The 62,986-nt window shown below is 40.8% G+C and overlaps 1 protein-coding gene across 5 annotated transcripts; it reads right to left on the bottom strand.

Moving 5' to 3' along the window:
* Positions 1–9,577: 9,577 nt before the first annotated feature.
* EPRS1 (glutamyl-prolyl-tRNA synthetase 1) lies at positions 9,578–60,406 on the bottom strand. Of its 5 annotated transcripts, XM_048496896.1 has the most exons (35): positions 60,232–60,406; positions 57,069–57,153; positions 55,315–55,414; positions 54,027–54,183; positions 52,564–52,709; positions 51,790–51,884; positions 51,559–51,685; positions 50,068–50,260; positions 46,363–46,534; positions 44,543–44,776; positions 43,647–43,731; positions 41,631–41,690; positions 41,323–41,343; positions 38,410–38,520; positions 37,515–37,651; positions 37,038–37,245; positions 34,977–35,089; positions 32,986–33,103; positions 31,914–32,285; positions 31,358–31,600; positions 30,359–30,610; positions 29,514–29,747; positions 25,697–25,965; positions 24,538–24,589; positions 23,628–23,837; positions 23,227–23,299; positions 21,928–22,007; positions 21,478–21,579; positions 18,941–19,096; positions 18,422–18,619; positions 17,837–18,010; positions 16,963–17,123; positions 16,165–16,243; positions 12,518–12,582; positions 9,578–9,946 (listed from the first exon to the last, which is right to left on the bottom strand). In XM_048496896.1, the coding sequence occupies exons 1-35, from the start codon at positions 60,272–60,274 to the stop codon at positions 9,796–9,798; spliced, it is 5,076 nt and encodes a 1,691-aa protein (XP_048352853.1). In that variant the 5' UTR covers positions 60,275–60,406; the 3' UTR covers positions 9,578–9,795. The 5 variants fall into 5 exon arrangements, with proteins under 5 accessions (XP_048352853.1, XP_048352939.1, XP_048353027.1 ...); XM_048496982.1 differs by lacking the exon at positions 41,323–41,343 and having other exon boundaries at positions 60,232–60,405; XM_048497070.1 differs by lacking the exon at positions 30,359–30,610 and having other exon boundaries at positions 60,232–60,403.
* Positions 60,407–62,986: the final 2,580 nt, after the last annotated feature.

Raw genomic sequence — 62,986 nt, forward strand, 5'->3', positions numbered from 1 at the left:
CTTCAAGACTGGTAACTACCACCCTTTTCAAAATCCTATACAACCTTCCCTATTTTCTTTTAGTCAGCTCTTGTATGATTTGTGTGTGTATGTTCATTGCTTGAAATATATTTCTTGTTTTTATTCTTCTTTATTAAAAGCCATTTCAATTATACAACTGCCTGCTCATTTAAGAGCTCTCACCTGAGACAATCCTAGTATACATAGGTTATAGATCCCAGTTACCCCTTCTTGTTCTTTGTCTCCAGATAATTCCCCCCAACTTAAGTGGAGATTGTCTAAGGGTAACAATGCATGATTGCTAATGGTCAAACCACTTATGATATTTAGAAGGCTGATATACATACTGTTCTCCACCAGTTAGTACTATCAAAAACAGTATTTTAAAAAGTTAGACTTACAGCTATTAGTTATAGACAGTGTAGTGTTTTATTACTTACCTATTTCAGTATCTTGCTCCACAGAGGGATGGCAGTAACAGCAGTCCATGAAGACAAGATAATTAACCACACTAAAGAAAAGCCCTATAAGTCCCACTATTAAAACGCATAGTGCTGCTTCTGTTTTTTGCGGGTTGAGATACCTCTTCACAGCTTCTATCAGGATACTGAACATCAGGGCAGTGGCAAAGACAGAATTGCCAAAGGCACCCAAAACATCAGCCCGAGGAAAGCCAAAAGTGCTGCTCTTGTGCCACCTAATGCGGCTGACCCGAACCCCAAGCAAGCCGATAATCATGGAGATCATGTGTGACAGGACAGCAAATGCATCAGATGCTAAAGCCAGGGAGTTGCCCATATATCCTACTGTCATTTCTAACACAAAGAGCAGAAAGCTCACAATGCACATAAAGAAAAGCCTACAGCTTCTTCCTGCGTAGCGGCCCATGGCAGCAGCTTTTCTTGGGTGTTTCTGTGAGAGGATGACTACCTGACTGTCTACTAGAAGGGTCTTACTGCCTTAAGTAAGTGATGTACTATGGCTAGCACCTTTTTATTGGCTCCTGCTGCTTGTGTATAGAAAGTAATTTTTATTAGCTGTAGTAAAACCATAAAACCCGTATAAAGGGCAATTAAGCAAGAACATGTCACATGCAGGCTGCGCTACAAGAAATACATAGAGGAAAAAGGTACTGTATTCCCGCTCCCCTTCCCAATACTGTTCCACACTGTTAGTTTTTTTTCTTTATTACAGTCAAGGTATAAAGAGATGTTTGTTTATTTAATTACCGAAAGTTATCCTGATATCCTTATTTAAGATAGTAGTCATAGCTGCTTTGTATTTGCTTTGTCTGTGCAGAATAGTTACCATTGAGATGCTTGATTGTTTCCAAAATTTAATTGATCTGAGGAAGGGAGAAATGCCAGGGGCAGGGCCTTTTTTGCCTAGGATAGCGTTTTCAAAACTTTTGGCATCTGCAAAGACTTGTGTTCTAAAATGAAACTGGAAGTACACTTCACTGTTACATTTATTTTAGTATTATGAGAAATCATGAGTTGGAGCCTGGCTAAAGTGGCAATTTCCACCAATTCCTCCTTCTCACAGCAGATCTCCTTCATGTTCTGTTCGCAACATGCAGTGTTCCCCACATGACAATTTGGAAATTACTGGAAGAATCAGTGGGGTTTGCCAGGGTTTCCTTTGAAGGCGGGGAGGAGTTCTGCATGGTGGTGGTTTAGAAAGTGAGCTACGTGAAGAAGCCCTCTGAATTCCTCTGTCAAGAACTCACTGTATGTGATCTTAGGCAAGGCAGTCCTCCTCCCTCCCATTTGCAATATGGAGCTAAATGTACTAACGTGACCAATAATGCCAAACCAAAGAACAGGCACCTAGTCTTTGTACTACTGGAAAATCTAGCCCAGTAACTATCAGAACAGTTCTCAATGCATAAGACAATATGTATGACAAGAATGAGCAGAAAGAGAAAAACAAGGCTGTGCAATGAATAGAAGGCTATTATTCTTGGTTCTCACACAATTCTCAGGGGTGCTGCTAGCTTTTTTTTCTTTTACCCACTCAGACTCCAGAATGTCCTTGACAATCAGTCACGTGAGGACACTGTCATGATCACAGATTGTGTTTCAGCACTTTTACTGCAACCCCCCACCCCCGAGGAATATTATCAATTGTCCCTAACTTCCGGGGTGTTCCTGGGGGGGGCAGGTGTTGAAAGAGGCAGTGGTATAGCTGATCTTTAAAAAGCCATAATTGGATCCGACTGATCCATCCAACTACCATCTTTCATCCAATGCCAGGTTCATCAGTAATAAGTCTGCAATGCTGCAAAATTATTTTGCAGTACATAAGGTGGACCTGACATGCATGACCAAGACCTGGGTGCAGGAGGGCAAGATGGTTCCCCTGAAAGATCTGACTTCCCAAGGTTTCTTGGTCCTCCATCAGTCCCAGACAAAGGGCCAGGGAAAACTGGCGATCCTCATTTGGGAGGCTTTCTTCTTCTTCTTTCCCCATTCCAACTCTTGCCAACATTGATTGTACAGCTCTGGTGTGGGACACTGAAGAGAGTTTTGCTGTCCTGCTGGTGTGTCTAATACACAGGCTGATGGCCTGTCGAGCCTGTTACAGGCTATGTCAGACTAGACCTTGAGATAACCTAGGCTGATTGTCGTGGGGGACTTCAATGTCCATGTGAACTCAGCCTCTTTGTCGCTGGCAATGAACCTAGTGTCTTTCCTGGCAGCACTGGGACCCTCCCTTGTTAATACAGGTCCCACACACCAAGCAGGACACACACTGGATTTAATATTTGGGACGAGGGTGGATGTGAATCTGACCTCTGTGAATAGGATGCAGGATAGGGTGTCAATGCCCTTCCCTGATCATGGAGACTTATTTATTTATTTCTTAAATGTATATCCTTCCCTTCCCAACTAAAGCTGAGCTAAGGGCTGCATACATACGTATTAAAACGTTGCATAAACCATACATTTATAAACATAAAGAATAAATTCATCTCCTATCTAGAGGAAGGGTTCCTCATACTTCCAGCAAGTACAAATAGACTTTCTCCCAAGTAACAATGATCAACACTCATTCAGAACATTCACTACAGTAATATGCTTAGAATGGTAAGTTCCTTGGAGCGATAGCTGGTAGGATGTTTGAACACTCACCAGTTCAGCTCACATTTTTCTCACCAGTCACAAACAGGCAGCCTATTTTTCATCAATAATTCAGCTATTCCTGAATGGTTTGAACCTGTTTATTGAGTTACTGTTCATATGTTCAGACAGTACAATATTATACAATACAGTTGGCAATGTTTTACGCATGTATAGTATATAGAGCCAGATGAGAGTTCTAATTTTCCTCCTCTCCCACACATCTGTTGTCACTGCAAACCACTCGGCAGTCAGTCATATAAATAAATAGTGAATAAATTCATAGAAATTGATCTTACTGGTTTTCAGAATGCTCTGTGGGATCCAATGCTCCCCAGTGAGCTGGTGGAGGACTGGTATGTCCAGGTCTCTGAAGGCATCAGTGAGATCTCTCCTTGTTCTTGTATCAACCTAGTGGACTTGTTCCTGCGCAGCGGGCCTACCCGAAACAACTGAACACGTGCTCCTTCATTGTAAAGATTTGGCAGTCTATCGGTTGCTTTTTCTCGAGGCCATCTTGAAGAAATTTTCAGTGAGATCAGACAAGGAAATAGTTTCATACTTGCTTAGTGACCATCATCCCAACACTACTGAATCAGTTGCCAGGTTTTTAACAAAGGCACTTGGATCAAGGGTGAAACCTTTGTGTAAATTTTAGTCAATTGGTTTTAACATAATTTGCATTTTACCACTTTTTATATGCCATTAAAGGTATTGTATTTGTATTTGTTGTTGTATCAACCTAGCTACTTGATATTCTGAGGAGCTATGGCAGATGAATTAAGACAACTAGAGTAGCAAAACTGCAAGAACATCATATAGGATGCTTATGAAGGTTTATGAAGTCTCCCATGAGATGGCAGTGAAGGTGGCTAAGAAGCAATTCCATGCTACCTCCAATGCATACGCTAGCCCAAATCCGGCACAATTGTTTAGGGTAATTCGATCCCTTACATCCCTCTCTGAAGTGTTTAAAAGGATTACCAATAGTGATTTGGCTATTAGCTGCAAGGCTTTTATGAGCTTCTTCACAGACATAGTTTTCTTGCTCAAGTGTGACCTCCTGGCAAATTTCAATACAGTAGCAGAACTGGAGGCCCTTGACCATCTTTAGGTATTATATTGGGCCATTTCAGTCTGTCCTCCCAGGCCAATGTGAACAAAATACTTGCAGCTGTGAAGCCTCTCTTGATCTATGCCTATCATGGTTGGTCAAGGCCAGTGGTAATGTGGTGAGGCACCCTCTGCAGGAAATTGTCACCTTTTCCCTCAAATCAGGGGGTTTCCCAGGGAGGCTCAAAAAGGCAGTGGTAAGACCACTCTTTAAAAAAACCATCTCTGGATCCATTAGGTCTGCCCAACTGCTGCCCAGTTTCGAATATATGGTTTCTGGGAAAGGTAGTTGAGAGTGGTGGAGCAGCTGCAGGTGTTCCTGGATGGAACCTCAGCACTGGACCCATTCTGGCTTCTGGCTTGGTCATGGGACAGAGACCATGCTGGTTGCCCTGGATAAACTCCGGCTTGATTGAGGTGGGTCAATGCTGCTGTTGCTGTTTGATCTAACAGCAGCTTTTGATACAGTCAATTACAGTCTTTTGACCCACTGCCTTGCTGGTTCCTGGGCACAGCCTTCCAATGGCTATCCTCATTTCCCAAGGGCCAAGGACTGTGGATGGCACTTGGGAAGTTCCCAGAAGTTCCTCCTATCTTGTGGGAAGCCACAGGCAGCAATTCACTCTTTGATGTTATTTAACATCTACATGTGACACCCCCGCCCCCCGACCAGCTCAACTGGTCTGGAATATTAGGCTGGGTTCCCATCTGTATGCTGATGACACTCAGCTCTTTCTGTTGATGGAGGGACAGTGGTTGATAATTTGGTCAGGTGTCTGGAAGCTGTAGTGGAATGGTTAAACAAGTACAGATTGAAATTGAACCCATCAACAATGGAGGTCCTGTGGCTGGACAGGGTGGACTGGAGGGGATTTTCCAGCTTCTGAAGTTAGACAGAGTGACATTAGTACCTGCCTCTTCTGTGAAAAGTCTGGGTGTGCTCTTGAACTGCTCTCCTTCTATGAAGGCTTAGATTGAACACATAGCCAAACTGGCCTCTTTTCATCTCTGTCAGGCCAGGCAGCTGGCCCCTTACCTGTCCTGCTCAGACTTAGCTACAGAGATCCATGCAACTGTCACCTCCAGGTTGGATTACTTTAACTTGCTCTACAGTAACTTGCTCTACGGCCTATCCTTGGAGCTACTCTGGAAAATACAAGCGGTGCAGAATGCAACAGCAAGGGCCCTTATGGAGACCCAACAAGAGCACATATTTGACCTGTGTTTCACCAGCTGCATTGGCTACCGGTTTAATTCCAGGTCACGTTTAAGGTTTTGGTACTAACTTTTAAGGGCTTGAGTACTCTGGGACTATCATACTTATGGGACCACCTCTCCCAACATCACCCTTGGAAGACTTTACACTCCTTTGGTGGTTCCCAGCCCCCAAAATACCTGGCTAGCCTCAACCAAGGCCAGAGTATTCTCTGCTCTGGCTCCAGCCAGGTGGAACTCTCTATCAGTTGAGACCAGGGCCCTGTAGGATTCTGCTCAGTTCTGCAGGTCCTGCAAGACAGAGATCTTCCACCAGGCCTATGATTGAGGCAGCAATGGTTTTCCAACTAGCTGGTCTCCCAATCTACCTGTCCCCTACCCTCCCTTCCCCCTGAGGTGATCTACATGATATAGGGAGAGAAAGGAGGGATTTTTAGATTGTCAGTTAATTTTAATTGGCAATGTAAATTAAAATTAAAAATACTGGCACCATAAGAAGCCATAAGAATTTTAGATGATTATTATAGAATTTTGGTGTTCTATGACTTGAAATTATTGTTTTATAGATGGTTTTATTATAATATAGAGCAAATATGATGTTTTAGAATATTGTTAGCCACCCTGAGCCACAAAAGGGCAGTATACCAAATCAATCAAACAAACGAACAAACAAACAAACAAACAAATAAATGCAGGTACTCTTTTATTTTGGCACATCTTAACTCTTTGCCATCTGCAGTTCTCTCAGGTTGATATGCTGGTATTCCATACTCACTCTTAACTGTATTGAATCCACAGACCATGTACTTCTTAAATTGTCTTGAATTCTTAAAACTTAGACAGGAGCTGATTTTTCCCCTAAATAGGAATGATTTGACCTCTCTAGCTGCTGAGATAACTAGGCCACTGAGAAGCAAAGATGGATGGGTTGCCTATCGGGTAAATTATTGACTCCATTGTAGAAATACGGGAATGCTCAAAGGCAAGTGCATAAACCTTTTACAAAGTAGGCAACTTTCCATCAACTGCTCCTACATAATCTCTTAGTAGCTGTTCATGATCACTTCACTGAGTGAACAGCACAAGAAAGATGAAGATGCTTTTAATTTTGATAAATCAGATGATTTAACTGTAATTATGTATTTTAATTATGTTGTAAACTGCCCTGAGCCTGACTTGGTAGGGAAAGGGTGAGTTAGAAATCTAATAAACAAACATAACCCTGAAGTCTGAAGATATAAAGGGCAGACAGAATTCTGTATTTCAAAATGTTTTTAAGGTTGAGCCATAATATGGTGGAAATGGGTACAAAGTTATAACTGTAATAATTTTGCTGCATGATAATTATTACGTGGAAACTTAACTTAGAAAGTTAGAAAAGGGAGTTTAGAATTCTCATCTTGCTGTCTTCATCTTTTCCGAAGTATCTTCCTAACCCATATAGAGTTAGGCAGCAAAGTAAGCCGCTCAACCAGCTGGAAGTGGATAGAGCAATACTCAGTGAAATGTTTGCTTGGATAGTTCTCACTGCTTGAGAGGATGAATTACACTTCAGTCATAATTTCTTTATAGTCCAGTCAATAATTTAGATACCTTTGAGCTGTTTTTGCGCAGACCTTTTCTGCCTTGGCTAAAGCATTGTTTGTTTGGGATCCTCCCCATGATCTTCTATTTGTGTTGCTTCACTGAAGTTTTTCCCAAACCTGGGCTGCTTTCACACAGACATGATCTGAGTAAATCTCACTGCTACTGCAAATGTGGAAACATTCACAGTGACAAATTATTACTCTTTTCTCTATGCTTTTCTTAACTCACCATAACCCCTGAGAATTTCCCTTCTCCACTGTAGGTCATTTTTAAAAGCAAAAGCATGGAAATTGCTAGATTGTTATAGCGTTATAGTGATTTACTGCAACAACCACCCCTTAAAATCAACTTGGAAATGCCAGTTAGTGCTGAATTTCCCAGCTCAAGCACTATCAGGAACTCATTGGAGCATGCATATTATTCCCATTCTGCAGTCACGCCACTGGCTGCCCACTAGTTACCGACTCAGACAGCTAGTACATACAAAGCCCTTCATGGCCTTGGTCCTTCTTTTCTGTGAGACTGCCTTTCCCCATTTCCTGCCATGACAGTTTTGCACGTGTGACCAGGGCCTTCTGCAGGTGTCAACCTGCAAATGGGCAAAATCAAACAATATGTGCCTTCTCCATTGTGGCCCCTACCTTATGAAGTGGCCAGCCTGATGAGGCCAGGAAGGCTCCCACTCTCCCGGTTTTCTGCAAACTCCACAAAACTGTTATTCAAGAGGGCTGTTTTACACAGCCAATAGGATTGCAGTGTACAAAATCATTTTCAAACTCTGATAAAATGGTTAGGGAATGTGGTCTATAGTACTACATGTAGCTTGCTGTAAGGAAGATCCTAAGTGCAATTTTTGCATTTTTAATGCATATGCTAATGCTTTGCTTCAATTCTTTTCATTTAGGTTGGTTCCAGACTTCTACAATCCTAATCCTATTTCACTATTTATTGAATGTCCTGTTGATTGTACTGATTTACTCTGTGTAATCCACATTGAGTCCCAGCGAGAAAGGCAGGCTATAAATAACTCAAAAGAAACAAATCTCCTAGATTCCAGGGTGATTTTTTTCAAGTATGTAGGCTTTTTTCTGATGGAGATAAAAGAGGTCAGATGCAATCTCTTATAACTTTGCAACAAAAAGGGCTACATACTTACTTCCTAAAATGAAAGCTGTTGCAACAGATCATTAAACTGTTTCTAAACTACAAGGAAACTGACAATTGCTGGCTTTAAACCAACAACTCACTAGTGAGAGGAGGAATGAATGGTGTGACTGAGGCGAGGAAAAGTGTGAAGAAAACTGCTGTGTGGAAGCTCTATTGACAGGCACTATGAATGTATCCATGGCAGCAACAAGAGCTACATCAAGAAGCAGCCATGGCTCCTGTACAGATAGGAAGAGCTCACTATCTTTTACAAGGGGACAACTCAGTGCATTCCCATAACTGGTTCCTGGCTCCCCCATTGCTACCTTTACTTTCTCTCCTGCTGGATTCCCCCCCCTCCCCCCCGTCCTGGTCATGGAGGCCATTGCTGCAATGTGGTCCTGGTCATGGAGGCCATGCTAGTTCCAGCTTCACTTTCCTCCTCCCTCTTGCTTAACTCCCCCCCCCCCCGCCCCAATCCTGGTCATTGAGCCCATTGCTGCAATGTGAGATGCCATTTTGTATGTCTCTGGATCTCTAAGGGCTTTTTTGTTTTTGCTTTTGCAGGGTCCGAGTATGCATAGACTTTATTTTTAATGTTGCTTGATACTTTTTTACCTCAAGAGTTTTTTCAATGAGCCTGGAATTCTCTCTTTGCGGAACCTTAACTGTTGTCTGCTAGTAAACACTCAAACCTAAAACCCTTAATTGTAAGCATGATGGATACACGAGAAACCTGTTTGCCTCCAGCTTCCTTGAGTATCATTTCCACTGTGTTGACAGAAATTATCTTTCCCAACATTCTGGTCAATATCAATATAAACTTTTGACATATTGGCTTAGACTTGGCTATAGGACTACACTCCTACACATGCGTGGATGGGAGAATTGATAACACTTCACTGTACAGTATCCTCTACAAGTGCATATATTCATCAACATGAACGAGGTTAACTGCCCTGTGGTATATTATGCCCTCCCCACCTTTTATTTTTCTAAACAATGTATACTTTGTGGGTGTGGGGTTATTTTGACTCCCAGTTAAACTGAAGCAGGAGAATAAAATGAATATATAAGGTGAAGTTCACAAAATTGTATTATCCTCCTGATGTCTTTGATGTTCTATTCCTATACTGCCAAAGGAAGTTTAATGCAGTGTAATAGTTTCTTCTTCTTTGAAATTAATGTAATGCGCGATCAAATCCTGGCTTTTTAATTTCTCTGCCGACCCCCCCACACGCACACTAGATTAATACATTTTTTATTCAGTAAGTACTTAAGGTGCCACCAAATCCTTTGTTATTCTATCCACATAACTGGTGCAACTTTTGTGTGTCCATCAACTAACACAGAGATAATCCAGTATTCTCAAATGTAAGTAAAAAGTAGTCAAATAACAGCTGACAATACATATTTATTATTAGAGAAGTTGTATACAGAAAAATCTATGCATTACTGAGAGTCTGACTGACTGAAGTGGTGTGACTCTATATGGCTTTATTAACCATTCTTGTTTTGAAAAGTAATAAAACTTGACAGAATCTGGGACGATTTCAGTCTTATTTTAAAAAGTTGAGTACTCAAAAGGCAAGGAATACTTTCAGCTAGAAGCTTAGTAACTACGACCAAAGAGGGTGTAGAACTTGGCAGGGTTCTTTCCACAGACACATTTCATTCCTTTCTGCAGCGAACTGAGAGGTTTGAAGGGGATACACAGACTTTTTGCTCCCATGGATGGAGCACCTGGCTCAAGGTCTTGATCTCTGAAATACAAACCAGAGTTTGTTGAATTCCCAATTGACTGAAATGATAACAAAAGTTGTGAGCTAGGACAAGGTATCATGGGTGAAATCTCCTATAGAAGAAGAAGGAGAAGAGGAGTTTGGATTTATACCCCACTTTTCTCTTCACTAAGGAGTCTCGAAGTGGCTTACAAACTCCTTTTCCTCTCCCCACAACAGGTAGGTAGGGCTGAGAGAGTTCTGAGAGAATTCTGACTAGCCCAAGGTCACCCAAGCAGACTTCATGTGTAGGAGTGGGAAAACAAACCTGGTTCACCAGATTAGATTCCACTACTCATGTAGAGGAGTGTGAAATCAAACCTGGTTCTCCAGATTAAAGTCCACTGTTTTTAACCACTATACCACAAAATAGTTAACTTGTAGTAATCTAATCATGTTTAAACTGAAGCAAGAAGAACTATGTTTAACAGGAGAATAATTCCAGTATAGATCAACAAAAATGATAAAGAGTAACAAGATGGGAAATTTTTTTGCTTATTATTTGTGGGAATCTGCACAGTGACACCCCCAGGCATTTTGTGAAGTGGTTTTGTGGCTGATGTGCTAGGATCCAGGAGGCAGACTGCTTCATGCTGTTGCAGGCCAGTTACTGAGGGTCAGGAATTCAAGTAAGAAGGGACCTTAATAGAAATGGTGACACATAGCAGAAGCAGTCAGTGGCAATAATGCAAAGTCTGACTGAATGCTATCAGACTTCAGGGATAACCTATCAACATAACCATTATTTGAATTCATGTCTCAACTACAGATGTTGATGAGGAAAAATTGAAAGCTTTTATCCAAGTGTCTAGGAAGAAATTGATTATATATCTAAACAAGATGTTCTGATCACATGTGAATGGAATGCAAAAGTGGAAAACAAGCAGAATCAAAGGCTTTCACAGCCAGAATCAACTGGTTGTTGCGGTGGTTTTCCCGGGCTTTGTGGCTGTGATCTGGTAGTTTTTGCTCCTAACAGAGTTTTTCTCTGGTAGTTTTTGCTCCATGGCACAGATGTGTTTCTGCCTGTGCCACAGAGACATCGTGCCATGCCATACCTCTGAAGATGCCAGCCATAGATGCAGGCAAAAAGTTAGGAGCAAAAACTACCAGTCCAGAAAACCCACAACAACCAGAATCAAATATTGTTGGTAGATTTGTGTTAGGAGAACAAATTGAAGCAGGAGAGCGACTCATGGAATTCTGTGAAGACAACAATTTGTTCACTGTGAACATGCGTTTCTGATAACCAAACAGATGATCGTAAACATGGACATTACTGGATGGCCAATATAGAAATCAAATAGATTACATAATTGGAAGCAGAAAATGAAGAAGATCTGTTCTCTCTGCTAAAACAAAACCAGGAGCCAAGGGCTGTACAGACCGTTAATTGTTAATATTGAAAATTAGAATTAAGCTGAAGAAAAACACCAAAACTTTTATAGTGCCAAGATACAATCTAAGCAACATTCCTGAAGAGTTTAAAGAACAGATTTGAATTCAGTAAATACACTGAATTACTAAGTTCAAATACATTGAATCACTAAGTTCAAATAAGTGTGAACCAGAATGACTATGAGTTGAAATAAGAGATACTATCAAGAAGAACGTGCAAAGACTATTCATGTAAACAGAAGAAATGAAATGTCTTGATAGATGACTGAGGAAACTTTTAAAATTGCTAAGGATAGAAGAAAAGTAAAAGGTGAAAAAACAGAATCAAAAGTCTAAATGCAGTGTTCCAAAGATGGAGACATGGAGACAAAGAGGCTATTATAATGGCCAGTGTAAACAGAAGAGAAGAACAAAAAAGGACAAATAGAATGGTTTCTGCTTGGCAGAGGTGTCAGACAAGGATGTACTTTATCCCCTTATCTTTTCAATCTGTATGAGGGAAGCTGGATCAGATTTAGATGGAGAAGTAGTGAAAATTGGGAGAGGGAACATTAGCAATTTGAGATATGCCGATTATAGCAAATTACTGGAAAATAGCAAAGACTTGAAACGACTACTGCTGAAAGTTAAAACAGAAAATGCCAAAAAAGGACTACAGCTGAGCATCAAGAAGACAAAAAGTAATGATTACTGAGGAATTATTCAACTTTAAGGTTTACATGAAGAATTGAAAGACTTTCTATTCCTCGGCTCCATCATCAACCAAAAGGGAGACTGAAACCAAGAAATCAGAAGGAGACTGAGACTAGGAAGGGCAGCCATGAAGAAGCTAGAAAATATTCTTAAGTGTAAGGATGTGTCACTGGCGATCAAGACGAAGTTAATTCATGGCATAATATTCCTTATTACTGTGGACTGGTGTGAAATGTTGGACAATGAAGAAAGCTGACAGGAAGAAAATAGATTCATGAGATGAACTGACTCTATAAAGAGAGCCATGGGCCTCTGTTTGCAAGACCTGAGTAAGGCTGTTAATTGTAGGACCTTTTGGAGGACACTGATTCATGAGTTGGAAGAGACTTAACACACAAACTGTATCTCTTCTTGTATAGATTTATACTTTATGAGTCCTGCTTATCTTTTCCAATTTTTTACCTGGCAGTGATTTTCTTGATCCAGTCCTCACAGTCTATTTCGCCACAGAATGGAATTTGCACTATCTGACAAGGGGGGAAAACAACATCATTGTTGTTATTTAAAACATTTTTAAAAAATATTTCCACTCAATCAGACAAACAACAGTAAAACATTAGAATATTTGGCTTCCATTGCTCAGGATTAGTCAATGGATTAAGCAGAATGGTCCCAAGATAGCATTCCCCAGAATTAAGAACTTTGGTTAATGCATATTGAAAGAAAACCGAAAACCAACTCTTGTGGTAAAACTTGATAAAATGTTACCCAAAAAATTAAAGGATGTGAAATGATGTCATTTTAGCACTTTGAAACTAAAGAGGTAAACACATTAGATACATAGTAAATAGTGTTATTTAATGCCCTCATCATTATTACTCTTTCTATAGAGAATGATTAAAGGAAAAAAATATTTTTTGATTCCCATTCCACTTTAAGGCATTTCTAGATGTTGTCACATTTAAAAAGTTTCTTAGATGTTCTCACATCTAAAAATCATAAAGTATGATGTCCTAATGATTTTTAAGTGTTTCTGGATTTCCTCCATGAATTTCCTTGCAACAGGTATTTCTCCCCCCGCCCCCCCTTTTTAAACCACTGGGACCCACTTCAAATCCTCAAGCTGCAGAGAGGTTAGAAACATAAATGGGACAGTTTATGCTAGTATTTTAACAAGGAGAGAAAACCACTTCTTTGCAAAGAACTGCCATTTTTTCAGCTGTAAATCTCTCTCTTTTGCTTTACTAGGACAAGTGAGAAAGAAAGAAATTATGATAACATGAATGTGATGGGTTAAAGACATGTTCAGTAAAGGGGACAATGGCCAAAGCATTATGCACATATATTTGTATTCTTGCATTGTATATATTCCTACACTCTACATCAATGGCTTATAATGGTTTAAAAATGTGATTTTAAATTGTTAGCTGCCTTGGTGGTCCTGGCGATAGCAGAAAGGTGGGATATACATTTTGTAAATAAATAAATATACCAGACATCTCAACACAGGTCACTGGTCCAGATTCAGAAGAGCCAAGTTAAAGTATGCTGCTTAAAAAGTTTAAAACAACACTGGAAAGAGAAGGAGCAACTAGGAAAAAATGATGGGCGAGGTGGTATTTCAGTCTCCCCCCTTTACCAACTTGCCGCTGAACCTATTTGTCCTGAGGGGAATGACAGAGCTGTGGCTCCAAACTGCACACCTTCACACTACAGTATGTTCAATTCCCACCTGTTTATGTGGCATAATAATGCTACAAGCATTTGAATAAATAGAAGAATATCCAATCTTCTCTAGTATCAAGGTAAACATGCTACAGTGTGTAAGTGCTGCATGAGTGCTGATCTTCTGCTTTAATGATGCACAAAACTCTAACATATTTCTTTCAGATATGTTGTTTTCAAGGCGGAATTCAATGCCTTCCCTCCAAAATGCAGTCAGTGGCTGCTGTGTTATATATTTTCCCTGACGCTACTGATTTAGACTGGACTTAATCCTGAGTCCCACATGATTTCTGAGGCACACACAGAGCTCAGTTGCAGTGTGGAAGAGAGGCAGTGGCATACCTGAACTAAATGGCGCCCCTCTCCTGTGGGCCTGGCGGGGTGCCCCTCTCCTGCAGGTCCAGCTGGGGTGCCCTCCCCACTCGCCCACCTGGGCAAAGCAGCAGGAGCAGCAGCGAGATCTCTCTTGTGGCTGCCGAGGCAGCAGGCCACCGCTGATGGAGGTTGAGCCAGGGCCGGGGGGGCAGCAGCCAGCAGGACCGTGGCAGGCTCGCCGCAATCCACAGCTGCTCTCCCCCTTTCCCGGCTAAACCTCAATCGGCGGTGGCCTGCCGCCTCCCTGCCTTGTCTTCCCTCCTGGGTCTCTTCCTTTTGTGGGGCCAGGCAGGGAAGATGAGGCAGGGATGCAACGCGCCACCACCAGTGGAGATTACGCCAGGGCTGGGGGGGAGCGGATGGCAGGTTGCAGCGAGCCTGCCACTGTCCCGCCGGTTGCTCCCCCTCCCCCGCTCAAACTCCACCAGCGATGGCCTGCCACCTCCCTGCCTCATCTTCCCTGCTGGGCCTCTTCCTCTTGTGAGCAGGGCCGAGGGGCGCCCAGTAGACCCGCAGTTGGCTTCATTGTGTAGGGGGCAATTTTGCGCCCCCACCCCACGTGACCAGATGGGTGGCACCCAGATGGCATAAGACACTCCATGTTCCTCTGGACGGTATGCCCCTGAAGAGAGGATGACAAATTACACCATGGGAGTGCTAGAAGTTCTTGAGCTTCAGGTAATTGTGTTCACTTTTCAATAAAGATATTTGGTACACTGTTTGCTTTTCCAGCTATAAAAGGTTTACAATCATTTGCTGCTCTTAAAATTTGACATAAACCAAATTCAGACAGCACGTTTAGCATGTAGAAAAGTTAATAATTACTCATAATTCAGCATAATTTGAGTGACCAAGCTTCATTCTGATTAACAAAGGGCTTATATCTATAAAAGAAAAACCACAACGTTTCTCAAGTGTACTATGCTATTTTTCCTTTTTAGTTAATCGAGGAAAGAAAGATACACAGTTTGCAAATGTACTTGGGCCAATTCACCTGCCTAATATAGTTAAATAACAGTCAAGCAGTTAAGCCATACATTTATTTAAATGGTAACAAATAAAGAACATACGCTCACTCACCCTAAACATTGTAATGGCTTTTAATAATGTTATGCCAGAGAAAAATTTGTGTCCAGTTCCACACTGGAGCTTTACTTGGTAGTATGAGATCATGTGGAAGTCCCTTCTTTCATACTCTCAAACACTTTAGTAAGAGTGGGTAGAAAATACCCTGGTCCTAAAGTTTAAATTTATCTTAAGAAGCAAAGCAACAGAACACTTAAACTCTATTAGTACACTGTAAATAAATAAGTCATTTATACTGATGGGGATATGAAGGAAGGTGACTTACTCCCCCTGCCTGACCCCAAAGGCAATGCTGCTGTATGATCAGTTGCATTTACACAATGCTACTGTTAAACTAGCAGCTGGATGACAACCTGGAATACTTCACTGCAATGAGAGTGCTGCACAAACTCGGTAACCTCTTGCCTTCCAAGATCTCTAAATGTCCTTAATGACCTTAATCAGACGGAACAAGTTCCTTGACGCACATAATATGTCCTTTGAACTCTCATACTCATTATATTGCTCTGTAATTATTTTACACTTATGCACACTGGAAAGATTACAGTATATGATCAGCTACTAGTATTCATTATGCCTGGTGTAGACATGTCATGCTGAAAAAGCAGCATGTTTGACCATAGGTGCTCAATGATTTGGGGGCAATTGTTCAGTCTTCTCTTTTACACTTGCTGTTTCATACATGACTTTTGAGAGATGGCTTTCGCCGCTGTTTGCCAGGAGTCAACTTGTATGCTGCATTGGAAATATATGGATGTTTCTCACTGGGTGGACAGCCTCTAGGCTAGTGTCTGCCACCCAGGTGGAGAGGATGCCAGCATGGAATTTACTCATGTTTAGACAGAGAACATGCAAATGACTACAACATTAGTTTCATGGTGGCAAATCAGAACAAGATTCCAGTCACATTTAAAACTCCTCACCTTCCCTGAATCAAGCTCCTTCTGAAATTCTTCCATTGTGTTTGCCACCACCATATGGGTTTTAAGGTCTTTGAAAGCTCTAAAGAAGAAGAAATTCAGTCAAGGTATACAGTTACGCGAACCTACTAAAATATTATCTTCAGAACCAAGTCAGTAATGCAGGTCAAGCATGTAAAGAGTTGAACTTTCAAAATCATACTCAATTCTACTGCTAACAAACCAAAAGTTATTACTCTTTGCAAAGTGGATAGTCTACGTCAGTGGTTCTCAACCTTCCTAATGCTGCAACCCTTTAATACAGTTCCTCATGTTGGGGTGACCCCCAGCCATAAAATTATTTGTGTCTTGGTTCCTAAGACCATCGGAAATATGTGTTCGACCCCCAAAGGGGTCGCGACCCACAGGTTGAGAACCGCTGGTCTACGTTATGCTTATACTAGTCAGTTCTTGGCTGATCACTTCTTCTTCTCAACCTGTACTGAGCAATTCTAAGAACAAACAGCTATCATTCTAAACTGTAGCATGACAAACCACAGTTCTACCCATCAAAGAAGTTTGAATGATACACCCAGTAGTCTACTAGATTAAACTGTGATGATCTGGATTTCAGTATGCATGCAGAAAACAGAAGCCAAGAAAAGATTTAGTTACCAAGAACTGTGTGTGAATTGATTCTCACTTCAACTTTCACACTATGACAATTAATATTTCAATGTGCCTTAGGATAACAAGCTAACTGGATAGTATGAAATGTGTGTTTTATCTTAAGCACAGAAGATGGCTTGCTCCAAGTCTAACCTGTTGTAAAGATTAGTGTGAATCTCATCCAGAATATGTCTGAGTTGGTCCACTGCTTCATTTTCAGCAAAAGTCAACTTCTCTCCTGTGTCTCTTCTGACAGCTACAAACTGACCATTTTTCATATCTCGTGGCCCAACTTCAAGTCTCACTGGCACACCCTAAAAGTAAAAAAAAGTTTTGTATATCTGTTTGTATTATGTAGATAGGTGATGCTTCTGGGGGAGGAGCATTAATACTTCTTAATTCTGCAAACCTTGGGTTTTTCCAAGTTTTGTAGACAAATCTGTCTTGTCTGCTGATGGCTCCAATCTCTGCATTTAAGTATAGAGAGATGGACCCATACTGAGGATTCAAAATACTGATTTTTGTTTCATGTCATAAGAGGAGTTTAAAAGCAAGTTATCCTTGAGTACAATATGAAGAGATATTAAAAAGTCTCTTTTAAAAATCTCTCTACAGGGCTTTCATTCTACAGACTAATTAAGATCTCATGTTACAAGCCCCTTCCCTCATCCATCAAAATAAAATATTTTCCCAACAAAATACAAAAATCAAAATCATGTATCTTTTATTAAGACCAACCAAAATGTGTGTCCACGTGTTATGTACCGTCAAGTTGCTTCTGGCGACCCTATGAATTAATAATCTGCAAAACATCCTATCATTAGGCCTTGCTCAGGTCTTGAGCAAATGACACGATGTCATTTCCAAACAACTGCATTACTGGCTTTTTCCACTAGAGGTCAGAATAGAGCAGATAACTGGTGACTTGGACATTTTTCAACATCTGCCCCTGCCCCAAATTACAGTACATCTCTGAAGAAAGCCTGACAATAAGCAAGCAATCACAGAGAACTGAAGCAACATTTACCTTAAGTTCCCAGTGATTGAATTTCCAGCCAGGTGAATAATTGTCTCTCAAGTCAACACGCACCCGAATGTCAGCACTGGACAATCGCATTCGGTATTCATTACACTTTGCTACCAGAGCCTCCCGATCTTCTTCTGAAAGCGCATTTGTGATACCGCAAGGAATAATCACAACCTGAATAATGATGCAACATTAATAAAGTTAGGTACATTAATGAACTTTAGGGGACTGCAGCCTAAGGGAAACAGCAGAGATAACACATACACACACACACCCCTCCTCATTTCAAATGGAGAAAGAGATTGCACAAGGCACTGGTGGAGTGGCAAGTTCAGGAGATTCCCTTTCTTGTTTGCAGCATCTTTAACTGCATCCCATTCTGCTCATGATGGTCCCCTGATTTGCAGCGGCAGCTTCTGTAGTGGCATGAGGAAAAGAGGGCAGTTGCTGGAGGGAGCGGGGAAAGATCCAATCTGTTAAGTCATTCCATTCATTGGTTCCAACCCATTCCAGATAGTCACTATAAAAGGGAATATCAGACTGAGACTAAAGATTCATATTAGCATAATAATGTATTTTATTCACCTGAACGCAAGCTACTCTGGGCGGAAGCACCAAACCCATGTTATCTCCATGAATCATGGCCATTACACCAATGGTCCGAGTTGTGAGGCCCCAAGAGTTCTGATAAGCAAACTGTTTCTCTCCAGGGACCCTGGGGTCTTCAAAAACAATTTCAAACATCTTTGAAAAATTCTGTCCCAAGTGATGAGAGGTTGCTCCCTGAAAAACAATGTAGAAAACATAAGATTTCTTGTATTGTCGAAGGCTTTCACGGCCGGAATCACTTGGGTGCTGTGTGGTTTCCGGGCTGTATGGCCGTGTTCTAGCAGCATTCTCTCCTGACGTTTCGCCTGCATCTGTGGCTGGCATCTTCAGAGGATCTGATCCTCTGAAGATGCCAGCCACAGATGCAGGTGAAACGTCAGGAGAGAATGCTGCTAGAACACGGCCATACAGCCCGGAAACCACACAGCACCCAAATAAGATTTCTTCTTTCCATACACTAATAAATGGTAAAAAAAATTCTGTATTCAGTCATACCTGGATAGCTCGCCCACTGGCAGAAATAAATGCCTCTACAGTGGTTGTATAATCTCCACCTGCAAACTTTTCTTTTTCTGTCTTTTTTCCTTTCACAACAGGGATTGCCAGAAGTTCTTCATACACTCGAGCATACAAATCAAGAATCTGCAACACCTGGAATAAGCAATTAAAATAATTGAAAAGGTTGGACGAAAACAAGTTGTCCATGTACTTTTGTGGGTCAAAAATATTATGTGCCTAGGAAAAAGAAATATATACAATACTCCACAAACCTGGCTATGTATTATGGTTGCTATACAAAGGTCTGCTGTTCTTAACAGTATTATAAAAAACAAATAACAACTGTAACAATGATGCTAAGATGATAGTTTGCTTTGTATAAAATGTTGCTCTTGTGACTTTATCCCAGGTAGATAGACTATAATTGTGGTTATTTGTACAAATGCTGTAAACAAACAAATAAATAGAAACTATCATCTTTGTCATCATTGTTACAGTAGCCTTTATAGTCTTTCATTACTATAACTCTCAATCATTTTGACCATTCTTAACAGTATTAAGCAGTAGGAATGAGCCCTGGTGCTAGACAACATCTAGTAGAAATTCTGAGGAATGAAATTCTCATTCATTTGTCAGTCTGGTAGCTTATGATGACTTTTCTAACATTAGCGTTTGATGTTCCGCTAAGAATATGGCTGAGGACAGCAACGCTCTACACATAAGCTGGCCTCCCTCTACCTTTCTTCCTCTCCCCCGCTGGCTATATCTGACAACAATCATTGGGGGCACCAAGAGAAATCAAATAGTGTATTTTGGTTTTAACCTGAAGAGTTTTATATTAATAGAAGTGATTTTATCATAAGTATATGATTGTATATAAATGATGTGATTGTGGTTGGAAGATTCCCTGAGCTCACCCTTTGTTGGGGGAGGGTAGGATACAAATTGAATAGAATAAATCAATTGCCCTTCTTGTATACAGTAACCAGGGGTAGGAAAGGAAGAGAAAACTGTTCTGGAACAAGCTAAATAACCAGCCCCTGCTTTGTGCCACAAATGAGCACTGCTGGGCCACTCAGCTCAGTGGGGCTGACTATAACCATTAATTCACTGTATCCTCCCCACAAGTGGAAGAAGGCTGGAGGAAGCAATTTGCCACCTGACACCTACTGCCACTGATGATGAGATGTCTCAACCTATAATTTTTAAAACATGTTGACTGATCAGGTGCCAATGATGACCAACGGGCAGTCAAAGCAATTTTTGCATGTCACACCATGGAAAAGCAAAACCCAGTGATATTCAACAATCTATTTAATTTTCAGTTTTAATTACTGCATGAAACTAAACACCAGTTACTAAAATAACTGCATAGCCCAAAACCCTTTGAATACAGAATGACCACAAAGCTTGCCAGCTGCTATGAATTGAATCCTACCAAGGCAGCAGAACAGATCCTTCTTGCCCTGATCTTTTCACAGCTCCTCACAAACCCAAAAAGTCCCCCGGTAAGTGTCATAAACAAAATTCTGCTAATGGTAATGCAAGCCAGGAGAAGCAGACTGTGGAGATAACTGGACCCAATTTTCCTTTCTCGCTGCAGCTCTACACTACGGCAATTTTGTTTACAAGTGTCCTTTGACCATCAGCAGAAGATTTTGGGATATCAAGGCAAGGCAAAGGAGAAGAGTGCACAAGAGAGCAAAAATCATCATGTGGTTGAAACCCTAGTTGAAACCCTGGTTGAAAAATCTTCCCTAGGGCGCATACTTAAAGCATCTGGAGATTTTTGTTCAGAAAAAAAGGTAACTGAGTAGTGAATGATACAAAATGATGCACAATGCAGAAAAAATGGATAGAAACCTTCCCACCTTCTTAGAACAAGGGGCCATGCTAACAAGTTGACAGGGATACATTCAATACAGACTAAAGGAATTACTACTTCACACAGTGAGTAGTTGGCTTGGGAATGGTGCTCTCTACTGGCTTAAGCAGATGTAAAAAGAGGGCTGGACAGATTTGTGGAGAATAGATTTATCATTAGCTGCTAGTCATGATAGCCAAATGTGGCCAGCAGGCTGCTGGGAAGCAATCAGCAGATGAGGCCTTTGTCTGCATACAGGCATTGCTCATGCACTTTCCAATATTATCTGACTGACTGGTCTGAAAAAGCTTGACTACTGGTCTGATTTTTCATGGCTGCTTTCACAGTTTACTTTTTTCATAGTTCACTCTACCAACTGCTTTTACAGGCTTTTGTTTAGGAGCCAACTTCTAAGAATATGCATCCACAGTATTATACTATAAGTGTATACACTCACAGCTACTTCATTTTTCCTTCCAAGCAACTATCCTGAATTACAAAGTAGATGCCACCCACCACCATCACACAAATACGAAAATGTGTGCAGCACAATAAAAGCATGCTACATCTCAAACAATCCTGTCCTATTTATGCAATGATTTCCTATAAATATCCTTTAAAATGGCTGATAACATAAACAATGCTATTCAGCAAAGCATTGCATGTCTACCTCTTCCGCTGCTTCTTCGTAAGTTGAGAATGCCGTGTGACCCTCCTGCCACAGGAATTCACGAGTTCGCAAGAAAGGCTGTGGGTGTTTGAATTCCCAACGCTTCGATACAGAAAAACAACAAGTTTGTCATTCAGTATTAAAGTTACAAACTTTTATCCATATGCTTGAGCTAAAAAAATTCTTATTTAACACTGATCAAAACTCTAATTTTCAATGACATATCAGATGATGTGAATTCAAAGTTGCCCAGATTTTTTTACATTGTGCAACTATTCACACCACACAGCTGATGAATATTTGGACCAAATTATAAGCAAAAGTGCATTAGGTTGGATGGAATACTAGGAATGAAATAAAATTAACCAAGAAGCCTAACATTTCTTGACCAAACCTTTTTTAAAAAGCAAAAGATACATAGCGAACAGCAACAGTATGAGCTGTACTTACCACTACATTACACCACTGATTAAGTTTGATTGGCAGATCCCTGTGTGACTGAACCCACTTTGCATAGGCAGGATACATTACTACAAAAGGGGTGTAGGACAAAAATAATTGTAACACTATTTTTTCACTTTTTGCTTTGAAAACCTGTTTTTTATTTTTATTATTATTATTATTATTATTATTATTACTACTACTACTACTACTACTACTACTACTACTACTACTACTACTACTACTACTACTACTATTGACAAAAACAACAAACACGTTTTATCACACTGGTTGGTGTTGGCCTTCTTTCTGCTTCGACTTCCACTCTGGAACTTAGGAAGACGTGATGCATCAGCGTAAAATGTTTGCAGAGCCAAGCAGAACAGCTTTCTGCATTTGGCAGAGAGTGATTTTATTTAAGTTGTTGCAAGTACTGTCCCAGGGATTTTGGGACAGCACCCAGTGCACTGATCACCACTGGGATCACTGCTGCTGGTTTGTGCCATAGACGCTGCAGTTCAATTTTTAAGTCTTGATATTTTGTAGTAGTAGTAGTAGTAGTATTAATAAGAAGAAGAAGAACTGCTACTATTATTATTAAATTTGCTATATCGCCCACCCCCCGAAGGGCTCTGGGCAGTGTACAAAACCACATAAAAACAATAACATTAAAACAAATAAATATACAGATTAAAATGTTGAACCATGCTAGAACAACAAATATGGAGACTCAATTATAGTCTATCACTCCACCCTAGGAGGATTAGACATGTTGGTATTGCATAGCCCACTACAGAAGGATACAGGGGTGGCATCTCAACAACCGGCCTCCCCAAAGGCCCAGTGGAACAATTCAGTTTTACAGGCCCTGCAGAACTGCTCAAGGTCCCACAGGGCCCTGATGGACGGAGGGAGAGTGTTCTACAGGGCACAGCAGAAAAAGCCCTGGCCCGAGTGGAGACCAGTCATATCATCGAGGGGCCGGGAGTCTCCAACAAGTTAGCCTCTGCAGATCGAAGAGGCCGAGTAGAGACATAAGGGGAGAGAGGGTTCCTAAGATATGGGGGTCCCAGGCCACAGAAAGCCTTAAAGGTTTTGATCAGCATAAAATGGCAAACCACCTCTCTTGACAAACTTTGCTAAATTGTTTAGTTCTTTGCTAAACACAAATTTTATTTCACCTGTTTCAAATCCACAACCAACAGTCTAATGCAAAGGTTCTGTTCTCAGCACAACATTCATCATCACCAGTTTTCAGTAAAGGGAAATAAAACCTCTCAGTTAATGTACTTTACTGCCAAATCTTACCTGTTTCGCTAGTAGGACGGACAGCTATCGGTTCAGCCAGCTCTGTTTTGCCAGACCGTGTAACCCATGCAACCTAAAACAAATAGCAGTAAATTCTTAGAGATGCTTTTACTTCATGATATTTTCCTCCTTCTTAGAAATGTCTTTTCATTTAACTATATAAATATATACGTGCTTCAAAGATTTTTACAGTCATTCTGATCTAGAGCTTTCCTGCACACGTTCCCCATTCACCTCAAAGCCTTCCCCATTCATCTCAATCTCTACAATAGCTCAAAAGGTGCATTCCACTGGAACCACTCCTTCATAGGGACACATGCCTGAACTTTTTATTTTGTTTAGAGCTAGTTTTTGCATTTAAAATGATTCAAATAATAATCAAATGCAGCATCAAAAATTACCTCTGGGGCAAAGTCAGCAATATGTGTCTTCTCTTTTTCTAGTGCAGCCTGGGACACAAACATGGGAAAGTAACAGTTTTCCACGCCAAGTTTCTTGATTTCGGTATCAAAAAACTCCTTGATGGTTTCCCAGATAGCATAAGCCCATGGACGGAGAATGTAGCAGCCACTGACATCGTAATATTCAATCATCTCTGATTTTGTGATCACCTTTGTAGAAAAATGGGAAGGTTTTAATGTGATGGATGCATATTGTAAACAGAAGGTTTAAATGTACACAAGAAAACAGTTAAGAAGATTAGAAAGTAACAATTCAATTTCTATGAGAATCAGAAGAAAATAATCGTCTGATTAATGGGGATTTTATTTTGGTCCTCATTTTATGTATAAAGCTATAGCCTACTATATTCTACTGATTTCAGTGGAACTGTGTTCTGGATCGCAGTCAATATGACAATCAGGCAGATTTGATAATACAAAACCTTTTATCAGACTCATGATCATCCAAAAGCTAATAGCTGCCTTTAAATGCATTTGGATATTGTTTCTTGGACAATTCCAAATGATTCCCTTAAGTGAAGATGCATTTTGAAGCGGACTGTTTAGGACAGAGTACTTGTTTTGAGTTTTAGATACAGCTTCTCTACCCCAATTTTACTCCATAACAATGAGCAGGAACTGAGAGTATGTACTAAACCTAAGTCATGAAATGCATTCCAGTGTTATGTGACAGAATCAGACAAATATATATTGGGATAATGAGGGAATCTCCTGACAAATAAATAAATAAACAGAACAAAATTTGAGAAAAAATCCATTATTTCACCAACATAATTTTACTTCTTAGAATAGGTTATTTTGAGGTAAAGTTACAAGCAATAACTCTCAGTGAAAACTGAAATCTGCTTACCTGAGAATACCATTCAGATAGATTCTCTTCTTTCTTAGCCTCTAGACCCAATCTGCAATATTTAAAAGAAGAATATGAAACAACAGTTTCTGCAAATGCATCTCACATCTACATATCGAAATACAGGAGGGGAAAGATGCTAAGTCAACAAAAATATCAACAGGAAAAAATATTTAAATATGGGCTCATATCATTATCACATGACATGCAAACTTGTTAAAGCTGGGCCTAACCACTGTCTGAATGAATGAACTCTTGGAGACCCCATGAACAGTCTTGCATTCCATGGGATATTAAAATAATCAAATACATAAACTGATCTTCAATATTACCATGCTGTGTTCAACATTAATAAATGGGATTTTGTTTTACTATGTTCAAGCCCATCAAAATCCCAAAATAAACACCCACACATACATGATTACACATAGAATTCCAGTTTCCTTCATTGTTTAAGTTGTATAAAAAACACTAAGCAACATGGTACCATATGCACAGCAGGGGCCGCCAGGCAGTGTTTTGAAAGTTTAGATTAGCGGGACTATTGGTGCTCAGTTGAAAACTTTTAGCTGCAAAGACTGAGGCAAGACTTGAGAATGAGTACTGGAAGATTTTAGAAATGTTTGCTCCCAATACATGCACTGTCACTGAGTTAATACAAAGCCCCACAAGCTTTTTGAGTATCCTGTCTTCAAATATTAAATTTGCTTACAATTAAAACATGAACCACACAGACTTATGTTAAAAGTTATACGCAAATAAAATACTCGCAACAGTCTATCATATACGTAGCATAACTACACCATTTTAGAATGTGAACAGCAGTTCAGGATACCATATCACACTAAATGCGAACGTGTTTTCTGCTTTATTACATCTTTATCAAGCCTTCCTCTCTACCTTCACCTTTATTGTAAAAGGCATGGGTGGGGGGAAATGACAGCAAATAACTGGGACTAAACAAACAATATAATAGCAGAAGTAATAATAGTTAGAAAACATTAACGTACAGCTGCAGAACAGAAAACATTGTAACATCAGAAAAATGCCTTCTGCTAGTTATATGCTTCAGACAACATAATGCCAATCTGAAGATTGGGCATTTCCTTTTTACAGTGCTGTTCAAGCTCCATTTGAAATAGAATTATACTTTTTATACCTGGTTTGTTTCTTAGGCCCTTGGCCATCTCCTGGTCCCCCAGAAGATGAGTTGCTGCTCCCACCCTGATCCTTCTGTGGCTGTTTCTTCTGGCCATCATTTTCCTTCTGCTGTTTATTCTGCTTCTCAGATTTGTTCTCCTTTTCCTTGCTCTTCTTGTCTTTGTCCTCTGCACCAGCTGCAGAGACTGGCTTATAGTCTACCCCGGTTAGTGATTTGTATTGCTTCTTCAACTGAAGAAGATCTTGCACTGCAGCATCAACTGTAACCTTTGGAAAGACAACACATCCATGACAAAACAAGTAATCCCTTACTTGGACAAAAACACGCTTGACAGTAGGGGAAAGCCACAGAACTCAGGTGGGAGGAGGAATTTTTTATTTCATTTTATTTTATTACATTTATTTGCTACCCTTTTCTGACTATTGTAAGGCTCAGGATGGCTAACAATTAAAATCAATAAATTTAAAATACAATATACACAGTACGATCAATAACCTTATCAAGTTTAATAATTTCTAAAATTCCAGCTGGCATCCATCAGTTTCAGTGTTACATGGGAAAACAAGTTAGAAAGGGAAGGTAACAGTGAAGGAACAGGAAAAAAACACAATCAACTAAGGTAATAACAGAAGATAGGGGTAAGGATGGGGAGGCCAGCTAGGATGTAACCATCGCTGCCTGAGTCATAGACCTGTCAGAACATCTGCCTCTTGCAGGCCCTGCAGAATTAAGCCAGATCCTGAACTCTCTAGTTCTCCTTCAATGGGGCTTCAGCATTCACAAACTGTTAGGTCACGTCCCCTACTGTCCGAGCAGGGCTAAAGCAAACTTGCTCCTCCTAGTACAGTGTGGTCCTTCCCTTTTCCATACAGTTTTCATAGCCCTGCATCCGAACAGGTCGCTGTTTTGGAGAAGCTCCACTGAATCAAGAAATCAGACATAGAACAGGGTGAGTAGAACCAAAATCCAGCAGTGTTCTGCCAGATAGTCAGGAGATGCGGTCTCCCTGTGATAGATCTGTGCCACCAGACACAATTGTCAAGTGGACAGGTTCTACACCCATTATCAGAGGGCATAAATGGCTCAGACAGCTTGGGCTCAGGGAAAGGTGTACTACCCCCCATCTCCTTGATAGGAAGCTGATTTGCAAATCAGATAGAGGCATCAGTAATCCTGATGGCCTCATTCTGGCAGAGGAGACCATGGTTCCCCGATCTAATAGCCTTGTGGGTTCAGGAACCATGGAATCTGCCCACTCACAGTCACCTATTGGTCCAAGGTCTCATTGCACAACTAAATCCGGATTGGTTTCATGTGGTGGTGTGGAGTTTGAACCGGTTTTGAGGTCTCTAGATTACAAGAGGAAGTAGTTTCTGTTATCCTCGAAGCTAGGAGGAATTCAACTAATAGGAATTATTATTCTACATGGCTCCATTTCCAGAAGTGGGCAAGGACATTCAAGGCAGATCCTAGTTCTCTTTCAAGGGAATACATCCTCATGTTTTGGTCGGAGGCCTGGAAGATGGGGTTGTGACTCAATACCCTTAAGAGGCAATTGGCAGCCCTTGCCTTAGGGGCAAGGGTTATCGTCACCTGGCCAGAACACTCTTATTTGCAAGTTCTTAAAGGCACAGTGCAGATGGCTCTGCCAGTGATTCACAGGTTCCCTCATGGAGTCTATGAAGAATTTAAGAGCCCTGTCAAAAAGTCCTTTTTGACCCTTTAGGACAAGTGGGCATTAGTTACCTAACTTGAAAGGTGGTATTTTTAGTTGCCATCACCCCGGCAAGACGGGTCTCTGAGCTAGTGGCTTTTCTCAAAGGAAGGAGTTATGCACTTTTACCAAAGACTCAGTGATCCTGAGGTTGGATCCTTCCCTTGTACCAAAAGTAAGTTCTGGTTTTTATTTGGCTCAACCAGTTATACTTCCTTCTTTCTGCCTCTATCCTAGCCATGAAAAAGAAAAGGAGTGGCACACCCTAGATGTGCACTGAGCATTAAAGTTTTATTTGATGAGAACTGAAGTTTAGGAAGACAGACGCTCTGTTTGTTCTGTATGGGAGACAAAATAAGGGAGGAAAGGCCTCAAAATCATCCTTAGCTCGGTGGGTGACTCTCTGTATAAAGCTGGCATACAAGGAACAAGGTCTGCACGCTCCTGGAAACATCACTGCTCATTCCACTCAAGTAGCAGCTGCATTTGCAGCTTTCCCCACCAGAGCTCCAGTAGAAGAGATATGCCAGGCCACCAACTGGTCATCTTTTTTTACTTTCATGTGGCACCACAGGCTTGATGGACAAGCGTCAGCAGAGGCAGCCTTGGGCTGGAGAGTCCTACAGGAGGTGGTCTATCCGGATTCCTGCGGTAGGATTACACATATATTCAGATGGGATCATTGCTAACGGGGGTTTCCCTCCCTAGGTCTTAGCTTTGGCATATAACTGTTTGTGAATGACGAAGCCCCACTGAAGGAGAAAGATGAATTGGAACCTACCGTGAAGGTGTCTTCTCTTCAGTGGAGCGAAGTACTTCACTTTTTCCCACTCTAAGGTTAATTTAGAAGGTGAGATTAAATTTTTCAGGTGGAGCAGAGCTTGTTACTCCTGGAGGGACGGCCCTGTACTAGGAGGAGCAAGTTTGCTATAGCCCTGCTCAGACAGTAGGGGACATGACCTAACTGTTTGTGAATGACTTTGCCCCACTGAAGAGAAGACACCTGCATGGTAGATTCCAGTTCATCTTTCTCATTTGCTAGACAGTTCCACCAGGCTGGGGCCAGAGCTGAAAAGGCTCTGGCTCTGGTTGAGAACAGCCGGATGTCTCCAGGGACTGCCAATTGGTTGTTACCAGATAAGCATAATGCCCTACTGGGGGCTATATAGGGACAGGCAGTGCCACAGGTATGGTGGCCAAAATAGCAGGGGTCTGCAACCTGTGGCTCTCCAGATGTTCATGGACTACAATTCCCATCAGCCCCTGCCAGCATGACCAATTGGCCATGCTGGCAGGGGCTGATGGGAATTGTAGTCCATGAACATCTGGAGTGCCAAAGGTTCGCCACCACGGTCTCAGTCTGTTCAGGGCTTTGAATATTAACCCCATAAACCTTGAACCAGATTCAGAGCTCAACTGGGAGCCAGTGCAGCTGTCAGAGCCCTAGTTGTATCTGTGACCTCAACAACATCCCTGTAAGAACCCTCAAAGAGCTCTGCATAGAGGGAGTTACAGTACAGGTGACCACTGTATGGATCACTGCAGCTAGATTGGGACAAGACACATAGAGTGTAATTTCTTTGGAGAATGTCCTGAACTTATTTTTATGTGCCTGTTACCCTGTAAAGAAGCATGGATATTTACTGTATAAATGAAAAATGATGCTGACCCAAAGAAAAAATACACAGTCTTCTGTATTTTAGTGTGGGTTGAGGATATTCTTTTTGGTCAAGTACAGGATTTTGGTAAGAGGACAGGTGTAATCAAAATAGACCATTCCACAAGGGAGGAAACCTTAGTCTTTGGAGTTTGAGGGCCACTGGTTTCTACTTGTTCTGTTACCTTTGCAGTTACCTTTGCAGGTAACTGGTGGATTTCTGCAGGATTTATATTTTTAAAAAATGAGTTCTGCAAATCAATTGAAAAAAATGTTGCCAGACTTTACAGAGATATCTGCACACTTGAGAACTACTCAACACCCCATTGAACAGAGGCGATCTTATAGACATGGGACAAGTTGTTAGCATAAACAATAAAAATGAATAGTATACGTGCCCAGGCTCTATTCAAATATATAAAATGTTCATTAAACCCTGTTACCTTTTCTGCCTTCTCTGCTTTTAATTTCCGGACCACCTCTCCTTGGGCAGCCACCTTGGTGAAGAGAGCTTTGGCTTCTGGTGTGTCAGGATCACTGGTTGCTGTGCTTGTTGGCTGGGTCACAGCAGGTGCCTGAAATGCAGGCAATTGTCCGGGGTTATAGTCCTGACCTGTCTTCTCTTTGTACTCTGCTTTCAGGGAAAGGAGGAGTTTTACAGCCTCATCCACTTGATCCTATGGAACACAATAATTGAGATGTTCCGAGCGGTATGTAACCTGTCTATTGCCTGCATATCCCAGTAACACACAACGTGAAAATACCAAGCTAACCTACTATAGATTTGATTTATCTTTTGCAGATTTCTTTCTACCACTAATTATACATACAGTGAAATCTAGATATCTAAGCATTAGATGTTAATCCCATCCCTCCAGAATTCCCTGCACATCATGTATCGCTCATGCATTGAGGAAGAACACAAGGGACTTGGAACTATTTCTGACAGCCAGAATGGTAGTGGTTAAGAGAGGGAGACTCTAATCTAGAGAATTGGGTTTGACTCCCCATTCTTCCACATGAGTGGTGGACTCCTCTCTGGAGAACTAGATTAAATTCCCCACTTCTCCACATGAAGCCTGTTCGGTGACCTTGGGCTAGACACAGTCCTCTCCGAATTCTCAGTCCCACCAACCTCACAAGGTGTCTGTTGCGCAGCTGGGGGAAGGTTCAGAAAAGAAGGGTGTAAAAAACCAACTCTTCTTCTATCCAAAATTGGACTTTACTCACATTAAAAATAACTGTATAGATGCATGTAAGCCACTGTACATATTTACCACTATTATACCTTGGAAACCTTTTCAGCTTTGAGTCTCCGTACCACCTTGCCTTGTTCAGCTACTTTATTGTACAGAGCTTTTCTGTCTATGGGGCTGGATGTCAAGCCATTGCAGAATGGAGGAGAAGGATCGAAAGCAGAAGAGGATAAAGAGGAAAGAGGAGTTGGAGGTGGATTTCCAGGTTTATAATCTTGACCTGTCTTTTGTTTATATTCTGCCTTTAGAACAAGCAGCACTTTCACAGCAGCATCTATCTGATCCTGAATCAGGAAAAGAGTAAAATGGATCAGCAAGAGTAGAAATATTTCCAGCAGGGCATGAAACAAGGGGAGAGAGAGGAGAAAGGCCAAAATACCATATTGCTGTGACTGTTTTTCAATCTCATGTATGCATTATGGTCATAAGGAATATTTTGAAATGAAAGGAAATTTTACATAAATGCAATAAAACCAGATCTTGGGTAGACAATTCATTAGGGACTCTTTTCTTTACTTCATTTTATTTATACTGTCCAAATATTAAATGGAAAATAATTCAACTGGCCTCCATTTTCAAATCATTCAGCCCTATATCACTAGACATTCTGTAAACAATCCACCAGGATTACATAAATTGCAATTTTAAAAATGCCAGCAATGCCGTGAACAAATCTGAAAGCATGTATTAAGCCCTATACAAAGCTTCATATACTGAAAATGTGAATGGAGGATAATGCAGGCCAATAGAAAAAAAGGGAATTATAAAAGCATATTACTGTTCCTAATTTTGATTAATTTCCACTATCATTTAACTGTTGCCATCCATGCCAACACTTTGATATGACTGGACAACAAAATTATCCATCTTGTATGAAAGAGTACAAGATACTGAGAAAACAAAAACAATACTTGTTGGACTGACACTGCTAAAAAAAAAAGGGAGGATGGTATTGCTACTGTTCAGTTATATATTTTTCCCAAGAATCTATTACTAGTTAAATCTACTACTACAGAGTAGCCATTATATACCTTTGAAGCTTTCTCGGATTTAAGTCTACGAACCACATTGCCTTGTTCAGTTACTTTACTGTAAAGAGCGTTGCTGTCTACCAGGAAGGGGGATGCAGGAGGAAGAGAAGGAGGAGGAGCAGGAGGAGTTGATCTAGGAAGGACAGCCTTTGGTGGGTCTCCAGGTTTGTATTCCTGCCCTAATTTTTGCTTATATTCTGCTTTCAGAGCTAGAAGCAGTTTCACAGCAGCATCTATCTGATCCTAAAACAGGAAGTGAAAGAAGAGTTATGGAAGAGAAGGCAGAAATGAAGGCTGGCACAGATGCAATTATTCACATGCACAAGCTGACAAAAACAGATTTATAATAACCTAAACTTGCTCCCCACTGCACAAAAATATTATTAAAATGTAGCACACAGTTAAGAAGAGCATTTTGATTTGCAGACTGTTCTTTATTAAAGGCATTTTTTTGAATATGTTTTATAGTACGTGAGTTCCCCATTCCTCCACAATACCGGGAAAAGGGGACAACAAAACACTACCATTCCCTGATCTAATCTCTCAGCACACTAACCTTGGGTGCTTTCTCTGCTTTCAGTTTTCGAACCACTTCTCCTTGCTGAGCTACATTGTCGTAAAGAGCTCTGTGGTCTAGATTGCTTGTGGGGATCCCAGAAGGCTGAAACTGGACGGCTACAGTTGTTGGAGGATTTCCAGGCTTGTAGTCTTGACCAACCTTATTTTTGTATTCTGCTTTCAAGGCTAACAGCTGCTTCACAGCAGCATCAATATCTTCCTTTGCTGCCTTTTTTGCTTTCAAGACACGAACTATATCACCTTGGGCTGCCACTCTGTTAAAAAGAGTTACGTGGTCCTCCGATGAAGATGTAGGACAAGGAACATCGGCCATAAGTGGAGCAGGCTGTTCTTTCAATGTAGTGCTGGTCTTTGAAAAGAAAACATACTTTTTATATTGCACTTAATCAACTGGATGAAAAAAAGAGTTTCAATCCTGAATTCTGATGGAAAAAACTCCCATTCTCTCTGTGTGTGCAAGATCATTACAATTATCTCACTTTTGACAAAAAGCAAACAGAAACTCTAAAGAGGAATAATATAGCTTGTTTTATTGGATCTCTTTTGGGTGGCATAGGATATGGTCTTGATTACCCATTCTGAGCAATTCAAATCCTGACATGCACCTATATTAATTGCAGTTAGATCAGTAAGAGGTTTTAGAAGTTAAAATCAACTTTTAAAAAATAAGTTTTAGATATGCCACAGAATTACATCATCTAAGCAAAAACACCACGCACCTTAATAGGGAAGAGTGAAGGACAACAATAGTTTGTTTATTTCTTAGAGTTCTAGAAAACAGTGAAAATATCAGATGCCAGGAAGACTAATAGCCCCATTCAGGGAGGGGGGAGTCTGGTGTTGGAGGCGATGAAGGCCTATGCCAGTGGATTTGCCCTCCCTGGGGCACTTGCTCTACCAGAGGAATTGATCTGTTGGTGGGCTGCTACGGCGGCCTGCTGAAATGGCTGGGTGTGGCGGTGCAGTAACTCTGTATAGGATTACACTGTAAAGCAACTTCTGAAAGTAGCCATCTTCACTTGTAATTCACATAAACTGGGTTTCTTTACCTCTTTGTTTGCTGTTTCTGCCTTAGACTTCTCTTTAGATCCAAATGTTGGCATTTCTTTTGTATGTCCATCAGGGATATAAATCAAAACACATGGGGCTTCTTTACAACTGTATGGACTAGAAGCAAAGATTGTGTATAGACTTTCTTAGTAGTAATTTTATATTGATTGAAATTATTCAAAAGACAAAATCAGTAAAAAAAAAAATCCAAGCACTTCTAAGCCCCTGATTTTGGTTGGTGAGAGTAAACACATTTTCCTCCTGCTGAAGGCAACAGGATGCACAACTGAACGCCACCTCTGAAACCTCAATCCTGTAGAAACCTGCCCATTTTCTAAGTTCATCTGGGGAGGGCTATCTGTCCATCCCATTAGTATATCTGGTAGAGACCCAGGTGAGAGCCAGTGATGGTGCCCAGACTTTGGAACACTCTTCGTACGGAAGTCTGGCATCTTCCTTCCATCGTCAGGAAAAGATGTTTTTATTTCAAACAGTTTTTAACAGCTAGATTTTAATAAGCAGTGATGTAAGTTTTACAGGCGTATTTTATTTTAGGCTTGATTATTCATGGTATAGTGTGATTTTATATGTTGCTACAGTATATGTTTTGTATTTTGTAAGCCACCTTAAATATAATTACAGAAAGGTGGGATATAAATACTTTTAATAAATAAATAAATGTTCTAATTCCCAGATTAAGAAGGCCAAAAACAAAGAAGTCTCCAAAGTCCTCGACTCTACATACATTGTGACCATTCTCACAATACAAATTACACTCAGTATTAGATTAGATCATGTCCAGTCTAATAGGGGTTGTTCTTTGGATATGGATGAAATTACCAGCCACACACAGAATTTAAAAAGAAGGGGGGAAAAATCATACATATTTTTGAAATTAGGGGGTGACTGTTAAAAGCCCACCAAGCCAAAGTCAGTATTTTTAACTATTTGTGTCAGTTTCACTCGGTGGAACAGCCTCCCTGATGAAGCTAGGAAGGTTCATTTATAAATCAGCAGAATCTCACAGTATGTGAAAAGTAGAACTTTTTAGGAGGACATTTCTCTGAAAGGGATATTATTGTAGATTTTAACTGTTGAAACTTTGTGGATGGATTTTATTACTTTTTTGTTGGTTTTAAATTTTTCAATCTATTTTCAACTTTTTTGAGACAAATGGGCTATAAATGAAGTGACAAACAAATAAACAAACTACTTGGCTACTTGTTTCCCTAATGTTTAACAAGTAGTAAGATCTAGTGTGGGGCTGAAATTGGGAGAAGGGAAGATCATGGCTTTGCAAACATTTCTGACCTCTATGGCATATGGCCTTCCTACCATTTTCATACCCCCTTTACCAAAACAACACGAAACAGTTCACAAAGAGACAGGAGTTACAAGAGGGGCAGGGATAATGGGGTGGGGGTCCTGAATCACATTTCATTGGCTACCTGGTGACATAATGTGAAATACATACTTTTCTGTATATGCATACAACCTATAGAAGAAGATATCTGCATTTAGGTGTGCATCTATTTGTGGATGGTGTCTATCTGAACTGCATTCCTTTCAATGGCATCTGCATTCCTGGGCATGTCAAATGCACCCCTGCCCCAAAGGGTCATTTGCAACTAGGTTTGCATCCCTGTGAAAGCCATCTCAACAAGGATATTCTTCAATCATCCCTGGTCCCAAACAGCAGCAGATCAGTAAAACAATGGTTGCACTTAACATTGGACTGAAACATATTACAAGAACTTTTTTTACACCTCATGAAATGGTACATTTTGTAGTTAAATCCAAACCACAAAATTTAAACACAACAAAATTGCTTCCCCAATGCAACTTGAGCAAACAGCATGGCTAAACTGTACAGAACCATTCAAAGGCTGTACCCACCCACCAATTTCAGCCAATGGGAAAACTCCTCTCAAAAGGTATTATCCACATTAACTAGAGCAAAAGAGAACAGAATTAGTTTGCAACGGCTCACCTAATGGGCTCGTACGGCTGATCACAAATGTAAAAGCCTCTTCTCTGAAGCTGTATGATGTCTCCCTTTTTCAAGTCTTTAAGGCAAGGATCACCTAACATCAATTCTTCTCGCTGTAAACAATTTAAAAAATGGTCAAAGCTACTTCCCTGGAATAATTTATATTCTATGCTAGGAATTAATATAAACTGATTATATTCCCTGGAATACTTTATATTCTATGCTAGGAATTAATATAAACTGATTAATATAAACTGATTATATTTAAAAATCCTTCATAGCAACTGCAGAATGATTTCTTCCAAGGTCAGATAAGAGAGTCCACATAGAATGTTGAGCATTTTATAACTAAGAAACTATGGCAACTTAAACAATTTACAACATGCCATTCAAAAAGATGTGTCTATGCCATAATATGCGAATATCAAAAACATTATATGGGAATGACATTTAGATCTTTGAGATGTAGAATAATGGAACACAGATCAAAAATAGAAGATAAATATTTAGAAGCCCCACTAACCCAGCATTTCTTGGAAAGTAGACACAAAGAAGATGATTTAAAATTCTTTGTATTATACACATATAAACCACACCAATTGAACAGAGGTGATGCTAGAAAAGTTTTATCATGGAAACAGACTTGTTTCATACATGAATGGAAACCACATTTCCTATTTGGATTGAGCAGTAACATTGAATATAACTGTTTTCTGTAACTGGTTTCTACAAGTCTGCGAATACGGCTGTGGCTAATTGCATTAAAAACAAGTAATGCATTAAACTTTATAGCAGACTATTCAGTTTTGCAGAGAGAATTTACCCCAGATAGTAGTCAAGAGTTGCTGTGTAAAAGAAATAAAGAGTAAAAGGAATCTCTTATTCAGGTGAGTAATAACAAATTGATGGGTTAACATAATGGTTTATGCTTTACAGTGGATATTATGATGTGTATTTTGCTTTATCATAGCTAAAGACTTTGGAGTAGGCTCAGGAAAGTGGAAGCTCAGGCCCTTTCCGCACGGGCCGTTTACAGTGCCCTAGGGATGGCAAAAACGCCGTCCCTAGGGAGCTGTTCGCATGGGGGGCACAGCTGCTTTGCAGCCCGCGAACGGCAGCGGCTGGAAGGCGCCATCCCCCCCTTTCCCGATCGACTTACCTTCCCTGCGACCTTCCGGCATGTCGCCGAGGCCTGAGCCCCCCCCCCCTGCGACTCCAGAGTGGTTGCGCAGGGCAGGGGGGCGTGTCCCCTGGCCTTGGCGATGCGCCGGAAGGTCGCAGGGAAGGTAAGTCGATTGGGCGACGGCGCAGCGCCATCTTCCTTGTCGTTACCGGGCCTGTTCATGCGAACGGTCCCGGGGGGGTTGGGTTGGCGTCATGTACGCCGACCCAACCCCCAGCGTGGCCGTGCGGAAGCGGCCTCAGACTGCTTACATGACCTTGGAAGAAATAATTCTGCAGTTGTTATGAAGGACTTTTAAATTGTGCATTTGAAGTTTAGGATGATATTGTACATAGCTTTAAGTGCCAGAATATTGGCACTTTCTTGTACTGCTGAATACTGTGTATGTCACATTGTGACTGGATTTAGAATTTTGTATTGTCTGTCAATTGTATTTGTATATTCCCACCTAATATAGAGTATTGCAGTTTCACAGTATAGTAAGGTCAGGGTTATTAGATTTCTGCAGGCACAAGGGGGAAAAGGCATTTTTAGCAATTTCCCTCCTGCAGAAGGCTAAAATGCCTCTCTTTTCCTCCTGGAGGGTGGACAACTTCCAGGAATAGCTGGGGGTGGGGCTTGCAGGTCTCCTGTGGGGTCATGGTGAAAATACTACCCCCTCCCAAAAATATCTCAGTGACATCTAAGCCATCATCACAATTTAACATCTGCCTAGTCAAAACAAAATAGAAGATAGCAGCAGGATTTGAATAGACCTGAAATTAATTTTCTCAAACTTTGGCAGTCAGAAATAGAAACACATTACTCTGGACTCCAAGTTGCCAATGGACCAGTCCAAAAACTACAGCAGATTATATAGGTGGCTGATTGTGAGCTACCTTGCTATCTCTGTTGACGTACTGCTTGAAATCTTCATCTTTGCCGAGAACTGGTTTGGTGATCAAATGTTCATAGGTAACACAGACAGTCGGGATGAGAGGTGCATGACAGGTTTCGGCTAACCAGGTAATCTTAGCAGTTTTTTTGTAGTCTTTGTTCTCCAAGTTGAGTGAAGCCTGAATAGATGTGGCTTTCCCGGTGGAATTCCTATATAGAAAGCAGGACAGATAGCGGGATTAGGTGTGTTTTCTGCAAATAAATAATTTAAAACTGACCAAGAACATCACAATGACAGGTTGGGTCCGGGTTAAAAGTTTCTTTTCAAGACACAGAAAAACAAAAGTTAAATGTACTAATTGAACAAAATTGCATAATGTTCTTTTGGATTTTTTTTTAAAAAACAATACCTGTGGTGTTATTGAAATATTTATGGTGAAATTCAACATCCAATTTTGTTTTATGGCCCAGAAACTCACTTGTGTATTTTGGTAATGATGATGTTGCCCCAGTTGATAAATGTAACAGTCTCCCCTTCTGTCAAAGTTTCAGCATCTGCTCCTTCGATTAGCACTTTGGGACTGTACCACACAGGCTTCAAGCCAATTTCAGCATTCTGCATGTTGTGAAGGAAAAGACAAAGAACTGACAGTTATTTGGTTCAGTCTTTAACTGGTTTGGACAAAAACAACGTATTCTGGAATAATCTGCAAGTGTGTCAATAATATCTGGCATTAGTGTGAATAGATTCATTTAACAAAAAAAACACTTAAAAGAGTATAGTACAATGAACAATAGTAGTAGCTAAAACAGCAGCATCAGGCCAATTAGGCTATGCCAGATCATACCCACTTACCCAGCTCAGTTACCATCACATTTGCTCACTGGCTAGTGATAAGGCCTCTGTTGACTTGGTTGGTCAACAAATTCCACCAGATTTACTATTAGACCTGTCAGTCATTTGATACCTCCCTCTAGGGCTCTTCCTCTACTGCTTCTTCATAGGCAAACACTATTTGTGCAGGTTGCCACCCCTGTAGAGGAAGTAAGTATGAAGATAGGCAGGAGGAGATGCATGGCAACTGAGCCTGGTGGGGGGAGCGCCCCAGATAGGCCAGCCTCCGCACTACCCAAGAACTTTCTTAAAGGGCACCTGCAGCTTTCTGCATGTTCACATCATGAGCACTGCCATCTTTTCACTCTCACACATCCAGGCATTCTGCCAAACATTTGTTTTTCCTATTGCATTTTGGGAGTCTGGAATATTCTTCAGGACAAGCTTGTAAAATCCACCCCATTCTCAGTTTTAGGGCAGTTCAATCTCTGCCACCACCCCCTGCCCCTCCCCCTGCAATGAACAACTGATCATCAAACCTTTGGATGTTTGGCCACTTCTTTCATCTCTCCTTGAGCTTCAGGAACATGCACTGTGATCACTTCATCCTTCAGCAAAGCAGTGTACCGTGGCGCCACTGGGTCTATAACCTATATGCCAACGACAACCAGAAGTAATCACAACTACTCAGCTTTCCAACAACCAACAAACATCAGTGCTGTGTGAAATAAAAAGTATACACACACCATTTAGGAATATTAACCGGTATTCTTTGTGTTACTGCATATTTGAGTATACTTTAGTTTGCTTGAATCTAAATTGTAACAGTAAAACAGGCAAGAAAATATAAACTACAAAGCCAGCAGTTCATATACAAGTCTTCCTTTCAAAAAGAACAGCCTTTAATTAAAGAGTAGACAATTGTGGATTTTAAAATAAAGCAGAAGTTGCAAGAAAGGAACCTCAGTTTTAAAAAATCACCTAAAATTTTCTGCTGGTATTACGGAGGTTAATCTTGGCCTTTGCTCAAAGCAAATTCGTTCCATAAGTCTCAAACATATACATGTATACCTATGTGAAAAACTGCAGGGAAGTTCTACATCAGCATAAGCTTTATCACATGTGTTATACTAAATCTATATTAGAGGGGGGAAATCTTTTCAGTATGACCCTCAGCATGCAGAGTCATCAATGAACATACATACATATAAATGCTACGTCAGACTTGGCTGTGTTCATTTTCTTCTGAGACCAATACATGAGTAGGACAGAAGAGCTCCACGGGATACTCCTAGTGGGTTCAACTGAACCAATTCTCATATAATGTTTTCACATAGACAACTTTGAAAGTACTTTGTAAGTGCCTAAAGAGGCTAAACAGGAATCAGTCCTTCGTTTTATTAAGTACGACAGCATTAGACTACTATAATAAGGCAACATCACAGCAATGAACTTAAGAAGAGCTTCTCTACTTCCCCATCCTGGACAAAGAGGTTATGCACTCAAACACAGCCTCTTCCATCAATTTTTATTCTTGTTTTCATCATATTGACTACTGAGGCTTAGGCTTTCTAATCCATCTTGGGAGGTCCTATTTCTCAGTACTGCATGGAAATGTTTTAGGCAAATAGATTATGTAAAGCTAGAAACAATACACACATTTACAGGGTTAGAAAATCAAAGTGTGGAGTTTAATTGTTTTTTAAGTTTCTATGGTGAAAACAGCTGCTCCTAAGAAGGTATGCTTATATTCAGCCTTCCCAGCTTTCCGCTACTGTAACGATACTCTAACTAGAATATGACAAGCACAAACTTTGCAAAAATATGTTTCACAGCTATATTCAGTTTATATAGGCTAGGTTTACCTACTTAACATCTAATACAGATGTTATGTTCTTGCAACTACTTCAAATACAATTATTACATATGCCTTTGCCTGCCCACTAGATACATGAACAAACAGGTGACACAATGGATTCATGTACCCCAAAATTCATAAATTTGGCCTTTCAAAGTGGCCATTTTTAGTAGTCATGTAAAGGTACAAAATTATTCCCTTATTTTCAAAAAAAGAAAGAAAGTATTCCTTAATTTGGCCCAGAACTCGCTAGTTTTGCTATAATGAAGAATAAAAGTACTAAAAGTCCAATCCAGATGGAGGGGGCAAATATCTTCAGGGAGTGGTGGAGGGGCGTGCCAATGCATTTGCCCCCACCAGCACAATGAACACAAAGGGGCAAAGCAGAGGTGCTGGCTGCCAGCAACCCCTCAGCTCCATGGCAGCAAAAGCCAGAAGTTCAGGCCACCACGGAGCTGCGCTGGCAACCTTTTCAGATACTGGTGGGGGGTGGGCCGGGGGCATTAGTTGGCTTCCACCCCAGGTTTCCAGCTGGTTGCACTGCGGCCTGGCTCCTGGACATATACCACCCTTTTGTGTGGCATAAGTGTATGAAGCCCTATGGAAGGCTTTTCAGTGGTGTTGGGGTTTGTTTGTTTGTTTGTCTTTTTCTGCCTCCCTGTGCCTCCAGAAAGCCCTCTGGGTGTGATGGGGTGGTGCTCCCTGGCTTCCTGGCAATCTGGATTGGGCTGCTCACTGTTACTGTAACATCCCTTAACAGTTTGCTTTTTCTTCAGTGTTACCCACCCATTTGTTTTGCAATTTTCGTGGCCCATTCCTACAGAACAATTCAACGTCTCCACTTTCACCCCAATCAGACTGAATTGTGATGGGCAACATACAGTCCCCAAAAAGTTCAATACCTTGAACTATAATATTTTATGGTGTTTATAAAAAAAGATCACCCTATGCAGCAACAGAAAGAACCAATTGATAATCCTTCATATAAATGAAGAGGGGGAAAAAAGAACGGGCAAAAAAATAGAAAGGGCTATAGGAGAATACAAGATGCATGCCAGGCAAGCAAACACTTAACTCTGAAAACAGCCTGGTTGAAAACAAGCAAGAATCCAGGCACAAGTTAAAAGAATGGGAACATTCACAAAGTTGTGCAGACAGACACTAACAGTTCGCCTTATTATAGTGTCCAAGCACCTGCTGCCAAAAAGCTACGAACCATGTCAAGATGCAGTATTCCTTATATGAAATTCAATTATGGAACAAGAGAGCTTTTTTAACTGTGTCAAGAGAGAACAAGTTAAAGATCTCAGTACATTCACTGGAGAAAGGCAGCACAGACAATATCAGGTAACTTGGAGTGACTCTCTTTTCTACTGAGATGTCATGATTGATCCCTCACCCTTTGGAACAGGAATAATGCATTTTAAGATGGATATAAGATATATATATATACACACATATATAAATATATACAGCCCTTGTTATGTAAGCATGTGTATTTATGCTATGAGAAGCTGCATAATGATGGCTTATGCTATGTATGCTTACAATACTGTAAGCTATATGCTAAGGCAGAAAAAGCATTAAGTAATACCTTCTTACAGATAGCTCGCAGCTTGAAAGCAGAAAAATGAAATGCAGAGTTTTCATATCAGATTTACATCAGCAAAATTCCATTACCTTCCCACACATTCCAAGAAAAACAATTCAGTATTGGTTTGGCAAAAATCCATACGATTAGTGCTAGCCCTTGTAGCAAGAGGGGACATTCCATTTTCCTGAAAATCAGCTGGATGATGCAACATACTCGATTGCAACTCTTTGAAGAGCATTCCAAAGAATGCTGGATATGCTACCAGCACAACCAGAATTATCATTGCACTAAAAGGGAGAAGCACATACCTTTTTGTTAAATGACCAAATCTTATCCCATTCCATGTTTACAACTGACCGAGAAGAGCCCTGAAAAATAAAATAGATATTTTTACAAAGCAGAAAAGGCTTTGTTTCAGAAAAGGCTTATAATGAGAACATCTGATTTAAGTATTGATTATTAGATCAGTACAATATACTGTACCAACAGCTATAAACCCTACTTATTTAATGCTTCTGGTATATTTATCTGGACCACTGTAGTGGACTATCAGTGTAAACAGCATATATACGCATACATATGTGTCCCCTTGCCTAAAAGAGTAATAATAAGCATAAAGGTTAGTTAGCCAGGAGCAATAAATTATCACTAAATTCCTCTTGTTGCTATACTAGATTATTTTGTACCTTACAGCTATCTATTTTAATAAACTTAAAGCTGAAAAAGGTGACAGTTTACACCACAATGTATCAGTCTCTGACACAAATAATACAATTCAAGTACTGAAAGATCTATTACACATCAATTAATCAGACTTAATGAATGCAAGTAGCTTCAGTAAATTCTAAACAAGGTTCTCTCTAAAATATGCAAACACATAAATATGCTAACAGACATGAAATATACAGTTATCAAAGATATTCTGTTGCTACTATAAACTCATCAGTAGTTATTTATTTCTTCAAAGTTAACCAACACTTCCACCCTGGAGGGACACAGTACCCCATGAACTTGCCTGTAGCCTCTGCCCACAGCAAATATGTTAGTTAGTACCTGGAAATATTGGTGCAGTAACAATCCAGCCAGAAACACAGTAGAGACTAACTGAAAGAACAAAAAGTTTGCTGGCAAGAACAAGAGCAGCTCAGCCCCAAAATGCTAGTAAAAAAAAAAACAGAAGGGAGAGGCAGGTTTCCTAGCAGAGAAATATAAACAAGTTTCTGCTTTCGCTTTCTGCTTAAGATCCAGTGCAGAGCTTCTAGGATTTTCCCTCTAGAAACAGAAACTATTCTTTTTACAGAGGAGAAAGCAAATGGGGTTGTACTCAGTGACAGCAATGGTGTTGGGGAGGCTAGCCCTGTCCCCCAGGCATAGCTACAAGGGGGCCAGGGGGTGCGCATTGCACCGGGGAGCAGCAAAAATTTCAGGTTTGTTTTTTGTATTTTTTAGTGTTTTCAGTTTTTGGCCTGCACGGGGCACAGTTTTTAGGCTAGCAGCACCAAAATTTCAGGGGGCTTTTGGGGGACTCTCCTGATGATACCACCCAAGTTAGGTGAGGTTTGATTCAGGGGGTCCAAAGTTATGGACTTCCAAAGGGGGTGCTCCTATCCCCCATTGTTTCCAATGGGAGATAATTGGAGATGGGGGCTACACCTTTGAGAGTCCATAACTTTGGCCCCCCAGAACCAAACTTCACCAAACCTGGCCGGTATCATCAAGAGAGTCTCCTAAAGATACCTTGAAATTTTGGTGCTGCTAGCCTAAAAACTGCACCCCCTGCAGGCTTAAAACTGAATAACACTAAAAATACAAAAAACATGAACTAACATGGGGAGAACAAAACTCAGATTTTGCACCTGGCTCCATTTTCCCTAGCTATGCCTTTGCTGTCCTTTGCCTCAGCTGACCTCCACTACTAAAAATCAAACTGCAAACCCAATCCCAAGATCTGTTTCTTGGCCAAACAAATAGACAGAAATACTACTCTAAATAAATAAGAAAGACAACAAACCCAGCATTACCCACCTGGACTACCCAGACATTACTGAGAGGTCCCCATTCTGAAGTAGCCATGGAGCTAGTATTCCCTCACTCCATAGTGAGGGCAAGCCACTCATGTTGAGTACCTCTTCTTGCTGCAACTCCCTGGACTGAAAAGCATTTTGTTCTAGAGCCCACCACAATGCTAAGTAGTAGGGGTGCAAGGGAGAAGTAGAGAGTGATAAAAATTACTTCTGAAAACTTACTCCATGGAAACACAGGATCCACCCTAATATCTACAAGGACATTCCAGCAGTGTAGGAGAGCACAGAAATAGCACCTACCTGTGCAGCGATAAACTGTTTCAGTCCTTCAACTGTCATGCCTCTTCTCAGAACTCCACGCACAGTTGGGAATCTGGGATCATCCCTAAAAAATGTACACTTCATTTAAACAGCAGACAAATGTTCCAGTTTCAAGGTGAAAAAAGTATTTTTGAATGAACTTGGAACATTTAATGAATTTCCCTTTTACGTCTTGACCCACCAAGGATGGTTGCTAGATAAACCAAGCATGTTAAACATGGAAATTTCTTACACTGGTTAATTTTAAATACCTATTTAAATTATTATTCTTCCTGCCAGGGTAAACAAGAAGAAAATGTTAGACAAATGTATAAGAATTAAAGTGGCAGAAATTTTGAAGGAACTGATGGAGGAAAGTACACAGGAAACTCCCATGTGGAAGCTCCAATGCCAATATGGACACTTCTGAATTTCCACCTTTGATAAATCCAATATGGAAAGTCCTTGCTATGCAGAACCAGGAACAGGCCTTTACTATCAAGTGGGAGGGCAGATTTGTGCCATTTTGTGTACCCCTATTTGATAATCTCACTCTTCAGAGTTATAAAGTAGAAATGTGCTGTTGACCACAGGGTGGGCACAACTCTTTTTCCTTGAGTTAAAGTCTGCAACAGAATGAATCCATTTTACTGAGAATCTAAATAGCCCTGTAATCATAATTTGCATGTAGGTATATAAACAGAAACATGGGTTTTATCAGTTTAGTTGCCAGTCTAAGATCTTGTCTCTTTACATCTGTATCAGCTGGCTACTAATTAATCATTTTTAATTAATTAAAATGATTTGATCACATAACAGAAGTTGCTGTACAAGTAACTGTGAGAACTGAAATAATCTGGTGTCCATGCGTGATATGATTCTTGCACTTAACGTACCAGCCATCCACTAGCCCTTCATTGACAAACCAGGTTAACTTCCTTTTAGACAGCACGGTATTGTTCAGGTTTAAACGGCTATACTCCCAGATATATGGCTTCCTTATGCCAAGGGCTTCAATTATCCAGTAGAACTGCTCATCTCTGTCGTGATATTCTGTTGTTCTTAATGCGTGAGTAACACCTTCAATACTGTCAACTATAGGACAGGCAAAGTCGTATGTGGGATAAATACTGAAACATAAGCAACAAATAAACGTAATTTTCTTGTTTACATCACGAACATTAAGTAATACAATTAAATAAGCAACTTCTGACTGTGGGAATTATCTTACTGTAATACATGATGATAATAGTGCAAGGAGTATCCCACTATCTCTGAGCCAAAAGCAAAAAGTTTATCTTCATGATGCAACTTATATTAATAGGCACCAATGTGCAGTTGCTGAATTTGTTTCCAGAATTTCATCAGTGAAATGTGTTAGCAGTTCCCAGAATAGGTGGCTCAGGGAGAAATAGAAAGAGAAACGAGAATGGTTTCTCTTTTCAATTCATTTATAGCAGCAGAGTCAGTTTGATTCTCACTGTTAGTTAATAAAGCAAATTTGTTTTTGAAAAGCCCAAACATTCCATAGGAAATGTTACAATAGCAGAGATAAAGGTCAAAGTTACATGGGCCACTTACTGGAAGAATTGCAGGAAGAAGTGCTTAGCCCCAGCCCTGCCTCCTGTCTGCAAGATGCAACTTCTATACAGACTAATTTTCCCCAGTTCCCTTCCAGTTTGAGAGCATAACCAAGGAAAAAGACTGAAAACTGATGGGGGGGGAGGGGTCAAAGAGGTGAGCAAGGAAAGGGGTACACACTCTTCCCCTGCACATCAGGGTTAGAAGGAGAAAACAGGACTGAAAATACTGTGTTTTGTACAATTCTGCACAAAATTTTCATTTGAATGCAACTTCAGCCTGCTGTGGAAAAAAAAAAGATTTCCAATGAGAAAAAGAAAGCCGAGCATAAGTAGCAACCTACAAGCTGCCTTTCATTGGACAAAGTACAAGTAAAAATAGCAATGGTTCCACTTTGTTAAACATCATGATCTTTTGGACTGAAGCATTTCAGTGCGAGGTCAAGAATAAAAGTATTGTTTCAGTGTCTCTTCTCTGCTGAATTTTCAAAATGCAGCTGGAAATAGGTGCTTTAAATTAGCAGTAAACTGTCAGTTTGTGTTAGGTAGATTCTGATCAAACTATGCAGTTAACTCTTCACACTGACCACAGACAGTAAAATCAATTTAGCCAATGTCTGCAGGGACCTTTTAAAAATTGTAAAAGTAAAGTCAGACAAATGAAAATCAGCCTGGGGGAAGGGGGGGGGGATTAACCATTGATGCATTGAAGAAAAATGCAAAAAATGAAAACAGTGAACAATCATCTGCGGAAATCACCACAGGGGAGATAATCTGTTCAAATCACAACTGGGGAGATCATATGTTCAAATAAATACACAATATCTCCGGTTCACTCATTAATTCCCCTCTCATACCATGCGCAGAAGGTGGGATCACAAGAACCTGAGGTTTTCTCCTAATTTCTCTGTAAGCAGAATGAATAATCAATCTCTACAGACTTAACACATTGTTCTCTAGTTGTTCATGATGCATTTTGTACCATTTGATACTTAACAGTGGCATTTATTACTAAGAAATTCTAAAACAATACCATGAAAACCAAATGATCAAGTGTTGTTTCAGAGGTAGTCTGGCTATATCCTCAGGAAACAGCACTGATGGGAAGCAAAAGAAAGGTTCAAATAAATACATACTTGTACTTATTTCCAGTACGTGGATGCGGCTGGTTTTTGCAACGATAAAGAGTTGGATCCCTCAGACATCCATTATTACTAGTCATGTCAATTTTTGCACGTAGACAACAGGTCTGCCCATATTCTGTTCCTTTTTTCATTTCTTCCCACATCTGCCAGTTTTTTTCAACAGCTATTGAACGGAAAGCATTCAATTCACATACAGGGTCATAGCTACAGAAAATGGTGACTGGTGCAAGCACCACCACCACCACCATCCCCAACATCCAGACCATCTTTTGGATAACTGTACAATAATACTGGCTTAATCCTCGCTTCTTCAAATATTCCCAACACCGAGGCAGTGTTTGGGGTGCACATTGGGGAAAAAAGTAGGGATAAAATAAGTAAATAAACCCTTCTGCATGTAGAAAACTAAATGTCATCGTATCAGGGAAAAGAGATCCACCTAAAATGTATTGTATGGGGAGGGGGAAACCCAAATTAATTGCCAACATCTCATGAAGCTTGTGCCCTTTCCAAAATTTCCTGACTCAGTCTGTTTCCTTTCATGGTTGTATAATAATTGTATTTTTCTGGGATGCCTCTTTTAGTGTTCCCTGCATTTTGAGCAGAACAGTTCCTCAGCTTTTGTCTTTGAGGTCTGTTCTTGAGAGCAGCTGAGGAAAACAGTTTTACCTGTCACCTTGTTCTCAGCCTAACCTATCTTACAAGGTTGTTGTGAGGTTAAAAATAACAGAGAGGCATTTAATTGAAGATGCACTTTTCCCCATGTAAATGCATTCATTTCAAAGTGAAAATTATGACTAGTAGTATTCCCTTGAAAATAAAGATATTTTAAATCTATTTCTTTGGAAATAGTAGCATTAATACTAATAAGCAACAACATTCTGCTTCTGTGCACATTTGTGTGTCAATCCACTCCTTTAAACTGACTTCTGAGTCAGAAAATCGGGCATAAACCTTTTCCTACTTATTTGGGAGTAAGCCGATTTACTTCTGAGTACTGCGGAAGAAGATGGCTACAAGTTTTGCGCTTCCTCACCCCCAGAGGCGGAGTGAGGGGAAATTCCGCCCAGGGCTCAAGTGCACCCTGCGCCCCTGCTGCAGCGTCGCCCACCCCTGCCCCGGAACACCCCCGCCACGCCCTGGCCACGCCTCCGCCCGGGGCATCACACCCCACCTTGCCCCGTTGACACTACGCCTCTGCTCATCCCCCTCATGCTCCCTTCTACACTCAATCGGGACGGGGGGGGGGGGGCACACAGATTTTTTTCCTTTGCTCCGCACATTTATGTCCACAATTCCCTTCCACTTCACCTTTGTTTCTTAAAATGGGGGGATGGCCAATGAAAAGAATGGAGAAATTTGCCAGTGGCAGGGAAGTCTGGGCCGCCAACAAGGTGGGGCTTAGGCTGATTCGAGCAAGTAGGGGAAAGGGGTCCTTGACCCAGTGCTGAATTTGCAAGAGGAAGGGTGCAGGTGAAAGGTGTATTTGCAAGGAGGCAGTGGAAAGGCAAAACAGCCACTTGGCCTAGCCTCAGTTGAAGTTTTGTTGCACCTCTGTGTGAAAAATACCCCAATATTTTGCCTGGCTACCTTGGCTCCAGGGAAGAGACCTTACTGGTTCTGCTTTGAAACATGAACTGTGAAAGCAGGCAGGTTCTCGAGGTGCCTTTTCCTCCTAAAACCAGATTTAGATGAGGCTGCCTGAAGTAGAATGGGCCCCTGCTGCTGCTTCTTGCTTTTGCCTCAGTCGGCCGAGCTGCCAGATACCACCAAGGCACACCATGCACCTTCACTTGCCTGCCTACACAGAAGGCCAGAGATACTGCTTCAAGGAGTGGCCCTGAGCACCCTGGACCAGAAGGCCAGCTTCCCTGCCAACCCAACAGCTGCAGCGTGGCTTCTCAGGGCAGGCTGGCACCACTGCCATTGTGCCCCCTTGCTCACCTGCCTTCCTGTGTGGTGGGCTGGGAAAGCACTTCAGGGAATGGTGCTGGGCTCCCTGGGCCAAAAGACCTTGCTCCTGGTGCACCTGCTGCCTGGGCCCGCTGCTGATCACTTGCATGATGGGCTGAGCAGAGTGCAGGCAGCTAGCAGTGGTGGAACTGCAGGCGGGTCGGTGGTGCTGAGAAGGAACCAGCAGCATGCAAGATGGGCATACACGCACATGTCCATCCCCTGCCTAACTGCTGTGCTCTGCGGCAGCAGCCTGACTCACTGCTGCGCCCTCCCCTTGAGGCGTCAACTCGGGGGAGAGGTGGCTGGCGGCGGCAGCCGAGGTAGGCAAGAGGTGGCGGAGGAGGAGGGAACTAGGTGCACAATGCTCCAGCTCCTGGGGTGCAGAAGGTGGGGGGCTGGCAGCCAAACATACTTCTCACCAAAGTTGTGCCCAGGGCATGAGCCCCCTCTGGCCCCCATTCACAATGCCTATGTTCATATAGCATACACAGTCATCACTTGTTCAAATCTCACCTCTATTAGGTGCTCTTAGGGAAATTACTCTCTCTCAGTCTCAGCCCACACCCAATGTAATACAGGGATAACAATACTGGCTTACCATATAAGACTTTTATAAAGTCAATTGAATATTGAAACTACTTAGCATTATTATTCTTATTATACTTTAATAACCTAGTTTTGATATTGTATTTTCTCAATCAAATGCTAGACCCTTCGGAAAAAGAGCCTATTTAAATCTAGTATTTATAACTGGCAATATTCTTGTCTCAAGTGACACTGGATCTCTTCAGTTTCTCCTGGTAGGTCTGACTAAAGGAAGGTCATGGTAAATTCAGATTTAAATGATGACATCAAGAGTCAAATTAAGAATCTCCTTGTTCTGCGTCAGTGTTTTGAACATTTTTTGTTCACACACTATGCTCCCTAAAAAAAGTCAAGTCATTGATCTACCAAGTTCAATACTGCCCATTCCCAAATGACTGATCCTCTCCACTGGATCTTAGATAGAAATCTGGCCAACCTGGCTACCAGACTGAACTGAAAATGCCACAAACTGAATCTGAAATCTTCTGCAAGCAGAGCATGTTATTTTAGTCTCTCCCAATTCTCTCTCGGGATCTTGTCCATGGACTAGTTGCTTAAGGATAACTCTCTGCAAGCTATATCACTAACACTGCCATCTCAAGCAGAGATAACTCTTCGAAGCCCACTGGTGTCCATTAACATAGGACGGTGCAACTCTGCTTAGAATGACACTGGAACAGTGGTGGGGGGGATGCACTCTGGCAAAATCACTTTAAATAATTCAGCCTCTGAAAGTTTCTATAGTCAGACTTAGGAAAAAATGTTAATTAGATTGTGTGTTCCTTCACCACAGAACTCAACAAACCAGACTTTCTTTGTGGTAAGATGCTCCACCTGGGTCCTAGTGCCTATCTAGCCCTGCTCCCCCATTGTAAAAATACAATGGACTATAAACATTCTTGTAGCAAAGTACCATGTTCAATAATGCACAAAGTAATGGTTTTGATAAAGGCAGCAGGTAAAAAATGAATGATAATTCTCATATTCATTTGGGACTATATTCTAATGTGGAAGCATGCAAGTTTCTCGACCGCTGCACCTCAACTGACCAAATTAACATCCTTATCTGAGACAGAGTATATTAACAGATTAACAAGTCTCAGAGAGATTTCATCAGAAAGGTAAAGATAACAAAAGCTTGATAAATATTCTTACAGTTGTTCCTATGCTTGGATTCGATTCTCTGTTCTCGTTCCATTTTCATTTGTTCAGCCGGTGTGTCATCTACATAAGCTTTCCTTTCCTGAATGAGCTTCTCAGCATATTTCATGATTGTATCAAAATGATCAGATGTGTATGTGAACTGGTCTGGTTTAATATGCAGCATTGCAACATCTTCCAAGATAACCTGAAAACATTAGATTTTAAACAACTGTTTACACACAGATTCAAGTGAGTAGCTGTGTTGGTCTGAAGCAGAAGGAAAACGTTTGAATCCAGTGGCCCCTTTAAGACTAACAAAGTTTTATTCTTGGTGTACGTTTTCATGTACAAACTCACTTCTAATACACTAAAACAGAAGTCACAAACCAGTACATTTCTGTAAACGAATTATAGTTTTCACTTGGTACGCTTCTTAGGATTTTTGAATAGTTAATATCTCACAAGGTAACCAGAAATTTGGAAGTTATGTTTTACATACAAAAAGAACCTAGACCTCATCTTGTCCATCAGCAAAACATATACTTTGCTGGATCTAGCTCAGCTCTGCGCGCCGAATCACATTCTCTCCCCTCCCCACCCTTGCTTCCCAACCCCACAGGATCATGTTCTCTCCCTCCCCCTCTTTGCTTCCCAACTCCTGCCGGCTCAGACGGGGGCGGGGGGGGAGGGAGGATCTTCCCCCACCTCTCCTGTTCCAGCCCGAAAAATCTCAGACAGGACAGGCAAGGGAGGGGGTGCTCTTGCAAGATTGCACTCCCTCTCCCCCTGCCTCTCCTGTCCCAGGCATCTTTCAGTAAGAATGGAACGCAACTGGCTAGGAGTGTGTTGTCACCTCACGTTCCATTCTTACTGAATGATATCTTTGGATAAAACTCAGTTGTTAATTGGACAACTGCCTGCTCATTTACAAGTTCTCACTCAGACGATCCTGGAACACATAAGTTATTGACCCCAGTTACTCACTCTTGTTCTCAGTCTCCAGCCAATTCCCCCAAACTTAAGTGGCAACTACCTGCTTAAGGTAACATATCCAGCCCATAACTGTCTACTGTGGTCAGCAGTAGATGTCAGAGTTTCAACAAAGGTTGTTTGAGCCATGCTACCAGAGATCGTTCGACATGGATGTAACAGCATTTGAATTCGGACTTGAATGTAAAGCATGTGCTCTAAACTAAGTTATAGCCTCTTTCTTTGACTACAGAAATTGAATCCAAAAAGTTGAATCTTTTGTCATCCACAGAAGCCACTGAAATTAGCCACATTGAGAAATACCACTTGTAAATATATAACAGTGTCTTCAATAAACAATTTACTTCAAGGTATTTTTCAGCAAATATATGTACAAACAGCATAAAGGTAAGTATGCTCTCTGCATTCAGAGCTTCGCAAGATAACAGAACAATGTTAAAAATTAAGTAATTAACCTGGTTGATTCTGCACCATCATCAAAAATGAATGGCTTTCATAGCAATTCTAGCATACCTTTTCAAAATCTTCCTTTTCTTTTTCTGGATTTGTATCATCAAACCTCATGATCAGTTTACCCTTGAAGTTGACCTGATAGTGCTGATTCAACAAAGCAGCTTTTGCATGGCCAATATGTAAGTATCTAAAAATAAAACAATTGTTCAGAATAAAGAAGACAAGGCTATCAGTTCCATCACCTAGCTCTTATTTTGTGAGAGGAATGTGGGTGAGATGTACTCATCTTACCCGCTTGCTTCAGGTGGAAATCGAACAATGACCTTCCCCACTTCTGCACCAGGGAGCTCAACAAACTTTCCAACATCTTGTTTCTTATCTGCAGCCTTAAAGTTAAAACATTGCCATTATCATAAAAATCACAACAGCAGAGCTATTAAACAGTTATTGGGAATGGACTCCACTCAGGCATCCAACCAACTGCAAATAGAGCTTGGCTAATGGACCTGCACCCCCTCACTGCCTCCCTCCATGATGCAGGAATAATGCAATGAGCGGGATCAGGGAAAATCACATCCCCATCTTCACCTTTGCCCTGGCAGAAAACAAACAATGGGTTCATCTCACTGTCTAACCCTGCAACACTATTAATCCAGAGCAAATACTGCTTGAGTAAATACTGCTTGAGAGCATACTTAACACTGCACTATATTTTAAGGGGGGCTACGTGACTCCCCATAACAGCAAATATCAGAATCTCCCCAATTATATTAAAAAAACAAACATTGATTTCTTAACTTTTGAGTGTTAAATTCAATATAGCCTAATTGTATCACCCACTGCAACATCCCATTTAAAATACTCTATTGGCTCCTTTGGGAACTCTGCTAAGATCCCGCATGTGAGCATATGTTTGCCTGTGCAATAGACCATGGTAACTTTTCCCGATCAGCACTTTGCCAATGAAATCACTATTAGCACTCAGTCTTACTTAGATGCTATAATTACAAAAGAACCCGAGTCAGAGATTCCCAATCAGCCAAAAAACAAAACAAAACAAATTACCACTTTGGCCTTGGAAATTGGAGCAGGTACAGACCACTGTGTACCTACTGACTGGAAAACACACTGAGCCTCAAGGAAGTTGTACCAGCGTTTTACATGAACTGGAGTCTTAGCTTGAACTAACAGCTCTTGCCATTGACTGTTGCCTGTTGAGAAACAAAGCACATTTAATTAACAAATTAACACACAACTGCACAAGTTATACTACTTCAATTAATAACACTTAGGGTACTATTTGGAACTTCCTTAGAAAAAGGGGAAATGCTGCCACGAAAAAAAACATAACTGTCCATGCCATCTGCTTTTTGAGGAAAAAAAATTCAAGATTATTTGCAGATGAAGATTGCAAAACAGCACCAGGGAAAGCTATCTGAACTTTAGTATGCTGATTGTTTTCTATGAACAGACTTTAACATATTGAAGTAGTTTATGTACACAAAGATGTCACAATTCACATAGAAAAAAAAAAGAAAAAGAGATGCTCATACTAATTAGCAAAAATGTGCAGGATTAAAAGGATTTGAATCTTTGCCTTTTGTTTTCCATTAAAAATCATAACTTACTACAATCTGTGAGCCACTGAAATGCACAAATAAACATACAGTAGTATGGTAGTCAGATTAGGATTCAGGAGTCTCATGTTCAAACCTCCTCTTTGCCTTGGAAACTCACTGGGTGACCTTGGGCCAGTTACTCTCTCAGTCTAACCTACCTGAAGCTACAGGAGGGATAAATAATGCTGTAAGCCACTTTGGGTCATATGACAGACAGCTAACTGCAGATGCCTGGACTGAAAACCCTGAATGGCAGGGGCTTCAAAAAATTTTTTACTGTGTAGTGTAAGACCAAGGAGGATCCTGAGATAAGAAAGTGAAACTGATAGTCCTTCTCTGAGAGAAACAGTTACAAGAAAAAGAAAGTGAACCCTATCAAGTGTTAAAGAAGGCAAAATTGAGCCTCTGAATGTTCCTGCCTCCACAGACCGTAGGAATGTGTCAAATAATCTTATGCCTGTTTATCTAAGGGGTGACAGTCAAGTTTACTCTCTCAGCAATTACAAACACCTATCCACAGGCCAAAACAGGTACATTCTTAATATAAACGATCAATTGTCTTGTATTATAGGAGGTTTTCCTCATTCCTATTGCCTTTTCCCTTGCCAAGTTTAAACCTGAAACCTCCCTGATAATCTGACCTGACCATTTTCCCGTAACAGTAAAACAGAACAGTGCATGTGTTAAAAATTTCTATCAGGCTCTGTTGTGCCTTATTCAGACATAAACTAAAGAAGATTATTTCCGTTCCTCAATTTCTTAGGCAAGGTCAGAATACATGTATATACATTTTATATGTCTGGGAGATTGGGCAATTGTCATAGAACCCTATTGGGGAAAACAGGAAGACACAAACATATACTTATACACAGTTAAAAATCATTTAGCATATTTCCTATGTTCTTTTACCTTTTAATGTTGCCCAGACGCTGAAATCTGCAAGGCTCAAAGAGTTCCCAACCAAGTAGGTCCTCAGAGAAAGGCAGTTGTTGAGTTCTTGAATTGCTGGAGCAAAAGAGGCTGGCTCAGACAGTTTTCTAGCACTGAACTCTAGCCAATGATCAATCTTGGAGAAAGATAATATTTAAACAGAAATGCTTAATAAGTTAAAAGAAGCTGTGAACAAAGGCCAACAAAAATGATATCAATTGGCATTTGGAAAATACTAGTTATTAGAAGTAACATTATTAAATTCCATTATAATTTGAAAATTGGAAGCAATTTTATATTTTAATATATTACCAGATTCCCTTTCAAATAGAAAACTGTAAACAGGAATTCTCCTTGCAATTCTTCCTGGACTCTTATCTATTGATATACTTATAATACTTCTGAAAAATTATACCACCTGAGCCATGCTTAAATAAATCTTCTTACAAAAAAGAGAAAATTAATCCCCTGTTCTAAAGGTCAGCATAATAGATGGCAGAAAAAAATTAGTGTCTTGACTGAAAATTTTCACTGTTTCAGACAATGAACTTCAAGTTAAACTTCAAGGTAAACTTCAATTCAATATATATAGCATTACAACATATAAAAATGGACTAACATGTATCTTAATAAAAACACATTTTAAATCATCTGGAAAGACCAATATTAGATGGTATAGAAGTTTATTCATTTTAGAAAATTTGACAAGCCCATAGTACTAACCTATTATCACTTGATTTGATTTATTTTATTTTATTAAATGTATAGACCGCCCTTCCCAAAAGGGCTCTTTGATCATTAGAAGAGAAACAAAAGGGAGACCCTTTGAGAAGTTGTGGGGAAAAGGAAATGCCATTTTCCTGCTCCCTCCCAAAGAGGGCTCCACTTTCTCCGGTCTACTGCTGAATCTTTTGAGGCTTCACAGGTTGCTTTGGCAACCCAAACCCTGTTAGCAGAGTCAGGATTAGATGGTGCCTGAGTGCCTACTTGTGCAGTTGTTTGAAATTTTTTTTAAATTTTCTACTCATTGATAATAGCTATGGTGATGATTATACACAGTAAGAAAATATCTTCTCGCATCAAGACCCCTTAACTGCAAGCATAGTTGTACGTAAGTCTGTGCTCTCAAAAGCTTGGACAAATATCAGGCTTATAAAAGATCTACAAACATTAGGCAAGATCTACAAACAATAGCATTCTATTATTTTAACAGGCTCATCAAGTAGAGAAAAATGCAATTCCAATCAAATTCTACATTGCTCCCCACCTCAGTGTGCTCCAGCAAATTTGATCCATATAATCTAGCAGAAGGGGTAATTCTGGCCAGATAGCGAGAAATGGAAGTTGCATCACTGAATGTAATCTGACTGTAAAAAAAGAAAAGAAAAAGAAACAGACAGGAACTTAGCTGCACTTGGAATAAAATGGCATTAGAACAAATAAAATCAAACTAGCAACTACACAGATAATTAGTAGGCATACTTTCTTTAAAAAAAATAAATGTTATTAACAGCCCAATCCTGACAGGGCTGGTTGGCTTGGACAGCACCACTCCAGCACCACCGTGCCCACTCCACTGGGCTTTCCCACAGTGCGGAAAGCCCAAAAATGTAAATAAATTAAAATTCACCTCAAAATATGCCACGAAAATTGGCGTGTATATCTGCTGGCAGATCCCCCAGCACACGGGGGCCAACCAAGCCCTGGAAGCTGACTAAAGTCAACCACACCCCTGGCATGCCCCCCAGCCGCAACAGAACAGCACTTTCCACTGGCAGGCCTGCGTGACTGAAGATGCTTCCGGATCAGGCACCACGGAGCTGGGTGACTGAGGACACTTCCGGATTGAGCCCCATAGAGCCAACCGGCTGCCCAGGTAAGTTGCCCCTCCGCTGGTGCGTTTGCCCCTTGCTGGTGCAGATGAATTAGCTTCAAAGGAGAAACATCAGGAGAAAATGCTACTGGAACACGGCTATACAGTCCAGAAACCCCACAACACTCCAACCCTGATTTTGATGGACCATGGGTATAATTCAGTACCAGGTTGCTTCAGAAGCTTGTTGAACAAATGCTTCTTATTACAAGCACCACTTAAAAGAGGTATTGCTATTATGGAGAATCACTTCTAAAATTTATTAATGAGATGAAGAATGCTCAGCACAAAAACAAATGGATCACCAAAAATACTTGGCAGTGCTACAAAAATGCGAAATGATCCATATTACTTTGAAGCTGCCTCTATCTAAGTTCATAAGAACTCATGAACTTTTTTCCTCTGATCATTGATTTCTGAGTGCCTGAAATATTGCCCCCATCCTCCCCGACACTGTCATGGGACTTGAGATCTGCACAAAGGTCTTCCTTAGGTAGCCTGGCTTAATTTAAGTTGGATTGGCTGGGACAAAGAGCTATAGCATCCAAGTACAAAACAACCTCCTCTACAAGCAGAGACTGACCACATACCCAAGGGACTTCTGCACTGGTTTAAAGATCTATTTGTTCCATCTGGGTTTAGGGACTGCTATGGCTGGTGCTGTTCTGATGTGGATAGCCTCAGGCCAGCCTGATTTCATCAGATCTCAGAAACTAGGCAATATAGATTAGAATTTGGATGGGAGATCTCCAAGGAACACCAGGGTTGTGATGGTGAGGCAGGAAATATTATAAAAAATCATGTGCCATAATTGCACTTAGGCTCAAGGCAAGTAGAATGTGGTTTACTGGTCAAAGGTAACAGAGAACCCTGAAAGAAACTATAATGCTCGATCACCAAAGTAAATTGCACAATTTTGAATCTCAACAGAAGAAATACTTGTCCCAGAACCTGAAAAGTATAAGGAAGAACATTTACAGTAAACAGCAATCAAAAATTGAAGATACTCTTAGAATGCAGAAGGCAGAGGATAGCAAATGTATATGCAGCTATTAATTCTGAATCATTGTTTCTTCCATTCTCTATTAAACATGGTGAGCAACAATGGCCTTTTAAAAGCATTCATGGCAGAGATACAAGACACTTACTCAGATACCCGCAGGATGGTTTCTTTGCCTTCTTCAACTGAAAGTTTAACTTGATTCTTTACAAGTTCTGCAGTCAGCAGGGCTCCTGATTTTTAAAAAGAAAATATTTCACAATCAAAACAGAAGAATTTCTTTTTTTAAAAAAAAAAGCAATGTTAACTCGGCATTTATCCTTATTACTCCAAGACCAAAATGCTCAGGGAGGAGATCAAATGAATCCTATATAAAAGGGCTTATTTTTCCTGGAACTCCTTAAGATATAATGGAAGTGTGAAAACCCAGAGTAATCTTCAGCAATGGTCTCATAAATAAATGGCCTATAAATTTATTTCCTAGCAATGCTCCATAATTTAAAGTGCTACACGAAATAAGGGCATGATTCAAAAACTTTATGCACTACCTATTTAATCCTCTTTCATTAAATTAAAAGGTCTACATTAGGTCTTTCATTACAAAAGGTCTTTCATTAAATTAAAACGTCTACAAAGGACAATATTTGCCTTTGATGGAACTTCTGTTGTCATCTGCCACATCAGGGGAAAGCTGAAGGCAGACAGGTGGCTCTGTTTGGTGGTATGCCCAAAGAGAAGAGATTTTTCCCCCTGAGGGTGGACAGAAAAACCTGACCTTGGGAAAAAGCAGTTCTTCAAGGCAAGTGGGGCTGGAATCATTCAAAGCAGAAATAATAGAGTAGATTGTGAGTGGTTTTATGTTCAGACTTGGTGTGCCAATTATATGAACAGACTTACTGATTCAGCAAAGGGATGACTCTTGTTTGAAATCTATTTACCACCATCCATCAAACAACTCCATACTTGAGTTGAAAAAAAGAATCATTCCTGTGAATGCTGAATTTATTTGCTTCAATTCTAGTTATGTTGCAGTCCAGCAGTAGCAAATGGCAAGCCTTACAACACTATCTTAAACCCAAGAGACTTGGGTCAGCAAAGATATACGCTGTAATACATATTTTCAGATGCCAAAGGGCTCTTGCTTTTGTCGACAGAAACTTAACATGGCTGGAACCCATTAGTTTAGGCTCTGTTTATATTCAGCTAAATAAAAAAAATGGGGGGGGGAGTATTACACAGAACAGGAAACTAACCTGATGCTTTACAGAGCACAAGAAGTAAGAATCTGCCCCCCAAGGTGCTTACAATCTAAAATTTGAGACTAGGAAGATGACAAAGAAAGGAAAGAGAAAATGAAGGTGGGCCAAAACTGAGGAAGAATGTGTGTTCATTCCAATGACATGTACTTAGGTTTAATTCCTGAAATAGGGGGATCTAATCGGTTGTGTGAAAGTCTTCACAAGTTTTTCATCAAGGAAACACATCTTACTGTGACATGCATCTGAAGACACCAACCATAGATGCAGGCAAAATGTTAAAAGCAAAAACTACCAATCCATGTCCACATAGCCCAGAAAATCTACAACAGGCAGTTGATTCCAGCTGTGAAAGCCTTCAACAATGCATTTTTGGGAAACTCATTTTTTTAGATCAAATATTTTAACATCACCTAGCACTTAAACATGTTTATAGGGAAGCTGCATTTTTCCAGGTACAGGATATTAAAAAGTTGGGCAACCCAGAAGAATATATTCCTACATAAAGGCCACATTTGCAATCATATGGGGAAAAAATCATATTAAGTCCAGTAGAACTAACTGCCAACTGAACATATACAGAACCAAGTTGCATATCAACGGTTTCAATGTGAATATGTTTATGAGCATTCAAGCTATCATGCTCTACCAGCAGACAACATCTTTTTAAAAATTATTCAATTTACAGTTAACAGTCAATATTAAATGGCAAATATTTAAGATACAAAACATTACCAGTACTTCATGCTCAAACATTTTTAAGTGACTGAAGCTGTCATTCCAGCAAGTTCACACTATTTATTACAGTCTACACTACAGTCAATTTTGGAAGCAAGTTAACATCCTATAATTACAGAAATCCCATGACTAAGCACAAATCCTCCTGAACTACACCCCATAATGTCTCAAAGCAGCCCTGATTTAGCAAGCTCCTCTTCAAAATTCCCAAAAGTGACAGAGTTAACCCAGCATAAAAGCCTTGTTGAGACTTTTATAATATCCTTAAGGATTTGTGTTCTTGTAAGAATTCTTCACACTATGAATTCTCCTCCAGGTTTCTCACACCCAAATCAGGTCAGTGCAACATCAGGTTATTAGAACACGGGATTTATTTGTGGATAAGGTGAGTTAAGTGTGAGTGCAAATGCAGCAAAAGGTGAGTTAAAAGTGAAAGCTACACTACAGCTTCAGTTAGTACAGCACGTATCCTCAACAATTAGTAACAATTAGCCTGGTCTGAAATCTGAGATTTACTTTGAAACTTTTCCCTAGTATTAAATAAAAGGCACAGGCAGTACCCATCGGAGGACCCTGACGTATATGGAAGGAGAAACAGAGACTGGGGAGTGAGCGTGAGAGACCCCAACCATCCACACACGGATTCCACTTATATGCTCCCTCACTGATCTCCAATCACTATAACTTTTGGTTCTGCGCAGACATTTAGGGAACAGAACCCACACTTTGTTGATAAGTGAAAAGGGGAAAATTTCCACCCTTTCGCCGTCCTTCATAATCTCGAATGTGAAGAAAGCAGATGATTAAAGAGATAACTGCAATCCAGAGACGCTGCCGCCCTCTCCAACTCAGAGAACATTTCCCAGTTGTCAGTCTCCCTGCTCGACCACCATTCGAGCCACGTGTCAACCTTTCTCCACCCAATCCCCCCATCCCGTCTTCTTCCTTCCCCGCCTATCCCACTCCCATTTTCCATCTGACGGTTCTTCAACTTCTTCAACCCACCCCTTCTCATCTACAAGCACCTTCTCCACCCCCTTAATCTGTTCTCCTTATGCCTTGGCCCACATCTTCGGAGAGTGCAGCGGGGGATTCCCTGCTCCCCCACCCTGGGGCCCTGCCTAGAAACACCTCCGCAGGGCACTGCCACGTCCTAGAGAGGATGACCGTGGGGATGAATGGACGGCCCCGGGACTTCACATGCACCGTCTGATGCAACATGGCAGCAACACGCCCGGCCTCTGCGGGAGGGAGGGTGCAGGGGAATGGCCACCGGGCTGCGTGCACACATGATGGGGATGAGCACCAAACGCTTACCGAGAGGCGGGTGCGCAGAGTTCACCGTCAGGCTCAGCGCCATTCTGGCAGAGGCGATGGACGAGACGCCGGAGAACGTGCCGGGGACTTTGCGAGACGGAGGCAAAACCCACTCCTCCCCCAGCTAGGCCTCGTTCCGGCCTCCGTCCCGCCTCCTCGGCTCGTCGCACGGAGCGGTACCGCCTCCGTCAGCGTCGCGGCCTTCCAGCCGCCGGAAGAAGAAGCGGGAGGGACGCGGCACCCGCACCCCAAAGACGACCTCACGACATCTCCCGCTGCTGGTTTGAGAGAGGCCACCCCGGTGGGGCCGGGGGGGGGGGGGGCTGAGTCAGCCATGAGACCGGGTGACCTTATGCCTGTCGTTTTCAGCCTACCCTAAACTACCTTGGTTTATTGCGAAGATAAAAGGGAGAAGGAGAGAGCCGCATCCCCAAGTGCCCTATATAGGGAAGGGTTGGATGGAAAGGTACAGACACATTATATACCACAGTTAACCTGCCATAAAGGAAATAATCTCGTGTTAGCAGGGTCATGATTGGTTTATGTTCCTTGCTCATTCATCCACAATACATATTCTCTTCTAGCTGCCATACTGAGAAGCATCAAAAAGTATCCTTTATTGCAGTATACACTTTTGTCTTCAAGAGCAGCCCAACATAGAGCACATTACTGTGAGGCTACATGGATTTGTGGCCAGATTAGCCAAATCTAAGAAAGCAGCTGGTAAACCAGATGCAGCTGATAAAAAGATATTCTTGACCTCCATTCCAGCCAGTTTTACAAACAGCAAAACTAGCTTTATCAGCACCCTCAGGGTCTTAACCTGCTCTGCAATCCTGCTCTGTCTCTATACACTACAAATAGATCCAATCTCTCTATCAACCTTCCCTACCAGCACTGATTCTGTTCTGTCTGGATTCAACTTCAGGTTATTTTGCTTTAACCACCTGACCACCTCAAAGCAGCAGTTCAGAACTAAGATGGATGTATCTGGAAACTTGGATAATGAATCTAGTCCACAGAGTAAATATCAACTGGTTGACTCTGTTCCTCCAGTGGAAAATCTTCACACTGATTTCCTGTTTGGCATTGACTCTATTTAAAGAAAAATAAGCTAATGGCATTTCATTGCTTCAAGAAAATTTGGAGTAAGCCCAAATATGAAAAAACAAACTTCTATGATTAGACTTGGGGCACAATGATAGTCTGCAGTTCTGTGATACTTTTTCCATATAGTTTTTTTAAACAGAATGCACAAGAAACTGCGATTTAAAAGGGCAGACCAATTCAAGGGGAGAGAAGCTACCATACATAACCATGTGCCATTTTTCTGCCAAACATCAGCAGTTAATTTATCCATAGCAGAACATGAATGGGTTACTAATATTTTTCCCCATATCAGAGAAAGTAGTGAGCGGGTGGGATATGGCAATTTTTGCATAAGGATAAATAGTTAAATAGGTCTTTCCTCTCATCCTGGCCTTTTTAAAAATTACAGCCCCTGTGTCTGTGTTCTAAACACAGAGAAAGAAAGGAGGGAAATAATCTCATAAAGTACACATAATTATATTCTAAGAAATATAGAAAAAATTATTAACCAAAATATTCTAACATGAAAACAGAAAGCAGCTGATAAATTCTCATGATCAACTGGCACTAGATCAACTGGCTCCCACCTTCTATGCATAGAATTTGAGCATACCTGTGATCATGGTTTGTTTCTTACCTTATCAGCAGTGAGTCCAGTAAAAGCCTCCATCTCTGGCTTTGTGTTTAATTTGTTGAAATTAACAGAATAATAATTTTTATTAACTGAAGCATACTGTTTTATGTTGCTATTGATAAACTGAACATTATCGGCTCCATTAGCTAGCAAGGAAACTTTCTTAGCAAAGATATAGTTAGTGTGAAATAATGGTTAGTGATCAGGGTAGGACTACAGAGAATCAGCTTCAAGTACCAGCTCCATCATACTTTACTGTAACACCAATAATTTTCTTGTAACCTAGCTTACTGTGATGGAGAGGGGAAGAATGATGTGTACCCTTCCCCTGAAACCCCCCCCCTTTTTTTTTTGCAGGGGTGTGCGTGTGTATCAAATAATGTAATTTTACAATGTGCATGACCTTTTTGGATATCTTGATTGAGCCAGAATACAAAGTGCTCACCTTTCTATTAGCACATTATTTCCCAAAGCCTAAATATAATTCCCGAAGCCTAAATAAAGCCCAAAATATTCTGAGGGACCCGTCTCATCCAGCACACTCTCTTTTTGAACTGTTACCATCTGGCAGACGATACAGGGCCCTCAGAACTAGGACAAAGAGGCTTAGAGACAGCTTCTACTCTAGAGCTGTGGCTATGCTAAACTCCGCTGCTTCATATTGATGTATTTGGGGCTGGGTAGGGATGGGTGGAGGAAGGGGAAAGTGAGGATGATGTATGAGTCTGAAATTGTGTGCATCGAGGAATGCTGCTGTAAATTTCGTTGTGCGTGCACAATGACAATAAAAATGCTTATGCTTATGCTTACATACTGGACTGGAATCTTACAGGCCATGAAGGGCAGCACACGTGCATCAAGACTTTTCCACTGCAGTCTTTTATCTTCTTTCAAATGCCTTTTCTTTTTGGCCAAGTGAGAAAATTTCTACACAACACACTAGTTTTGTATGTGTAGATGATTGTTTTTTATGGAGAAGCATACCATTGGGCACCCCACCCTTCATGCTACACACTAGAAATAGGCTTTTCT

The sequence above is a fragment of the Sphaerodactylus townsendi genome, linkage group LG01 (assembly GCF_021028975.2).
Source record: "Sphaerodactylus townsendi isolate TG3544 linkage group LG01, MPM_Stown_v2.3, whole genome shotgun sequence".
NCBI lineage: Eukaryota > Metazoa > Chordata > Lepidosauria > Squamata > Sphaerodactylidae > Sphaerodactylus > Sphaerodactylus townsendi.

Bases quoted from the DNA above. Each gene is read 5' to 3' on its own strand.
- EPRS1 (XM_048496896.1), bottom strand. From the start codon at position 60,274: ATGGCGCTGAGCCTGACGGTGAACTCTGCGCACCCGCCTCTCG. The intron at 54,184-55,314 runs GTGGGGAGCAAT...TCTTTCTCCAAG, and splicing joins ATTTGCTGGAGCACACTGAG to ATTGATCATTGGCTAGAGTT. The intron at 46,535-50,067 runs GTAAGAATATTT...TCCGTTCAATAG, and splicing joins ATCCAAGCATAGGAACAACT to CTGTTGAAAAAAACTGGCAG.